The following is a 72,089-nucleotide window of genomic DNA, read 5'->3' as shown; positions in this document are numbered from 1 at the left end:
TCTCTGTCCTCTTCGTCCCACCTGAAGCGCATGTTCTCCGGCGAGTCCCAGTTCTCTGTCGCCGGAAAACCACTCTCCGACGAGCTATCCGAGTCAGTCTCAGGGTAGTAGCGTGACAACGACGGGTACCTCAAAATACCAACCTCATTTTGATCATGCTCTGTTTCCTCGCCTTCGTAAATCACTTCCAACGGCGCTTTCACGTTCCATTCCACGAAAGAGTCGTCAAAACGCGAACTTGAATGAAAATCCGTTTGGGACTTGAACTCTACTTCAGATTGGCTCCTTACCCATCTGTAAACGTGGTCGAGAGAATCGTTTTCCACCGCTTCAATGATGCTCCCCTGTTTCTCTACTCTGTTTTCGTTGGTTCCAAATCCAATGGGTTCGGGTTGAACCGGGTTTTCCTTTTGTTGACTTTGAGACCTCTGAATTGCACCGAGGCGGAGGAGGAGGAGCAAGAGAAGCCCGGAGAGAATGAGCACGGGCGAGAAAAGTATCTTGGAAAATAGACGAGGCAAATAAAGGAGAATGAGGATAGAGAAAGTGACAATGCAAGAAAAGAGAGGATGGGAAGAGTGAACAGAGAGAAAGGAAAGTGTCTCTGTGCATAACAAGTTGGCAATGAATTTGATTTCCCAAAGAAACTTAGTATCCTCCATCGGGCACAAGAAGAGGATAATGAACTATGATTCCAACAAGAAAAAAGATGATGAGGAAAGCGAAGCCATGAGAAAGGGAGGGGCTAAGACAGGGTGTTGTGTGGGGTTTATAAGGGCTTATTTGCGTGAGAAGAAGGCATGGAATAATAATAATAGGGTGGGAACTGGGAACTGGGAACTGGGAAGGGGGTGTGGTCCTGTGGTGTGCAATAACCAAGACGATCTTTTATGCATACACAAAAAAACTACAAATCCAACCTAAAAAGTTGTTATGCTTTTACACTTCTCAAACCGTACTCAATATAGGTTTTTATTCATGGAATCTATTCCATTTTATTTCTTAGTTTAATTACCAGTCCAAGACGTTGGTTTCAGCTCCAAGTGCCATTAAGTAACCAAGTATTTCATTCTTTTCGGTTACTAATTTACATAAATGCGAAACTTAACCCACAACCATATGCCACACCCCCTAGACACTCCATTTTGGGTAAACCGCTTAATAAGTCTACGTAGTGTAAATGAAGACACAAAAAAATATTTTTATATAATATTCAAAAAAAATTCTCTTCTCCTAATATTGAAAGAGAAGTAAATATAGATTAGAAAAGAAAAAACTTAAATATAATTTCTAAGTATGATTGGTATTATTATCTAATTAAAATATACTTAATATATATATATTTAATTCATTGAAAATTAAATATATTTAAGTAGGTTAAAATTTCAATTTGGTCCTTCATAATATTTGTTTGTTTTAATTTAGTCCCACTTTAATTTTTTGTTTCAATTTGGTCTCTAATAATTTAAATTAATGCAATGTTGGACTTTCGTCCAAATTATTTAAACGGAGTTAACTGTTGGTCACGTGGATACCACGTAGATGCATATGTGGATGCCAAATTTCTTTAATGCATCTAGAACCAGAACGACCCGTTCTGAAACCAGAACAACCCGTTCTGGTTGCACTCTTGGTGTGTTAAATTTGCACCTAGAACGGGCCGTTCCAGATGCAAAATTAACACACCAATAGTGCAACCAGAACGGGTCATTTTGATTCCAGAATGCCAAACACAAACGGTTGATGATTATAGTTCACGGTTATGAATCGTGCAAGGAAAAAAACTCAAGGTACAAAGTTGCACTCTTGGTGTGTTAAACTTGTACCTAGAACGGGTCGTTTCAGATGCAAAATTAACACACCAATAGTGCAACCAGAACAGGCCGTTCTGATTCTAGAATGTCAAACACAAACGGTTGATGATTATAGTTCACGGTTATGAATCGTGCAAGGAAAAAGACTCAAGGTACAAAGTATTTCAAATACTGGATTTGGTAATATTGTCAATGGGGATTGATAACTTCAATTGCTAAACATTTGAACCATACAGTGTATCTGACAATGCAGTGTATCACTAAGGACAATGGTAGCAAGTTTTATTTCATTGTTAGTCAAACTGGAGTGAATCACTTACTACCAAATTCACACTATACAGTCAAGGATGAAAGAACATGGTGTTTTCCCTTGAAGTCATTGACCGATGTACCCCAATAACAACATGTTCTTGAGGAAGTACAACCTGAAGTAAAAGAAGAGGACACACAAGACCAACATTTCACCACACAACCACATGTACAGGTAGATAATACTGATATCCTATCAGTCATTCAGTGTTATATGGTGGATAAGATGTATTATTAACATCTTCAGCGTTATCCAGATAATTTCCCTTCTCAATAATTTCTTTGAACTTTCTTAGCATATGTTATGTTATGAATTTTGTTTTCGGTCTCTGAACCATATTTCTATTTTTGAATTTATGTTATGTTATGAATTTTTATTTTCAATTTTTGAATCACATTGTGACATTTTGTTGAACATACGTATGTGGTTGGCGTTTTTGAACGACCCGTTCTAAATCCAGAACGACCCGTTCTAAAACCAGAACGGCTCGTTCTGGTTTTAGAATGGCCCGTTCTGCTGCACTTGTGGTGTGTTAATTTTGCATCTGGAATGGCCCGTTCCAGATGCAAAATTAACACACAACATGTGTAATCAGAACGGGCCGTTCTAGTTTCAGAATGGGCCGTTCTGGTTCTAGGTACATTCAAGAAATTTGGCATCCACCTAAGTATCTACGTGGCATCCACGTGGCCAACAGTTAACTCCATTTAAATAATTTGGACGGAAGTCCGACATTGTACTAATTTAAATTATTAGGGACTAAATTGAAACAAAAAATTAAAGAGGGACTAAATTGAAACAAAAAATATTATAAGGGATCAAATTAGAGTTTTAACCATTTAAGTAATAGTAATTAACATTATATACTAAAAATGAATATTTAATTTGTACCAGAGTATTTCTAAGAGTTTTTTTTAATGAGAAGATTTTGTAGGAATTTTAAACTTCTTACTTAATTTAAATTTTATTTATCATAATTATTTATTAATTAAATATTAATATTTTAAAATAAATTATCAATAAATAAATAAATAATTACAAAAAAAATTATTTATCATAAACTTAAATTATATTTTATATGTTTAAAAATATTTTTATATATTTATTTTAAATATAATTTATATATTCAAATACAATAATTTTTATATATAATTTATAATAAATTTTAATTATATTATATATAATAAACATCCTTGTGTCTTACATAGACTAAAATACTAGTAAATGATAAAAATAGAGAAAAAAAAACTAATTGAAATAAAAATCAGATATTATATATATATATTTAGAGTTGATAAAAAGAAAATTTTACATGTTACAGATTTTTTATATAAAAAAGAAAACTATTATATATATATATATATATATATATATATATATATATAGTGATGTTTTTTAGTTAGTTAGTTAGTTATATTTTACTTAAATAAAATAGAAATAATATTGGTGTATATAAAGAATAGATGAAAAGTGACAAATTCTATAATTTAAGTATTATGTGGACTAATTATATTTTGTTACTTTACCAAATATTTTATCATTCTATATTTTAAAGGATTTTCACTCCCACAATAAAAAACTATATATGAATATAGATATAGGTGCGAATCTCAAATGATAAACTTGGACGAAATTAGGACATACATAATTTGATTAAATTCTAGAACATGGTATTGATACACGTGGTTCATATTTAAAAGTTGTTAGAATATATGCATGCCCTCGAGAAACTTAATTTTTTTTTTTACCTACATTGCATTATAATTCCTTTATAATAATTGTTTAAAGTTATTTTACACGTACTAAAAAAAATATAATAAATTTTTATAGAATAATTTTGATATTTTTTATTATATTTTCTTTTATTTTTGTTCATAATAAATATTTTTCTATGAACTAAGATTAATTTATACATATGTTAAAAAAATATTTTATAAAAATTATTATGAGAAATTTTTATAAATTAATTTTAACTTTGAGAAAGTTAATATCATTATTTTTTATTTTTTCCAAAAAATAGAAAAAAATTATTTAAACAAATCCTATACTATTATTGTATATATGTAGCTTCATACAAATTCCTAGATGGAGCCTTAAATTGGAAATCGGCGACCCTGGCAGTTGGTACCCAATCTGTTAGAAAACACACAAATCCATTAGTGTCATTATTTTCTTGTTAAAATGATGACTTGCTTTTCTATGATACACTTTTCGCAAAAAATCTCTTTCATCTTTCTTTTGTCACTTTGGCCTCGACTTCAATCTTTTATTTATGAATTATGAATGGGAGTGGAATGTTTTCGTAGACATAAAGTGCTTGACTTTATTGTTGAATTTATGTGTTTTCACTTTTCATTGGATGCTAAAAAAAATCTACGTTGAGCTGTACCAACATCTTAGAGTACCTTGTGCAATGTCATTAAGCATAGTTAAATTATATATAAGTGATCTTTCATAAATAAAAAACGAATGACTAATAAATTTAAATTTTGCTATTTCGGAAACCCTAATTATTGTACTATCACTTTGCCTACGCGTATGTGGTTATGTATTCAACTATTCATCGACAATGAATTGATGACTGCTGACTTTTGCTGCTTCAACCAAACTAATTAGTCCTTTGCAATGCTATGATTGCCTCTATGCTTATATTTCGTCCAATTAGAAATGTTAACACTTCATGCATCAAGTATACAAGTTAAATAGATCATTAAATATGGGACCCATATGCTCAAAACTTCTAAACACTAAATTCATTGTATGTTTGATATGTCATATTTAAAACAAATAGCAAAATATGTATGTTGTATTAACAGCTAAGTAACATTCATGCAAAGATGATACTAAAACAAACAAAGCAAACATTAGCTCTATCAAATATCATAAATAGTTACTAAAAGCCACCATACTCACTTACACCTACAACTCCCGAGGTGCAAAATCTAGGGGTGTTCAAATTGTTAAACTAAACTAAACTAAAAGAAAACTAAACTAAACTATAATAAATAGTTCACTAAACTAAATTGAACTAATATAAATATTGACTAAACTAAACTAAACTATTATCTAGATTAGTGCACTATAGTTTTAGGAGTTTGAACTAAACTATAATATCAATTAAATTAAATTATTATTAATTATAAATTAAATTATTATTAATTATAACTAAATTGAACTACATTAAAAAAATAAATTTAAAATCAACATTTTTAAATTGAGCTACCAAATCATTGATATTAATTATAAATTAAATTTAAAATAATTTTTGTAAAACAATGTTAGAATCTGCGGTGCTATTCTGGCTTCTACTTTCTTGTTTATCTTAAACTAATTTGGTTTGTTCAGAAATAAATAAAATTAGAGGTAAATAAAATATGGTTAAAGATTATTTTCATCAAGGATTTGTTTGAACCTAAGTTTAAAAGTACTTTTTGCTTGCATCCAAACATATATTAATTGTTTTTATATTACTTTTTTCTTCATTTTATCTTAAATTTTAACTACCTATATTTTAAAATTAATTCATATTAACTTTTAAAAAAAATGAGACAGATAAGTTATGTATGTAAAAAAAATTAGCTGTGCAAAAAGTAATTACCTTGCACCAAGCCTTTTCGTCGGTTTTCACCATAAATTGCATCAAATCTAGGCCCAAATTACCCAAAAAAAAGAAAAAAGGGAAAAAAATAGTAGCAAATTCTTACCCCTTTTTTATCCCAAATTAAAAAAAAAAAAGAAGAGAAAATGACACTACGACTTTAATACCTCCGTGCTTCCGTGAATGTGCAGTGCTTAAGAGAAAATGATTCTACCACATACATTAATAGTTTTGAACGACGAACCGTAGCCTCCCGTGCTTCCGTAAATGTGCAGTGCTGTATTTGGTTTTAGTAAACTGAACTATTAATTTTAATAGTTTAGTTTTATAAACTATACTAAAAGTAATAGTTTGGTTTAAACTATTAAAAAATAATTTAGTTTATTTTAGTTTAGTTTAGTTTAGTTATTTAAAAAGTTTAGTTTTAAATAGTTTTGTGAACACCCCTAGCAAAATCATTACCAAGTTAAGAGCTCTATTATTCCCCCACACTAATAGCATCTGTGTCTATTCAATAGCTACTTGTTCCCCAACATTCCCTGCATTAAAAGCCCCACTATTATACCCTGCATATGGATCAGTTACCACCCAAGAATTCCTTCCTCTTGTCTCAAGGTTCATTTCCACCCAAACCAACTCTTAAATTTCTCACATTGTTCAGTTCCCTCAGCTTGACTTGTCAGCTTTCATCATTAAGCATCAACACTGTTCTATTCATCCTTCTTTGTGGCAACTCAATAAATACAAATAATACATGCAATAAGTATCAAAGTTGGTGATAATATGAGCATTAAAAGTGTAGTTGCCTTCCCTTCCTTTTGGACTTTGAACTGGCCCACCAATGAATTGCTATGTGCATACATGGACATTAAACCCCTTCTGTCATTAAGCATTTTCAGTGAATACATATTATTCTTTTTGACAACTCAGCTTCTGTGATGTGAATGCATTCGCTTTACAGGTTTTTGATCTTTAACATTTTCACCTTGGTCGTCTTTCAAAGAAAGCATCATGTTTCAAATCATTTCACATTTCTGTCATTTGGCTAAACTAACTTCTATTTTCAAAGACTATTGCTCCTTTTCACTTAGTTCATATGGATGTTTGGGTGCTTGTAACTATTTCATCTATTCATGGCAATAAATACTTTCTCGTTGTTGTAGATGATTTTACAAGACGAATGATTTTTTTTTGAGATCAAAAACTAAAATCAAAACGTTTGTTTATAACATCGTTAACTTAGTAAAGACAATTTAATTACATAAATAAGTGAACTAGAACTGATAATGCCATAATGGTGTTGAGTTTCTTTTGCCACAAACAACTCTACACTAAAACAAAACCATTGACATATACTTAATGTGTCTAAACCTCTACTCTATGAAGCTTAAATGTCCAAAATCTTCTGGTCATACGCTATTAGTCATGCAATTCACACTGTTAACAGGTAGGTACCTTCATTGGTGACTCTCATTTCTTGGCATTCAAATAAGCAGCGTCCTCAATCTTCTCTGAATTTGAATACAAAATAGAAATATACTTAATGTGACTAGGCCTCGAGCTCACATTTCCAAATGATTCTGGTCTTACTATTAGTTATTACTTGATGTGGTTAGGCCTCTACTCTATCAAATCCACATTTCCAAAATTACCTTCGTTGGTAACATTTGTTGGTGAAGCAACCCGTTGTTGCTCTCTCTTCTTCAAGATATGAATACATCATCTCTCTATGTTTAAAAAATAAAAAACAAGAAAAGAGTAAAAAAAAAAAAGAAAGAATAAAGAGTGGGAAAAAGAGAGCAAATACTTTTGTTTTTAAAAAAACTGTGTAAATAAAATAACGAATATACTATTGTTAAGAGAAAAAAAATTGTCAAATAAATGTGTACACGAACATAAATTATTACTTTTTATTATAGTTATAGATGAAAAAAATTAATAAGCTGTACTATTAACTTATTGAAGTTAACCGTCACATTGTTGAAAAAAGTTAGTGGCCAGATTATTTCATTGATTCTCATCTTCACTCATGATTAGCTTGTTGATTATCAAACAAACCTCGGCCCTGATCGCCATTCATGTGTTTATTTAGTGTATGATGAACAGAAAAATAATATAAACTACATCTAACATTTTTTTCCTATAAAATGAATATCACTTAATTCACATATAATATTAAATAATAATAAATATCTAAAACATGACAGATATACTTGTGTAAAAAAGTTTGCAGTCAGTGAAGTCTTATCCTCTCCATAAAATTGATAACTACACAGTTAGAAGTATCTTGGACACTTTCCATGAGAAAGATGTATCAGGAAAACTTCTTCCATATGGAGGTCTTGGAATCCGCATTTATATTGGGAAAGGGAATCTGAAAGATGTAATGGCAAAAATAATGATTATATTAATTAAAAATGTCAGGAAAACATAAGGGAAGAAGAGAGTTATTACCAAACATGGATGGGGAGTAAGTATGCAAGTCCGGAAACCTCTGTAGGATAAGGTTCACTACTAGTGCTGTAATTTAAAGACATTGTCCTTTCATCACTTGCTATTGGATAGGATTCATTCATGCCATTTCTGTAGGCATCATGACAGGGTTCAGTATGAGTGCAATAATCAAAAGAGGGTTTGTTCAGTCCACTATGGAAGGAATCAGCATCACAATGAACCATATTGTTCCCTACAATGTTTGTTATTAATAATAGTTGTTTTAGAAATAAATATACAGTTAAATTATCTTTCTGTTTTTTTTTTTTAATAGAAAAAACAAGTTCATGTTATTTCCTGAAACATATGATCCGCAATACAGGATACCACGTGATGACATCTACAGGGACAAAGGATATTCACAGAGGCTCTTGCCATTATTTGAGCTACTAGGTTGGCTTGCCTCCTTGTGTGGCCAACTTTACAATTTGGCATCATAGCAACAAGATTTTTACATTGTGAAATAGTAAGTCTGAGTTCTGTGTTGTTTGGGGAAGATCTTTGTAAGTCTTCCACGACTTGTTTGCAGTCCAGCTGTATCTCAGAATGGGAGGTTATTATCCCATATCAGAGTATTTCTGCTCTTTCCTATACACCAGAGTATGAGAGAGATCAGATGCCTGTTTTGTGTTTTCTGTTTCAAGAAAGCTGAAAATAACTTCTTTGAATGAGTCTGCACTGGAGGCAATTGCAGAGACCAGCCATAATCCATGTTGTTGAGAAAGATAAAAACAATTAAGCAAAAGCAAAATTGAAATTTCTTTTCTCCTGTATAAATAATAATAGATTATAAAGGTAATGAGATAATTTTAGCAGGATGTCCACAACAAAAAAATAGAAATCATTTCCAAATTTTAAGGAGAGAAAATCCTCAATCCACTAAAAATTCTACTAATAATATTCAATGGATATACGACAAGTCCTCCTCGAGTAGCCAGGACCACTAAAAATAGCTCCTCACTAATATGGTGATAACAATACAAGAAATCCTCCAAATGAGTATCTAATCAAAGAATAGAGAGAATTAAAATACAGAAATTAGTATCAAACACTTATTCTTTAAGTTGGTTGTTCCACTGTTTTTCACGAAATTCTTCTTTTTTTTTCTCTATTTCACAAAGAGACACAACACATGCAGACGCACGCACTACTCTCTAATTTCTCTTTTTTCTAAAAGGTTGATCTCTCATACCAAGAATTTATATACAATTACACATATTAAACTTTTTTTTAAATATTATTAAAGTTAACATAAACCCAAATAAATTGGTCATCTACTTGACACATATTCTTTATATGGTTACAAGCTAGTGCGGGTTGGAAGACAATCTCTGTATGCTCTGCTCTCCGTGGACATTTAGTGCTGTTATTAGTGATTGTCTCCTTGAGGTGGTGATAGGCTGATTTGACTAAGTATTGTCCGTCCTTAGTCTCCAAATATGTACATCTATATCTTGCAGGTTGAAGGTTCTAGTAAGGAGTTCAATTTTCCAGCACAAATGACAATGGTTGATCAAGGACTCTACTTTCTTGTTTTTGAACTGAAGGTCAACTTCAGATTGTATGAAAGAGTTGTTATTACTTAGTTAAGGATTGTTGAATATGTCTATGTTTTGGCCATTTCCCACCCTCCATCTATAGTCCTCACTCCTCACGTACTAAAACCTGTGAAGGCCAGATATTGCATCATTTGTAGTTGGGGTTGTTTCCAAACTTGGCTTCTAAAAAATCCCCCTTGAAAAGGTATCTAGTTTTGAGGACCCTTGTAATCATGCATGGAATCTCGATTGGATAGCAGATTCCAACCTTGTTTTCAACCATTGCCAGGTTTAAACCACCATGTAAGTTCTTTCCTTACTTTTTGGAAATATTAATTAATAAGCATAGTTAAGATAAGAAAAAAAATAATGAATTTCTCCTTCCTCAATTTCTCAACTAAGAAAAATCACATAATTATAAATATTTTAATAATCTTTATAAAAATAAACAATCAATTACCACAACAGAATTATTTAGAAACTTCATAAATATATAAATTTAGTACAACTTCAATTCACTACAAAATATATATTAATAAAATAAAATAAATTTAATCATCAAAAATCATAACAAAAATTTGTGCACCATGATAATGACATGAAAATTCGCTTCCCTCACTTGTTGGCAACATTAGCTAATAGTTTGAATAAATATTAATTTCACCTCACTCAATTTTTTTGTCTTTTTAAGAAGGTATATCACAGAATTATAAATGTTTTGTGAATCTTTACAAGAAACTCCATTAAACTCCATTAAAGCTAACTGAATCTATTGCAACAAGATGTGATGAAAGAAAGGTAAACAAAATGAAAATTCAGGAAAAAGAATTGAATCTTTCCTCATTTTATTAAGATGAGATTAAGTGTCTGTTCTCAAATTTAATAATCTATCATAATATAAATGCCAAAGATTGTCCTCCAAAGAAAATCCTTGAAATATCTATTCTATTTGCCTATCTATAGTAGATGTACAGAAAAATAATATAAACCAAAAGAATCTTCAATGAAAGAATTGAAGAAATGGCTTGTGAAGAATAAAGTGTGAAATAGGCCAATGACATCTTTTTAAGTAGATCTCTAATCTCTCTACGGTATAATCTATTCACAATCCTTAGTTGTTCACTATTGTTCTTCATCCATGAAAGGAAACAAGGTCACTGCAATGTCCTCCAGCTTCTTCCTGTTAAATCTTGACTTTGGCTTCTTTATCAAAGGTGCGTTTGGAGCTTCTTTTTCCTGAAATCCATTTGCATCCTCCAAATCTAATGGAGTAAGAAAATAAAAAGTTTTCTTCTTTGGTGTTCTGTACTCAAAATGTAATTCTTTTGCTATCAGACTCTGCAATAGACAAAACCCAACAATTATAATTAGAATAATCAAATTATAAATACGGAGCAATAATGCAACTAGAAACTGCTTCTGCTTCAAATCATACCGCTTCTCTGATCGTTTTTGATACATGAAAAAGTTGCCTCAAATCTTCATGGTCCACACCAGACAACACCTGAACCTGCAATTCAAAATACCCTTAACACAATTAAAAATTAAAACTCATAGTAAATAAAAATTTAAGCTTAAAATTTATTCAGACAAAAAAAAACTTGAAATTTCCGTTATTACCAGAATATCCTGAGGAAGGGCTTCAAGGGGAGATGCTTCAGAGTTGAGAGAGATTCTGTCACTACTGCACATTCTCTTCAATGGATTAGTCACTTGAGGAGAAGCTTCCACATTGTTGGAAACTACCACCCTCTTCCTTCCCAGTGTTAGAGTATAACTAAAACCCTCAAGTCCAATTGACATATTTTCAAGTGCAAACTCACCAACAAAAATACTCTCTCTTTTTTTTTCTGCAATCTGCAATATCCAACAAAGAAGCACTATTTATCAACCATTACAACAAACTCATGAGGAAATTTATGAATTATGACACAATAAATACAATTGTGAAAAAAATCAATACTTTCCTGAAAAAATCACAGAAGAATCATTAAAAAAGAGGAAAGAAAAATTAAAAAAGAATACAGAAAACAAACCTAATGTGTTCCTAAAGATGAGCGCTAAATTTACTAGGGTTTCTATGTATGCTTGCAGATAGGGCTTGTTTATGCTGATAAAGAGGGAAATCAGAAATTGAAATCCAGTATGATTGATAGAACTGCACAGTTGATTTATGGATGGGTCAAAATCGAAAGAAAATAGCCGTCTTTATATAAACCAGATGAAAAGCATTCCATTTTAAAAAAGAAATTACTGTCATCAATATTTATTTTTTATTTAAACTAAAAAAGAAACGTGTGAGAAAATTAAGGAAATTACTTGTTAAACTTCCAATCATCCCTTGTTGGCGGTTAAAAAAATAAATAAATAATTGCTTGGAGCAAATAAAGAGCCGTTGCAGGGGATGACACAAGTGGATCTGATGTGGCAATTGGGTCGGCCAGAGTCGGTGTTGTCGGTACCTGGTACCTTCTTATACACGTTCCTTTTGTGTGTACTTGTCCTGTGTGGTGGGCTGTTATCACTGTGGATCAAAACGCGTTAAAACATGTATTGGAATCCAAGGTTCAACCTTTTTTATAAAGACTAAATAAATTAAAAAAAGGTAAAATATATGTATATATTAAAATAACAAGAAACTGCAAAATTAGAGTGGATCAATGTTGGTACTTCAATCTAAAGTATATTTGACGACAATTCTAAATAGGCGGCTCGCAGACTGTAGGATGTTTTACCAGATTTTACACCATCCAAAAAACATATAAATTAGTACTTTTTTTTTTTCATTTAGATTTCTGTTTTCACTAATAAAGTCAGAATTAGTCAAAAGCATTTGAATTTTTACCAGTTATTATATTTTTAAGAGACATAAAAGAAAAAAATACACAGTATCACTTCTATAATTTCTATTGGATTTATGTTATATATAAAGTGATCATATATAATATTTATTATATATTTCAATTTTATGTTTGATTCAATCTACAAAATAAAATATTTTATTTTATTTAAATAATTTTTTTTATCAGATTTACCTAGATTTAATATATATATATATAATTCAAGAATAAATATTTATTATATATAACTATATTTTTAATAACATTTTTAAAATATTAAAATCTTATATAAAATTTAAAAAAAGATAAATTAAAAGATATGAGGAGTTAAAAAAATATTTAAAAATATTTTCATTGAAAATAATTCTTAAAAATACTTGATTAATAAAATTATTCTTGAATTATATATATAAAGAAATAGATAGACAATTTAAAAACAAAAATATTGAAATTATTGTATCAAAATAAAAATAAAATAGATAGATCAAAAAACATGAGAGGTTGAAAAATTATTAAAAATACTCTAATTTTAAAAAAAAAATAAAACATTTTTGCCAGTCTTCAAAATCACTCCCATTAACATAGTTATAATAATTTATATAGAGAGATATTTGTATATTTATATAATTTAAGTAAATCTTATAGTTAAAATATAGATAAATAAAATTTAATCAAACCTTAATATAAAAAATAAAAAATTATTCATGTATATATACAGCCAATATTATTTTTATTAAATTAATTTAAAAATATAAATAAAAAATGTAGTGCATAAATGTACAACCCTGCAAAATTCATATTTAAAATGAGTAAGTAGATATTTAAACGTAAATATAAAAATTAAAATAAAATTAGTTATACAGTGTTTTTAATAGTTTAATAAATTACAAATTAATTGATTAAGGATATGAAACAAAATTTTTATAATATCTAATGTAATTTTATTTTTTAATAAATAATAATAATAATTCAACAACTCAACTTCAGTACTATTGACACATTGTTTATCAAATATCGTTAAGTCATTATTTATATGTGATAGTGTTTTTTCTATTACTTTTTAACATAATTGCTATATGATCTAAATTTTTAATTATTTAATGATATTTTAAGTGTATGTATCAAAATTAGTATAAATACATATGATATAATACGCTAAAACATAAAAATAAATTTTACTCATGTACATTGTAAAGTCATTGCTAATTTTATAAAAATAAAATTTGAAAACTATAAGTTAAAGAATAAATATATTTATATAATTCAAGTAAATAAACACTATAAGTATATTAGATTTTAAAAGAAGAAATTAATATTCAAAATTGAGAATAAATTTTAAAGAAATATATTTGACCCAAAAAATTAATATAAAAAATATTTTTTAAAAATAAACATGAGATTTGACAAGAGAATAAAGATCTCAACGTAAAAAAATAAAATTAATTAATAATTTAATAAAAATATCTTTTATATATATATATATATATATATATATATATATATATTAAATAATAGTGTGATAACATGTTAAAAAAATCATTAAAAAAATATGTTAAAAGATAAAATAAAAAATATCTCTACATTTAAAAGTAATAACTCAAATTTATACTACAAGAACTCGTTTCGAATTATAATAAAATAGGATAAGATATTTATTATATTTTATAAATAAGTAAATTTTTATTTGATGGTTTGACAGGATTTGATTTTCTTATATTATTGCTTAAAGTCAGTACACTAATAAAAATTGTATCTATAATTATTGAGTTAATATCATAACATTTAATAGTTGAATTAATTAAGTTTGATTTATTATTTCTTTTTATTCATTAAGATATTTTTTTATAAAAATAATCATGTTTAAAATAATTTTTTCTATAAAATAATTAATTAAGTTTGATACAACAAAATTTTTCCTTTCAGTATTTAAAATAATTGATCTACTATAAAAAATTATTACATTATAATATTTTTATGAAATTAAATTAGATTAAATATGTTTTAAGTTTCTTTAAGTATAATTTTGTCTTATTTTTGTTCTCGTAGTTTTTTTTTGTCACTTTTTACTTTTGACATTTTTTAAGTTTATTTTATTTTATTTTTATTGTTAACTTTAGTTAATATAGTGTTATTATGGTTAACAAAATAAATAATATTAATTAAGATAATTATGGTAATAAAAATATATCAAATTAAATTATTATATCAATTTTAAGTGCATAATTAAATCATATAATATATTTATTATTGTATATAAATAGGATAATTCTATTTAATTTGTTTTATAATTAATTTATAATTTTTAATACATTATGAACAATAATTTTTATTATTTTCAATGTTTTCCTTAAATTTCAATTCATTAGTTTATTTTTAATTTTATACTTTTTTAAATATTATAGTTTTCTTAAACATTTTTAATGTACTTATAATATATTATTTTTAATGACTTTTTTACACTATATTTTGTTAATTTTAAACGTGTATAATATTAATTATTTTTTTAACATATCACAAGTAAATATTTTTTTCTTCAAAGACAGAAATAGTATATTTAAATTAAAATTTAAGTTTCTATAATATAATATTTTTAAAAAATAATACAATATTAAAATAAATTAATGAATTAAAAAGTAAAAATAACGGTAAAAATAATTAAGATTCATTATCATAATATATTTAAATTTTAAAATAAAACATAGAAAATTACATATTTAATTACCTTATTTATATAAAGTAAAAAAAAATACTTAATTAAATTGTACACCTAAAATTAATATAATTATCTTAATTTAAGATATTCTTTATTACTTTAATTATTTTAATTAATATTTTTATTTTAATGTTCAGCACTAAAGTTACTATAATTAATAACAAGGACAAAAAATAAATTAAGTAAATGAAAATAAAAAAATATTGTAAGATTAAATAAGTAATTAACACTTTCATACATATATATATATATGAGAGACATTTATTTCCGGTAATCTTTTTCTATTTATGAGAATATGAAAGTTTAGAATTTTTATTAAGCAAGTCATTGAGAGACTCAGATATTGAATGTATTTATTTTACGCTATAAAATTCTATTAAATAGTTTGTAATGTGTAATTCTTAAAAATTATAATTAGAAGTCTGATTTTATAACCTATAAATCATACATAATAAAAATAAATTAAATAAATAAATAAATAATATAATATTTATTTATCTAATGAATCAGCTGAGTTTGTTATTTGAAAAATAAAAATTTGAGTTTTAAACTAAATTATTTGAATTCCCTATTTCAAATCAATTTTATAGTTTAATCAAATAAAAAAAATCCTTTAGTTTATTTCAATTTTTTTGGATCATTCAGTTAGGTTAAAACCATATATAACCCTTATAATAATCATAAATCAAATATTAGAATATAATGGTTGTAAAAAAAAATTTAATGAAAAAATAAACTTATACAATACTTTAAATTTTAAAATAAATTAAATATTTTAATGATCATAATCTTTTGCAAAATACTATTGAGAATTCAATACGTATATAATAATAATATTTATTTATATTTTGAAGAGTGTGTTACAAAAAATATAATGAAGTAGACTTTTGAGACAATACTTACCGCCACTATACTTGATATATTTTGTGATAACCTCACATTTAAAGATTAAATTTTGTTATTTTGTGAGAACTTCAAATTTAAGGATTAAATTAACAAAATATAAAAAAGTAAATTTTTTTTAGTCATGTGTGAATAACAAGCTCTAAAGTTGAATGCCTTGGTTAGTTTATCCAAGAGTGTCAGTAATTCGTTTTGAATGATTGAAAAAAATACTTCACCTTCCTGATAATTCTATACATTTTGTACTTTTAAACTAAAAAAACTTATTTTAACCGTTATTATGCCTGTTTTTTTATATGTTATTAACCTTCTTATTTATGCCGTAAAAAAACTTTATATTTTATGCTTATAATATTGATATTAAAAAAATTGTTATATAATGATATAAACTTTATAATAACACATTACTTAATATATTATATTATATTATATTATATATATATATATAATATAATATATTATATATTATATATTATTAAAAAGTGAAGGTATAATTTATAGTAATATTGTCAAATTTTATTCAAAACTAACACTAAAATTATATGTATAAATATATTAAATAAATTTATATATATATATATATATATATTATATCTATAATAATATTTTTTTATAAATCATTATATATATATATATGTAATATTTCTTATATATCATGTAAGACTAACAATAATAATATTTGTAACTTATTTATTTGCTAATTAATTAATTGTATGGTTGGGGGAGCATTGAGCTCACAAATTAACCACATTTTTTTTAATATAGATATTTATTAATTGTTACTACGAACTTTTTTTTATAAAATGAATTTTCAAATTCAATATTAATTAGAATGATTTTTCAAATTCAATATTAATTAGAATGATTTTTCAAATTCATCCAACCCTGAGTTTAATTAAAAATACCCTCTCAAGTACATTATGGACAAAAGCTCGTTATTTAACTAATTGACGTATTATCTCCTCAACTGACCACTTTAGTCATATACTTATATGGATTTTCAAGCAGGGTCATTGATTTGGTCAGCTCACAAATTGGATATTAACTTCTAATTTCTAATCGATGTTTATAACTAGTTAATTTAATTCTCATTACTACAAGTTCTTTCATGACATCAAAACCTTAATTTGACCGGATCTACATCTATTGACTTTTGACTTTGACTAATCAACATCCCATATGAGCCCAACAAACTTTGCTGGATTATAGCCCAACAAATAGCTTCTGATTAAGTACATCTCATCATAACTTCAATTACTTTATTCTATCTTAGTTAACTTATATTTCTTGGACTAATTATATCTTAACACAACTATTTATCCAAGAATTTAATTAGAATGTATAGACTGGTAGACAGTATAAAAAAATATTTTATTTACGACAATATTATTAATTTTGCAATAAATATTTTAAAAGTTATATTTGAAGTAATTTTTAAATAGTTGACCGTGTTAATTTGTTACATGTACTAACATGAAAATTTAACTCTTAATTTAATGAGTAAAAAATCCATGTAATGACAATATATAAAAAAAAACTCTTTTTGGTCTTTATATATATATATAAAGTAAATGATAATATATTTTGCACTATCATTTATTTTTATGAATTTTTTTATCATTTATTTCTTATAAAAAAGGATTGGAGGTAGTAGAATATTATCCAACTTAAAATTTTTAATTTTATGATAATTTTTAATTAATTACACTCTTACTGTAGATTGTCATATTTGTCAATGTATAGCTCCAAAGTTCATTTACGCATGTACAATGTTATGACCTTTTAAATTTTTTTGACAAGTTCATATACATTTATATTCCATCAAATATGCATGATCAATCTAATAAAACTTAAAAAGGTGAGAGATCTTGCATTGATTGGAAATATAATGTAAATAATATATAAGTGATACTCGTTTTAATAGTTAATTTTACATGATTGAATTATATATAAACTTATATTTTTAAGATAAAGTTAAATTTTAGAAGTTAGTGAATTTATTTCGTAAGACAAAAATAATAAGATATAAAAATAAATTAAAATCAACTAAATAGATATTAAACTAATTAACTAAACATTTTTTTTTCCTTACAATTAATGATGGGCTTAAAGGGCAAAAGTTATCCACCAATAAATATGTCGAAAAGTTGAGTAACAAGTGGAGATACAAAAAATCTAGAGGGAACTCAAAAAGCTTAACTTCCATGTCCACGTGCATGGACATTCCCCACTTAGACAAAGCATCCGTATCAGGGAATTTGCTTCCCTAAAAACATGTCGGAGGCTATGTTTCCTAAAATTACATAGGAGAGCAAGGATGTCCATAAGAAGGGCATTACAAAGGTGATGGGGCTGAGTGTACCAAGCTACAAGCCTACAACATACAGATAGGCATTTGAGAATCTGATTCCACCTCCACAGCTTGAAAACCACGAGTGCTACCCACGTAGAGGGTATGTTTGATCACCTAAACCTCAGCTTTGACAATAGAGCAAAGCTTCATATTGCAAACAAAGATAGTTATGAAGTGACCACATCTTCATCCTAATAAGCCCCCTGCTGCAACATAGCAAGATTGGAGAGAAAAGTAGAACCATCCATAGTTCTATCATCTATGTTAGAGCTAACCACACAATTAAGGATTTTATGGCCATCCATCGGGAACAAAAGTAGAACCATATATGCACACTTGTTTCCTAAACAAATCAAACTCTTCACTTGGGACCCTCACCAATACCCGTCTGTAAAACTAAATTGTGACCAAATATAATTCATAATAGTTAATGAAAATGAACATCAAGTTAAACAATTTTTTTCGTGCAATGTCAGGAGTTTGAATATAATTATATAAATCATTTCATTGCGGAGAATTATACTTATAATTAAATATATATATATATATATATATATATATATATATATATATATGAGAAATGTTATAGAAACATATTTTTTTTATACCTAATTTTTTAATTATTAACTGAAATTTATTTGAAGTTATAATATCGCATGCATGGATTTCATTTTTTGTTTAAAGATTCTCTCTTAATTTTATATTTTTTTAATAAATTTTAGTCAATTATATATAAATTATGTATTAGTGGAAAAGTGTAAGGTCATACATAATCAATCAACCCTCAATTTGAGAGTTAATCTTACCACGTGGTAATGAAGATAATAGACAAAGGGAAAAAAAAACTAATTATAACCACAAATAATGCAATTTGACTATGAGCTATATTCCTTCAAAATCAGTTTTGATATTGATTATCTGAAATGCATTATTATTCCTAATTATTTCATCTCTAACAAATGAGGTAAACTCATGAAGGAGTTCTAACAAGATATAACATAATTAATAAATAATTCTAAATAACCTTATTTCTTAAGTAATATGTCGTCATAATTTTTATTCCTTATCTATATATATATATATTAATTAAAGATGTTAACTTCTTAAATGAATTTCATTTCAAGAAAAGAGATGAAAATGATATTGTTTGGTTTAATTGGTGATAAAAGCACTTTTTGGTCAAAATCAGAAGGTCTGGATAGATACAATTTTTCGTAAGCATTTTTGAAGATGAAATTAAGAAAAAAAATTTATTTTTGAAATTTTTAGTTTACCAAACCATTGACATGTATGCCTATCTGTTGGGTAAAGGGAAGCTTGGGCATAGCTCAGATGACTTAAAGAAAAAAATTGAAAAATAAAAAATAAATAAGAAAAAGAAGAATGAGATGACCTCATGTATAGTAATGTATATCAGTATATATATAATTTATAATCTATATCATTAATAAAAGAAATATCTTATTTTAATTTTTTTATTTTATTTTGTTTTTTAAATTTCTTAACGAATTTGTTGAATTGTATTTTTTATCTTTTAACTAATTTATTTAATTACCTTACTATTTTGAAATTAATGATACATTTTTTTAATTTTATTATTTATATTTTTTTTATGACAGAATGTCTCATTTTCATTGGTATTAGTAAAGAGGTATCTTATTTTGGTGTTCATTTTAAAATCTTTTTACTCCTTAAATAATTTATTTAAATACCTCATTATTTTAAAATTAACTGCATATTTTTTTTTAATTTTTTATATTTTTTTATAACGAGGTGTCTCACTTTCACTGATATAGGAATAAGATTGATCTTTCGTCTGTTGGGCCTACTAATTAATTTTGGAGGCTGCAGGTTTTAATTTTGCAAAGGACGAAACTCATTGTTACATCCATCTCTTATCTTTGGATCATGCTAGGCCCATTGTATTAAGTATTGAAATATTTTTATAGATAATATATATCTTATTTAAGTAGATTCTACAATAGAATTTGTTAGGAAAATATTTGAATTTGTTTCTCTTATAAATATATTATATTCATCTATCAATAGTATGAAAGAAAAATATCAATATTAATTTTATTTTAATGTAACTTTCTAATAATAAAATTTTAAGAATAATAATAGGATAATTTTTAACTTCCTATCACTCCCACTCGGCATACCCAAGTGCTGATTGATCTTAGGTTTCATTATTCTTGAGATATATACAAAATTAATAGTCCTTCACTCCTTTTTTTATTTCTTTTTATTTCTTTTTCTTTTTTTATTTTTAAGTAAAGATGGTGCTTCACTCCTTTGATACCGCACAATTTTTAAAAACGTTTATTATACTAGTACTAGTATTAAATCGAAGGCCATTTTGTAAGAATTCGAGAGTACAAGATTTGTATCGATGATTTTTTAAGTTATATCTTTCCATTTATTTTAAATATCTTATACATTAAAAAAAAAACAGATATTTTATTGGAATAAGACAAAGCAATCAACAATCTCTCGAGCAAAACGAAAAGAGGAGGGAGCATATTAAAAACAACTCACAACATAGCCTGAACCTCGAAGGATAAAGACTGATATGCAAAATTGCATTTATAGTTTTCACCATATATATCTAATCTCTGAAATGATAGAATTTAATCACATGAAATTTAACTGTGACACTTTCAAAATTGTATAAAATTAATTAATCTATTCTATACTCTTTTTTTTTCTTTTTTATATTTTATATATTTGGAACTACTTTCAATGTTAGATTAAAATTAGATTTTTTTTTTAGTATATCGAGATCTGAACTATCTTAGTTGAATGTCTTCCCAACTTCCACTCTCTGATTGTAGCCTAAAGGAGGAAAAGTGGTGTAGCTAGGATGAGAAACCGCCGTAGTAGCCAAAGAGAGTTCGCAATCAAGTTTAGTCTTGAAGTAGAATATGATTGAAGAGAGTCACAAATAGAAGAAGCGATCAGAATTAGCACTTTTCATTAGCAAAATCTTTAGTCACAGTACAGCACCAGAAAAGGCTACAGGACCAAGTACATTCTACTCCTGTAATTCACTAATTCTTACATTTTATTTTATTTTTATCTATTCAACTAACATCCTAATTCCTAAGTGACCATCTAAACTCTAATTGATCAACAATACCAAAATTTGGTATGAGTTGGACGCACTCGACTCTTGTCATTCATATGATCAAATAAAACTATTTTAGCTTCTGGAGATGTTTTCCAAGATAGAAGAAGCTGGCTATATCGAGGTGCGTCTGCTCTGTATAACTTAGTACGGCCATTCTTTGGTGTGACGAAAACAAGGGCCTCCAGATTAGTTGCTTTATTCAGAAGGATCTTTACCAGTTGAAGTTCAGACTGCAGAAACTTGAAACCCTTTAGCCTAATATATTTGAGCCTATCGAAGTAGTGGTCCAATTTGTCCAGCTTAGGCTTCTGATGCAGCTCCCAATATACTCCACACTCGAAATTGTAATCATTCATCTGAAATATAGTTTCAAGTCAGCTTTAACACAATCAGAAATTGAAGAGAAACTGTATTCGAACAACTATAGTTAAGAACTATTGTAAACCAAAAGTACACTCCTGATCTTTAAAATTAATACATCAATAGTTAAGAACAATTTGTTAATTAATAGTATACTCACATCGATGAACAGCCGTTCCAGGAGTGGACAACGCATCATAAACATGACAATATCATATGGATTGCAAAAGAGTCCTCCCTCCATCATCAACTGAAGCTCCTTGAGATTCAAGAAGCTGTAGTTTGCTTCTCCAAAAACCCCACGACGAAACTTGGTGGTCAAAGCCTGAATTCCAATTTTTCAAAGAAAAATGGCATCATCAAATCATCAAAACCACAAAAGTGGCAACAAATGCAACACAGCAACCAGTATTTTAACAGTTTGTGACAACAATTTCCACACAAAGCAAGATTTTTTGAGTATTTGCTACTGCAATTGTGGTTACATCAACAACACTTTCTCATACCATTATTCGAAATTGAATAAAATGACAAAGAATTCACAGATGTACTTAACTAAAAATGAACACGTGCATGATATATACCTCAGGAATAAGAGCTGTGGTGGTCAGAACCGTGACGTTAGGTATATCAGTAACCAGTTTTTCCATTTCAGACACCGGAAGGTATCTTCTGTTGCCAGCAGGCTCAAAATTGAAGAAGGCCTCATTCAATTGAGCAGCATCAACAATTCGGATTCTAGGTATTGGACCACAGTAGTGCACAGAGCGAATAGTTGGGGAATCAATGACAAGCACTTCCAAGTGTCTGCAGGCTGCGATTCTGAACTCCTTGAATTGTCTATGGTCCCTAGCATTGATCTCAACACGGGAAATTCCACTGCAGTGAAGCAAATCAATAGTCTGAAGGCACTTACAATTGGCTATCAAAGTCTGAAGAATGATTTCGGGGAGGGGGACATGCCACAGAGCGAGGTTTCGCAAACGAGTGAGCGTTGGAAAGTTATGTGGCAAATCGAAGTCACAGTGGACGAGCTTCAAGGTTTTCAATTCCGTTAGGGCTGCGAGAGTTGCAGCGGAAAGAGTGTAGCCGTATCTGAGAAAGTAGAACTCGAGATGCTGGATTTTCTTGGTGATGCAAAGTTGGAGCCACTTGTGGATAAAATTTTCAATTCCAACGGGGTCTATGTGGAGGTTAAAAGTTAGGATCTCATTTCCCCTATGTGTGTTGAAGACACGATCCACCACTTGAACGAGGTAGTCTCGGTTGTATCGAATCGCAAACTCTCTTCCGAACACGAGGTTACGGTTGAAATCAATGGAATGTTTGAAGGTGGAGGAGAGTGTGCATATCTGTGTGGCCTCTTTGTATGGTAAGAAAGAGAAAATATAATCGATAACATTTTCTGGGAGGTTATGGGAAAGAGTGTGATCCACAGAATCTGTGTCCCCCCTTCTAGGTCTCTTTGGTTGGGGTAATGTTGGGACGAGGTTGTTGTTGGCCATAGCATTAGCATCATCGGCCATGGGGAATGAGAAGGTAATAATAAGGATTGGTTCTGAGGCGTCAACCAGAACCTGATGCAAAAACTTAGGAGCATTGGATCTCTTTTTATAGCGGAGCAACAACAAGCATGAAATTCAATGATGTTACCTTTTACGATGTTGTTGCGTAAAGGTATTGGATTGAGGTGAACGAGGTTGCACCTCTGACATCACATCACATACCTCTCTTTCCTTTCGAACATACTCACTATTCTCACTCCTCACGCATACTCACACTCACACTCACACTCACGTGGCCTTAGGGTTCCGGGTCAATACCATGAAACGACACACGTTTCCAATGCTCGCTATGTCGTTTCGCTTCTTATCATTACGTGCATGCTTCTGCCACCTCTATCGCTCAACTAACGTTGCAAGGGTTTTGCTATTAAAGGTCCCATTAGTTGTCACCTGCTTTCAATTTTTTTAGGATTTTCAAAATCTTTAAGCCAATTAATGTTTTTCCAACTTCATGCTACTTCAAGAATAATAATCAATTCAGCTTCTAATTGTCAGAAACAATTTAATGTACATGGACTACCTTATTAATTTTATTATTTAAGCATTAATTATATTTGACAGTTGAAAATTAATTTTAGTAAAAGTTTTGCAAAATATAAACGTTTTTTTTTTCTTTCTCTCTTTTGCTTTAAACATATTTGTGCTCATTCATCTGTTTCAAGGTTTTCAGAAGTAACGTACCCTATATTAAACCTGTCATTTGACCTTCTGTTATATAACAATTATTTACATACATGTATTGGAAAAACAGACTTTTCTCAATTTCAAATTTAAACTCAATTTCAGTTCTAACTTTTATATATATCTCATGTCATTTTTTTAATATTTTTTTTGGAAAATAAACGCTGCACTATCTCAGCATTTGTGGGTTTAGTTTAGACAATTAGAAGCTACCTGATTGGTTTAAGTGGTATGTATTGTATAATGTTATTTCACTTTGCTTTTGTAAGAAAAAAAAAGTATCATGTGATAAGTAATAACTATAGGTGAGATAAGTTGCAAAAACCCATTAGTTTTGTTTAAAAATACAAATCACTTAATAAAGCCTTAAAAATTTAATCGAGATAGAAATAATCAATTAAAAAATGCGTCTTTTTTTAATCTACAATTAAGTATTAACCTTTAAAGAACCTCTAATTTAAAGAAAAGAATTTTCAAATAAGAAAAGATAAAGAAATAAATATTTTATGGATTATTAATATTTAATCCAGAGTTGAGATTTTTATTTTGGTAATATTTGAGAGTTGAAATTTAAATCAAGAAAAAATGGAAAATAAATAAATTTGTAGATCGCCATGAATGAAAATTGACACATCAAAAAGTGATAATTAATGTATTTTTTTCTTTATAAAATCATTTAAAAGTAAATGAAAGATGTATGTATTCAGAAAAGATTAAAAATAAAATAAAATACTTTTAAAATATAATTTAGGTACATTTTAAAAGACTACTATAAATAAATTAATAATGAACATAAGAAATTTCCAAAGCTTATAGTAGATTTTAAATTAAATAACAATAAATTATTTAAAATAAAAATTATAGATTTTTTAAATAACAAATAAAAATTACAGATAAAAACTCAGAAACTATTATTATTATTATATTAATTTCTATATATTATAATAATAAACATTTAAATTTTCTATTTTCAAATATGTTTAGTCAACTAATTATTTAAAACTGTAATGAACGTAATAAAAAATTTAATACAATTTTTAATTAATAAATATAAGTATTAAATTCCTTAGCAAATATTTTTTAACATAAATAGTCATACATTCAATAAATATATTACGAAATAAATATATTTTTAATCTGTGTAAAATTGTTGAATTTTGACTTTGGTCTCTATTGATCATTATTTTTGGTTTGTATAAAATTTAAAATCACTATTTTTTTTTTTGTCTCTATTGATCATTTTAAAGTATATAATAACAATTGTTTGAAGGATTTATAAAATAGTTTAGGGGAATCATACAGTGACAAATTATCACATATAGTTGTGGGTAATAAACAAATAAAGCAGTTAAAAAATATAAAATAATAATAGGGATTAAAAATATAGTTTCAAATTTTAGAGAATGAAAAATAAAGAAGTTTTTTTTACAAGAATCAAAATCAAAACTTACTCATTTTGTAGAGACTAAAATCATATTTAAGTTATATTAAATTTCTTTAATTTATTATATTTGATAATCAACCATTCTATATTAAATGCACATAACCATGCCTCTTGGTCTAACACTGTAAGTTTTTGTTAATTATTGTATTTTTATCAACAATTATGTGACGTGTAGTGTTTTGAGGTGTGGTTCAGGAACTCTAATAGTTAAGAAATTCCTGAGGAGTTTATATGTATTTTAGAGGATTTTTTTGGACAGAAGTTCAGTTTGATCCTAAGGGAGAAGTATACAAGGTTCCTGTTAAGCATTTAGTTTTATAAGTTCAGTTTTTCAAAATCTTTTAGAGATAAACTAAAGAGAAGTGTTTTGGATCCATGAGTTCTCTTCTTTTATGAACCTTATCTTGAGAGGGTGATTCTTTCCCAGAGTCTTGATTTTTTTTTTATTGTGTTTGTTGCTTCAGGTTAATAGAACGATGAACGAAGAGAGTTAAGTCATGCAAAGCTCTCGGTGAAGCTCCAAACCATCTTCCTTGCACCTCTTCTTCTTGGATTTGGAGATTTTCGGAGGTAAGGGAAGCTAGAAACCTATTCTTGATGAGTTGATGAGTTACATTGTGCTTGAATCCCATAAAATGTGATTGGGTTGGTTGATTTTCTGATTGAATAATGGAAGGGTAGAGTTTTGATATTGAGTTAAGAACGTGAAATATTGGTGAATGATCTTAATTGTTGTTTCATGTTATTGTTTTGGTAAAAGGAATAGGATGTGGATTATGCATATGTATGTTATATTGCATTACATGCTTGGGATTTGCTAATTTTTAGGTGGTTTGAGCCTAATTTGTGATTTGCTATGTGTAAAACTCGTCAGCATCGGACGTGCCTTTATAACATCAAGCATGACTCAAATCAAGGATCTTTGTCTTCCTCACATCGAATGCAAGAATAGTGGCATCTGACATGAAAAGAGAGAATAACCTCTAACTTGTTTTAGGAATAATTCAAAGTTTGATAAATAATTGGAAGTTAGTTAAGTTAATTACTCTTAACAAATAATTTTTAATATGTTACTTGCTATGTAAGCAAGGCTCATCATATTGTACTTGTTGTTGATATTACACAATCTATTAATATTATCTATATTTAGTACTTTTTGTGTGCATGTGTGGATTTAACAACTTGGTCACGTTGGAGTGTTGTTTGAATGGTATCGAGCATGAGGTGAGAGAATTGACTCTACCTAGAGTAGCGCCAAGCACCAAAGGAGTGATATTGAGAATGAGGAGAAAAAGTTCGGGTTAATTTGGGACCAGGCATGAGACTTTATCACCCTAAGTGTGAGGACCTAGGGAACCTCTACCTAATCCAGGTTGGTGTGGATTGTATGGCACCAAGCGTGGGAGATGCAAAAAATTCCCTATCTCAATGGCGTCGAGTGCAAGGTGTGTAATGTCAAACGTAATTTACTTTGAAACTTTTTGTTGTGTGATTGATTTAAATGGTGAACATGAATAAGTTAGATAGATCTAATACATGTTGTATGTTGATTGTGATATTTATTCTATGTATAATGATAGATAATAATATATACAAATAGTTGTATGGTTGAAATTGTTGAAATGCGTTTGTATGTTGAAGTTGACTAATGTTGTTAGATTGATATCTATTGTCCTGAGGTAACGCATATAAATGTATATTGTTGAAGTTTGATGTTGAGAATGATTTAAGATATTTAGGCATAATTTGTTGATCTGTTGAGGTGTTGATGTTGATAGTGTTATAGGCACTTAGGCATATTGATTGACTTAGGACTAAATGAGAGGTTATTCTCAAAAGTTACATATCTCATAGTGTGGATATTGGTGTCACGCTCTAGGAGACTAGTTGTTGAAAAACTCTCCTTGAGTAGGTGATAACTCTTGAAGTGGATTATTAAGTCTCCTTTAAATCCATAGTTAATGTTGGACTATGGTATGAAGTTGAGGGTTACAACCCTTAATTGATTACTGGAGAAGTGCATGGTATCACAATGATAGATAGTGGATTAATTTCATAGGTGAATTGATTAATGCATACCAATGTCATGGTAGGTTCAAACTTAAGTTATGTTATACCTGATAGTGGTACTGACCTTTCTTAGATTAAGTGGTGACATCTGAGAAATCATGTATAGGGATTGATATCCCAATTAGTTGTTGATCTAACAAGTGTGTAAGGTGTGAAAAAGATTGGCGGGTTTGGTAAGATCAAACCACTTAGACTATTCATCTTGGTGTAGGAGATCTTTGTACGTAGGTGAATGCGTAACAACATATTAATTGAGATGTATGCATATGATGTGATATGATTTGATGTTATTCATATGCATGAGTGATTATCTTATTGAATGGAATGATTAATTTGTTAAAATATTGTAGTTCATGAGATGATTGCTTGTTGAGCTACATATTGATATTGATGCCTATAGTATAGTTAATTTTCTCATATACTTATGTATGCTTATTTCTTTTGAAACCTAGCTTTCTCTAGCAATGTTTTCCTAATGGTTGGAATATAATGATCATGTTTACATGGAAGCACGACATGGTTAGTTGAAGGCAAGTTGTGTTTTGTGGAGCTGTTGATGTGTAGCTTGTTACTACTTTTCGTGAGAGTTGTTGGTAGTAGTTGCTTGACTAACAAATTAAGGTCTATATTTTTCATTATTGAGTTATTGTATGCACACACACACAATGGTTGTAAGGCCTACTCTAAGACATAGGGGGTCGACCTAGTGATCCTAAATTCAATTATCATTTGTGTTAAAATAATATTTTACTAGCAGAAGTCATATATTGAGAGCGTAAATTATTTTTTGGTTGTCAACTCTGGGACAATGCATGTACCATGTCCAAGGACAAAAAAAAACTTAGACAACTATCTTCTTGTGCTAGAGTATTTTAGGGACTATTCTTTTATAGAAACATTTCTAAGAATTCCCTTCACTTCTTATCTAATTCATATGTGTATTTATCATATTTATTTATTAATTAAAAATAATTTTTTTTATAAAAACAACAATGATTAAAAATATTCTTGTGTCACAACATAAATTTTTTATCTTTAATAAAAAATTTAATTATATATTTAAAAATATCTATTTTAAATATAACTTATATATTTAAATGTAATATATATTAATGCATATATAACTTTTTACAACATTTAATTATCTACAATAAATATTTAATCTATGAAATGCACAACTTAAAATATTAGCTATATTAATCTTAGTTATGTATATTTTTAATAAATATCATAATTAACATTATATAATGAAAAAAATCTGTTCATCTACATATTTATACACACACAACATTAATAACATATTAATATTTGAGTACAAGACTATATTTTATTTTCTATTTGATTGTTTTCAAATATATTTTATAAACAATAAAAGTTAAATATAAATACTTTAAATGATATATTTAAATTCAATACAGTTTATCTAAAATGATAATTAATAATAAACAAATTAATATATATATATATATGTGTAATTCATTAAATTTAAAAAACATTTATTATATTGAATAATATTATTAAACTTAATTACATATAATATCTAATAAATAAAATAACTTAAATTATATAGAAAAATATTATTATTTAAATATTCATATAAATACTACATTAATAATATTAGATATCACATTAATGTTTTCATTTAATGCTATTTTACCTTTTCAATTTGACTTTTCGAAACATGTTTTATGAACAATCAAAACTAGTATTTTAATATAAGTAATACACAAGTTAAAGTTAAGTGTTTATTGTATATAATTAAAATTTATAATAAATCATACAAATAAATAAAATGATAAATATAAATTATATTTAAAATTTGTATAAATAAATATTTTTAAATATATAAATTATATTTTAGATTTATGATAAGTTATATTATAGCACAAAAGTATTTTTATTTATCTATGATTTTCATTAAAAATATTAAAATTTAATTCATAAATAATTACGACAAAATAAAATAAAATTATATAAGTAATTAATAGAATTTTAAAAACTCTCTCATCAAAGAAAAACTCCTACTCTTGTGCAAAAAAAAAAGGCTCTTGTTTAATATACAAGGATTGATTAAATTAAATTAAAAAATTCTAAAGTTTATACTAAATTTTAAATTAAAATAAAATAATTTATTTAAAATAAAAATTACAGATATGAATTACGAGAAAATATTATAATTATTGTAGCATATATGCACTTAAAATAGGTATGTTAGAACACCAATAACACCATTCACTTGGACCATCATTCAAGTCAACCCATGGTTGTTTGATTAAACGAGTCGACTCATTTTACTGTCACCCGTACTCAATACCTTGATCCTTTGTCAATGCTCCTAATCCTAACCCAACACAGAACCATGAAGGCTCAATAACTCATACCACCGATGGTTTACTTTAAAAAGCCAACTCTTTGACGTAAGAACTGTAAAATGGTGAGTAATTCACAGTTAAATATGAGTGTTGTTTATTCATTAGTCCATCCAGGAATATAACAGGTCAGGTCTAACATCTTTGCTCACTTTTTAGAATAATTATCACAAGACTAGTGGCCCTAATGTGGCATGCAGAATTACGAGTCTGCTGAAGCATTCACAAAGGAAAATAAGCAAAAATAGCAATTTCAAATTCAGCAATTCGTTATTGATTCTAACGACTGTAACACAAGGCAACTACACAAAACAAGCCAGTTAGAATCAACCCATTTAGCTTACAACACAAAATTCAGTAGATCCTTCCTGCTAAATGTAAACAAAGGACCCCAGTTTTCCGAGTTTCCAAATCGAGACCATGGCAATTTCAAGCCACTGAAAACTTGGGTATAAACCCGGTGGTAAACTGTCAGGTTTTCACAACTTTCTGGCAAGAATGTTGAGTGGAAATAACATCAAAAGTAAAACAGATACAAGAGTTGTCGCAGGGTGATATTCCTGTACAGGCAGAAGTCACTGCACAAATGTTTATGAAGGCACAGTAGGAGTTTTAAGTTAAGGCTGCACCAAATAATTCACTCCAGATTTCATGTCTACTCATGCTATAAAACTTTAGCATGATACTCTGAGTACCTGAAAGTTGTATTTGATGCTCTAATCGCATAAGTTATAGCTCAGATCATAACAGGTGAGATGGCTCTGATATTATATTCTATGGGTCATCCAACTCAACAAGTTGTGCCCGTCTCTCAGCAGCCCTCTTCCGAATAAAAATGCCCCATCTCAAAGCTGCCTTAAGCTTGAGCCAGCCCACAACAGCCTTTCCTGAGGAACGGTTTTGTTCATCATCTAAGTTGTAGTTCATGGAGGCTGCAGGCATGTAAGGAGATGAATAAGGGTATGCATCTTCTGGAGTATTAAAGGAAGCATGAGATTCTCCTCCCATATTAAAAATACGGAGCAGATGCTGCATATCTTCATTTTCTAGCATCTCGTGACTTCTAGTTCGAATCTCCTCCTCTGGGAAGTAATCCTCAAATCCTCTATAAGTAGGATTTGAAATGCTGACATTCTGAAAGCCAGGAGTGCCTGATTGTCGTGGACCATGAGTCAGCCCATTTTCATTTCTCGGAAGTTGAGATTGGTGTGAAGCACTCATTAGCTGGTTTTGCAGTGGGAATGCAGTATTATCAAACTGAATAGATGAATAAATATTATCATTCTGTGGTTGCATTGAGCACCTGGTGGTCGTACCATTAATATGATAGCCTGCACACATTATTCATATATAGTCAGCAACCAAAATACTCTGAAACTGGGACGGATCTGCCTTAGATGGTTCGGGATGCCCCACAAGATTATTTTTATCTTAATATAATATATATAACGAGCATTGTCCCACTAGTTTATATGCGGGTATTATCTCCACAACTTAAATTTTTTTTGGATCCATCACTAGTTTGAAACCATTCTTTTGAAGACAAACATCTATTATGTGTTTTGACCAAACAAAATCTATTGTGAGGAAAATATTCTATACATTGATGTGTCAAAAAAAATTGATCATATAATGATAACTTTCTCTTTTGATAAATACTAACAGTAATCCCAACCCGAGGGATAATGATTTCACAATGTAAAACATAGCTAAATTGTTATTTTAATATCATGTCAAGCACTTCAAAATCTAAATAATATTTACTGACTAAAATTTAAAATAAAAATACAAAAAGTTTGCTGCCCAGAGTGTGTGTGAAGAATTGTCCACTTAGTCAATTTCAGAAGAGAAACATTAAGAGTGATAGGTGTATGACTATGGACTAAGGGCTCATTTATTTTAGAGTTGAGTAAAATTGATTTTAAAAGAATAAATTTTGTATTGTTGATTGTGATTGTGCCTAAATTAATCTAAACCTCAGATTTCTACACTAGAATGTGTGCCACATTAGGAGGAATATTCTTGTAGTTTGCTAAATGGGCACTAACTGAAAAAAGGAAAAATGAATGAGAAGAAAAACAACAGGAAAAAAACAACATACAGGAGGGAATTTAAAAAATATATATAAAGGTAAACTTGCAAAATCCCGGTGGTTCTGTTTCTATATAATAATCTTTTAGCTGGAACTATATACCTCCAACTGTTACTGCTGGATCCGTTGAAGGCTGCCCAGTGGGTACAGGAACTGGTAGACTAGGGATGGAGGTCTGCGGATCAAGTGAGTTTGAAATTGAATAATCATGGGAACCCGATGGAGCCAGAGGTTGAGAGGTGCCCAAAGTCTTATTCTGATTGTAATTTAGCAGAGACTTGCCATCATACTCAATAACATGCATCCAGTTCTCATATGCTTTCTTCACCAATGTGTCCACATAAACCTACAAGAACCAGACACAAGCATTTTTTTAGATATTTCACCTTTTTTTATTCCTTAAAGTTTTTCGAAACTTTATTTAAACTTTAACTTTTCCTTTCCTAGAAGAATTTGTCACCTTATGGCCACTAGAACAATAAGTGGTATATTTATACTAGGCCAAACTGCCTGTAAGATCTGTTCACTCAAAGTTCAAAACAAACATATGGAGGATATCCCATGCCTGAGCAACATTTTAAAACCAGCAAAATGTTTCATGCTGTACTGCAAGAACTTCGAGAATAAAAGCAAAATGACTTGCAGTCAAGCACAGGATCCAATTAAGTGCATATTCTTCTTAGAGTTCAATGCTTTCAAGATGAAGAATTGCTTGTACAAGGTATAAACAACGAAGCCACAAGAATAGACTACATTTTCAATAAGTGGCCGAGAATTAAGCATACCAAGGAAGATCCAACAGTACAGTCTAGATTTGAACATGAATGAAAAATTTACTGTGGAGGTTGACTTACCTTCTGACTGTCGGTGAGAGAATTAGCGGAGTAATATTGGTCATCGGCAATTAAACCACTCAACTCATAGATGTTATTGAAAACAACACCAACGTTCCTTGCATCATCAGTATAGTATACATAGAGTTTTCCACTGAGAACACAAGTCTTTGCATGATCAACAAGAACATCCCACATTTTGTTTGACATGCCACTTCCAAGAACCTATACATAGATAAAATTTTTAGATCACGAAGTCAAGCCCAAACAAATAGGATTTGAACATTTGATCAAACTTAAAACTCCTTCCCCTGACAAAGTGTCTAAAGATTCTTACATTTCGTAATCTCTGTGGATCTCTGACCACAAGTCGTACGACATCTTCAACAGTAAATATTCCTGCTTTATTTAGCCTTTTGTGAAAGGAACCATCCTTGCCAATCTTCTCCAGTCTCCAGACCTCATCATTCAAGGCAGGTGGGTAGTGTTTCTTGTATACTGCAATCAAGTTTAAGTTTCGTTATAGAAGAAGGATAGAAAAAAAATAACCAAGTTATGTACTTACGTTCTCCACGGTGATCCTTAACAGTGAAAGCCTCTGTTTTGGCTTCACGAATACGCATTCCCTCATAACATCCTGGGGAAACTTTGAGCCCCAACCTGAACTTCCTACTCCGTATCCAGCTAGAGTTGTCTGTAAATGTAAGCTCACCCAGTGTTCCTACACCCTCCTTCAGTGTCACTTGCAGATCACCATTCAGAAGAGGTCTTTTTCCTTCTCGCTCTTTAACTACATGACTATCAAAATCTTCTTCATTCCAATTATCATCATCCTCATTATTGAAATCTCCTTCAAGTACAAATAAATCTAGTTTGGCACATGAAGCTGGGCCAGATGTGACAACATGGCCTGTTTTTGTATCAACCAAAACAATGTGTATGCCGGTGCCATGCTCTCCCTCCACTTTCCCCCCAGTAAAGAGGGGAAGGGATAACCTATTCCTGAATTGTAATTGTAGACTGCTGTCATCAGGGCCTTCTATGCTCTTGGGAGACGACCTGTATTTTACTTTGAGTATTAGAAAATAAAATATCGATACAAGTACCTTAGGATAAGATCAAATTACCAAACAAATATGTTATGGGTCATGAAATTGACTTTGAGGTGACAAAATAATACCTCCCACTAAGCTTGGCTGTAGGGACTAATTTTGCTAAAGCACACTCTACTTCTTCGCTGACCTGTTGAACAGAAAGCAAGAATAAGATATAAAACATATCCTTGGTCAAACATCACTCATGCAAAATGGCATACATACATAAATAGTTCACTTTGCCTACGGTGTTGTTCCATTGAATTCTATTTGACAACACAAGGCATACAGATACACCAACAAAATGATGGACTGAGAGTTTGATTAAATACAAGTTAGAGATGTTCTTGAGAACTTGTCTATTGAAAAAAGTTTTTCATTTTCTGTAAAGAAACTATCTAAAGCTCTTCTAAGCTTGTATGCAAACAAGCTCTTAATAAATATGTTGCTCCTTCCTGGAAGCTTTTGTCGCAAGGAATATTTAAAAAAAAAAAAAAAAAAAAAAATCTAGTTAAGGTTAAATATAAAGTATCTAATTCTCTACCCAATTTTATTTAAGCCTAGCAGTAATGACATCTAGCCTAGGCCTACCACAATGAACATAATTTATTTTTCTTACAACTCTACGTAGAATAGGCTCCAGTGATGAACAAAGCTTCTGCAGACTGTCCACCTTCAGCGCCTCAACAATTACACTGCAAATTGATACGAATAAACGAAGAAAAACAGTAAACACATTGATGAGCAAATTTAGGATAAAATTAAGCTTGAAAGAAAGATGGTTGTTGTTTGGATATAAAGAAATACCTAGCCAAAGCAGGTCGCTTTCTTTCAGGTTGATCATCCTCAGCGGAAGATGAATCTAAGGCTCGCTTCTCCCTGGATTTCTCCATGTACCTCGTCTGCATTCTCACCGTTTGCTTGCAGAGAAAGTGAAAGAAAAGAATCTCAGAGCGCCACACCCCTTTTCCTTCGTTTTCTCAGCAACCAAACGGACTCTGTACTCTGCTGGCGGAGTTCGTCGTCACTCGCAAATCCTTATAAAGAGAGAGAGAGAAAGGGAAACAAACTGTGAGGGATTCGTTGGAGGGCGAGAGGATAGAAAAGCAGAAAGCTGAAAATCCAAAGTGCAGAATCTGAGAAATTTCGCCGAATTTTCTCTCGGCTTTGACGCTTATATTTGTCGCATAAACGAAGCGGACACAGTTTCTTTTGAGATTTGTTTCTGTTAAGTAACGGTGTGAGTGATGGGTTTGCGAATCTGGAAGTGGTTGTTGGGCCTGGGCGGCCGCAGAAGATCTTGGGATCTGGGCCGTTCGATTCAGAATCTTTCTCAATATTTTATGGGGTTTGCCACGTGGGGTGATTCAGAAGGTGTTCAGAGTTCAGAGTTCAGACTCATACTGTTGTAGATATTTTTTTGCCACTTGGAACATAATCACTTACTTATTCCCCCAACATGACCATTGTTTGAGTATTACGTAGTAGCACCATTTTTTTATTATTATTTTTTTTTCATCGTGGAATACTTCCTTTCCTTTATCCTTTTTAAAATGTCTTCTCTTTTATGAAAAAGTTCAACATATCACTTGAACATGTCGACCAAGCATCCACCCAGACTTATAAGTTAATTATAATAATAATAATAAAGGTGACAACCGCAATTACATCCACTTTTATTTTAGCACAAAAGTTTCATTTTTTTTCATTCATTAATTCCATCATACGGTACTCATTCCATATCCAATTATATATCCTCACAGGAGTATTTATGCTGATGGTAACATGGTAACGGTATCCCAGTTGTTCACTTTAATCTTTTTACCCTTCAACCCCCAGGTAGAAAAATGTAGATTTATTCTTCTTTACTTTATAAGAGATGAGTTCGCATGTTGCTAAAAAGCTTTATTTACTGGCTATGTTATAGTTTAGAAATACATTTGTTATCTTTGTGTCTTTTTTTTTTTTTTTTTTTTTTGCTTTTTCATTGTTTTGGTAGACTCCAAACATGGTACAGTGTTTGTAAGGGGTGTAACTAAGGTAGTGTTTGTTTCGAGTGATGTACTGTTTACGAGCAACGAGAGGCGAGGAAAGTTGGCGTTTGTTTCCGGTAATTTGTGACGAAGGAAAAGCGAAGAAAAGGGAGGAGAAGTACTGTTGCTATCCTCGCACGAGAGGGAAGAAAGGAGGTGAAAGACACGTAAGATTTGTGAAAAACCAAAAATGCCCTTGTACATGCATGCATACTGTGGCATGTAACAGAGGAATCTTTGTTACGGACCTTCCTGTATCGTTGTGTCATGCGTGCATACTGTGACTCAGGAATCTCTGCCATTGTTGACTGCATTATTGAAGGAGGTTTGTCGTTGAGTAGGCACACCGCGTTTGAAATAATATTAAAAGGAGGTTTGTCATCACGGGCTGTGCGTGTTGCTGCTTGACGTGAGGTTTGTCTTCACAGATTTCTCCACGGGCTGTGCGTGTTGCTGCTTGACGTTCTCAACCGGCTGGTGCGTTGGTGTGTGGCTGGTTCGTGTTGGTGAGTGACTGGTTCGTGTTGGTGAGTGTGAAAGGAGCTCCTCCATTGAAGTAAGTTTCATCCCATTTGATATATACCAAGAAGGATAATCGATTATGGTTGGTGAGATAATCGATTATGGCCTTGTATAATCGATTATGGGTGAGCCATAATCGATTATGGAAGGGCATAATCGATTATCTCACCAAGCATAATCGATTACCCTTCTCCATTTTCGGTTCCAGCTGTTCTTCTTTCCTGCTTCTAATATATCAGTAGAACCATAATACATGATGTCAGTCCCGACTTGGTGGGGTCTTTAATTTGAGCAAAGATGGCATCACAACCTATTTATTGTGATCGGTTTACAATTTCAGATTATCTTGCTGCACCTCGCACTTTCTCGTAACCCCTCAATTATTTCTTTACATTATGTTTTGCTTCTTCTTCCTGTGCTGTGGGGGTTATTCCTTTTTTCGAATTTATTTTCCAAAGTGTTTGAATTTCTCTTTCCTTCATATATTTTTGTAGTTAGTTAAGAGATGGATCATACAGGGCCGTCCCTTCTCTTCTGCTCTCACCTAATATATTATTTTTTTTTCTTTCTAGCATTTTGTAGTCCTTTGGAACCATCCATTGGCTAGTGTTTTGGGGTTAATTATTCTAATAAAAATCATGTGGCTGGGGACAAATTGATTTGTTGTCTTGCATGAATGCAACAATGAGTGTGACCATATGAGATGTTTAGGCAAGATGTATCCATACCAGATGTATGTCTCGAGAGTACACCAAAAACAACCTTTTACGAATGATTAATTTTAGCACTCTAACAGTAGATTTAAAAAATTTATATAATTTAAAAGTTATTATATATTTTTTCGCACTACTTTATTAGCTTATTGTATATTAGTTTAAATATCCGTAAACAAAAAACTGGATCAAATTATGGGTACATATAGATAAATAGTTTCATGCATATTTAAAAATCATTAATGTTAGAAATTATTAGCACATATTATAAAATGTTCCTTTAGAAAGTTGTAAAAAAATGATTTTGTTTTTCAAAATAAGATGAACTAAATATGTATTTAATGAAATAACTTTATTAAACATTTATTTAATAAATGTTTATCCCAAAAGCACGCATATATAAGTTTACAAAAATAAAATAAAATTTTTTTCTAAATGAATTGTTTCATTAATTAAGTACTTACTTAATATGCTCTTATTACATTAGAGTTTAGATTTTATAAATCTAGTCATAGAATTTATTCAAAGAATTTAAAAGTATTACTTACGACTATAAACTTATGAAAATAAACTAAAACAAACTTATAAGACTCATAACAAACTCTTCCAAGTAACTCCTATATTTAGGAATCTCTAAATTATATATAATTTCATGCATATATTCATTAAGATCGTATCACATTATTTAATGATTGAATCATTAACATTCAATCTTATGAGGTGAGATAAGAAATGAAAGGAAAAGAAATTACCACATAATCATATATAGAATCAACACTAAATTTTGAATAAAATCAATCTTGATTATTAATTCTTTGTATATATATAATTTAATATTCGATTTTTAACATTGTGTTCGATAATATTTAATATTTAATTTATATATATATATATATATATATATATATAATTTAATATTTAATATTAATATTTAATTTATATATATATATTAATTTAATATTAATATTTAATATATATATATAAATTAAATATTTATTTAATTTATATATATAAATTAAATAATAATAATAAATATTAATATTTTTATGTTCTGACTTTGATATATATTAAAGTTCGGTTATGTATTTTTAGGGTTTATATTTTCGTTTTTAATCAAATTTGATTAGAATAATAAATTTGTTATTTTGAAAATTTTTCAGATGGCACGCGAAAATATCGATGTTGTTAGTTTAGACAATAAAGAAACAGATAATGATTTGGACTTGAATTTAATTACACAAATACAAAGTCAAATACAAATGCGAACCCAAGTAGGAGCAATGACAATCCTTTGTCTCGTAGCTTTTGGGTTAAATATGTTGTGTACCATACGTTGTCCCACAAGTAATATTAGGGACTTCATTTCTCAAAAAGAACGTCGTAGGAATGAGTTGATGTCATACCTTATTCACACTGAACAATGTCGTGACATTATTCGCATGGGACCTGCGGCATTCATTAACTTATGTGAACGAGTAAGGGCAACTGGATTGGTCAAGGATGCCTTCCGATCAACAGTGGAAGAACAAGTGGCTAAATTCCTCCATATTATCGGACACAACGTTAAAAATCGAAGTGTTTCATTTTTTTTCCATCGATCTGGGGAAACCGTTAGTCGACACTTTCATAACGTGTTGAATGCGGTCATTATGTTGGAGGGAGAAATGTTAGTTCAGCCATCAGGCAGCAATGTTCATCCTTATATCTTAAACAATAGCCGGTTTTACCCGTACTTTAAGGTAATTCAGTGCCAAACTAAAGTATTACATCACATAGACGTATTTGAACATTAAAAATAACGTATTACTATCATATTGTTTTTACTTAGGATTGTTTAGGGGCAATAGATGGAACTCATGTCCGAGTTAAAGTAGGAAGATCAGATGCCCCCCGTTTTCGTGGAAGAAAAGATTGGCCAACCCAAAACGTATTCGCAGCTTGTGATTTCGACATGAAATTCACATATGTTCTAGGAGGGTGGGAAGGAACAGCATCTGATTCAAGAATATTAAAAGATGTCCTAGGTAGAGAGGATCCACTTATCATACCACAAGGTTAGTTATTATGTACTTCGTAATTAGTGTATAGTAACGTACTTATGATATTATAATGAGTATAACTTCAATGACTTTAATTAGGTAAGTACTACTTGGGGGATGCTGGATTTATGTTAAAAGGACAAATAATTATGCCGTATCGAGGGGTTCGATATCACCTTAAAGAGTATTCTCGAAGAGCTCCACAAAACCTAAGAGAATTGTTTAACCATCGACATTCGTCACTTAGAAATGTGATTGAAAGAACATTTGGCGTCTTGAAGAAAAGATTTCCTATAATAGCTAGTGGAACCGAACCTCATTATTCATTCGATACAATGACGAATATTGTACTAGCATGTTGCATTTTACACAATTTTCTTCGAGGCGTAGACAATGATGAATCGCTGTTAGCAGAGGTCGATCGAGAGTTGATGGAACAACCTATGGATACCATGCCGACTCAAGCTCGTGAGGATGATCATAGGGAAGGGTCAACTATACGAGATGCTATAGCATATGAAATGTGGACAAATTATACTAATAATTAGATGATGTATTTAATAATGTATTTAATAACATGTACTGTTTTAATTGTAATAAATTATTCTGTTACAAGTTTTCATTCATAAATTTTACATATGGCCCTTCATCATTGCGTGCCTTATTTTTGCAAAAAATAGGTGGAAAATGAACAGAGGAAAAACTGTTGTACCTGATTCCTCGACTACGGTCCGCGAGTTCACTAAATGGACTGATGACATGGACTTTCGTTTGTTGACTGCCATGCTTGACGAGGCTAGGTTGGGCAATCGGGTTGATGGTAGTTGGACAACCCAAGCATACAATAATATTGTTGAAGCCCTCCGACAGACTGGATTAACGGGTATCACGAAAAATAATGTTAAAAATAGACAAAAAAGTCTGAAGGATAGATGGCGGGAGGTTCACGACTTGTTTAGTGGACTTAGTGGATTTGCGTGGGATGAGTCCACGAAACGGTTTACAGCTGAGCCTGAAGTATGGCATGACCTGCTGCAGGTAATGTTTTAATATTCGGGATTTATTGAATTAGTGAAACATACTAATTATGAGTGATAATCATGGTTTTTATTTGCAGGCAAAGCCAGCTGCAGCTAAATGGAGAGTGTCTTCCATTAGGTACTATGACTTGATGGAAGAATTATGGGGAGTTGATCGGGCGACAGGCCATATGGCTAGGACTGCACGACAAGCCCGTAGAAATATCGGTATGCCAAGTGTAACGGTCGACTTGAACGATGATGTCAATGACATACCACAGGACGACCCTTTTCAGGCAGGGTTTGATACAGCATATCGGTCGCCACCACACTGTGGTTCCTGTAGTCCTGTTGATGGTACTCAGTCAGTGCCATCTGCTGCATCTGGTGGTACTACTGGAACATCGTCATCTCGAGGCACAAAAAGAAAAGCCCCAATGATTGATGTGATGGATGCACAATTTGATAGGCTAACTACGAGGCTCGATGCATTTACAGATTACCTTGGTCAAGGTAATGCATTGACCCAAAGATTATCTGATATTGTTGAACGACAAGTGGTTGCCATTGAACGAAGGAACGAAATAATTAATGAGCAAGTTAATATCTTGAAGCAAACATCAACAGTTCAATATTCAGAATCAAATATTTGGGACATGTTAGTCGCTATGAACTTGCAAGACGAGCAAGTTATGGTTCAGTGTTATGATTTTTTGTGTAATAATCCATCACATGTTAGGCGACTTTTTGGCTTACCCCCACATCTCCGCCTCAACCAATTGTTAAAGTTCATGGGTCAAAGTGGTTGATTTGTGATTCTTAGTTATTGTATTTTTTATGCATTATATGTAATGTTTTACTAATGATTTAAACATTGTAAACTTGACCATAATGTTATAAAAGTATTTATTAATGGTCAAAGATACATTTTAATGTTATTACTTGCAATTATGTTTTATGAAATATGTCTTATGTTTAACATCATATTTGTTATTGGTTATTTTATATATAATTTTCAGGTATGGCATCCGGTTCAAGAAAAAGAAGTTCAAAAGAAAGCAAAGGAAAAACTCCTGCCACCTCGGACAGAGCAGCTGGTCCTAGATTACCACAAATTGAAGAAGTTCTAAATCAGACACGTTTTTTCAGCCAGCGTGATCAGATGATTAAATATGGCAAGGAGTTTTACCACAGGATAGTCCTTCATCCAAAGGTTATGGACTTTAGCTACTTTGCCACATCAGGGCTGTATTTTCACCACCATTTAGAATATCAAGGTTTGCAGCATTTTGTGGCTCTCAAATGTGATTTCTTTGAAGATCTTATTAAGGTCTTCTATTCCAACTTGAGAGTATCTGAAGCTGGTTTCCTCTATAGTGACGTCAACAAAACAAAAATAAAAATAAAACCATCTGATTGGTTATCTCTGGTTGGTTTGAAGTATCAGGGACACAAATTAGCATTTCCAAACATCCCAGAGGAGATGCAGTTCGACCGTCACATAGCACTCACATCTATGATTAGACCAGAGCTGCAGGGCCGAAATGTCAGAAATGTAGGAAGTCTTAACATTAACGACAGACTCCTACATTATGTCTACGTCCATATATTGGCTCCTAGATCAAGTAACTTTTCTCAACTCTTGCACGAAGACATTTTTCTGTTATGGGCCTTAAAGAATAACATTTTGATCAATTGGCCCCATTATATCATGCAACACATGGTCAAATGCAAGGACAATGGGATGCCTCTTCCATACCCCATTTTAATTTCACACATTTTGGCTGCTTATGGCGTAGACTTATCAATTGATGTTGCAATCGAATTAGGGTGGGCACATTTTTTTAATAAAAATACCTTGAAAAAATTAAATGTCGTGAATGTCAACGGGGTATGGATACATGGCAGGGATAATCATCATCATGGCCAAAATGTTGAAGATGAAGACCATGCAATGCCTGAGGACCATGGTGAGGAGCAGCCTGCCAACATCACACAACAACCTCCAGTCCAGTATGATGGTCAAATGCTTTCCCAAATATGGACTGGCATTCAAGGATTACAAGAAGGATTAAATAATTTGACCATCAATGTTAACAGAGGTTTGGATCGAGTCGATCGAGTACATAACAGGCTTGATGACCTCGAACAAAAATTTGATGACTTTCGGCGTTCATTTGAATAAACTACGTTATTTTATTTTCTTTTTTATTATTGTAATTTAAATATGTTTTATTTAGTTGCAACATTTTTCATTTCTATTATTTTATGTCATATTTAATTATTGTTTACTTAATTGATGATTGAATTATATTTTCTGTTCCATTTTACAAATATGTTATTACCCATCTACTTTATAATGTTAAAAATTTGTTAATTTTTTAATTGGTAAAAATTAACTTGTACAATTAACAAATGTAACTTCATTTCATTGTAATTTATGTTGATGATTTATCAATTTTTTTAATTTATTAATTAACTTTCAAAAAATTTATTGTACATTTGTTTTATATTAACAAATTTCTATTATTTAAATATTAACATCAAAAAGTGGAAATATAAAAAAAAATAAAGTAATACATGTTTATAAAATTAAAATAATAACACTTTCATAAACATTATTTTACAAAATATAATTATCATAATATATTTTGTTATTATTATTTATTATTATAAATATTATTGTTTTCATTTTTATTAATATTAATATTATTATTTATTATAATTAGTATTATTATTATTTATTATGATTCTTATTATTTTTCTAATATTTATTATTATTCTTATCATTATTTATTATTTTTGTAATAAATAAACCCTATTAATATAATTTTATTGTAGTTATTATTAATTACAATAAATAATATTATACTCATTTTTAATCCAAGAGTAACTGTAAATTATATATTCGTCTCTTAAATTTTTATTTTTTATCTATCATTAAATTTAAAGCAAATATTTAAATTAATTTATTTTTAAATTAATTTTATATAATTTTTTTAGTTAAAATTTATATATTTATCTTTTAATTATAATAATTATAAACTTTTTTTAACCTAAGGGCAAAATAGTAATCTTTCACAATTATCAATTAAAAAATTTATTTTATCTATCACATCAATCAATTCATTTCACAAACTTTCACAAACTTTCTCTACACTTTCCACTCACTTTTCCTTAATCCAAACAACCCCACTTTCCACTCACTTTCCCTTCAAATCCCTCCTTTTCCACTCCCCCTTTTCCATCCTCAAATCCAAACAAACCCTGAGTGTGAACATCGAGTTAAAAGGGAATGTCTACAAATCCTAGTTTCAAAATAGGAGCAGTCTGGCCCAATAATAAATGAGGCCCAACATATGTGAGTCTCCTATCATGGGGTTAACCAACAAAAGTCAAAATTGGGCCTTAGCTTTCTTTCGGCCTGATTTACTACAGCCTATGACATGTATCAAGTTTATAATTGGGCCGACTCGAACTCGTTCATAAAATGGAAGGTATGAAGTTTTAATTTTGAGCAAAAATTAAATTTGTATAATTTAAACCGAATTTCATGATGATTTGATTTTCGCGAATTTATAGAAACTAAACTGTGAATAAGATTTTTAGTCTGAGTGACGATCGGAGTGGATGAAATAATATATGAAAAACACTTGATTAATTGATAATATAAAGCAATTAAAGTGAAATAGATAATGTGTGGTGAATGGTGATGTCACTAAACAGGTTGAGTGCAGCGTGAGTTAAGAGTTATTGGTGAAAAACGAGGAATTAACAAGTTCCTAAGTTTAGTAAGATTGGTAATAGTATTAGTAGTAATTGTTTGTATCTTCAAATTCAATCTTGAGCGGTTTTAAATTTAATTGCCATTAATATTCGGCGGTGGGCCATCCCAGACTGCAAGCGGAAATGGATCACCACCGTCCATTAATGTCGGACCGTGTCACCGTTAACGGCACCGTCACGCCGCTCGCGCTCCTCGCCGACGGCCGTCTCTGGTGGTCGGAGGGGATCCACCGCTGCCTGTCGGTGGAAAAGGACGTCCTCGGGTTCGTCGCCAGTGGGCCCTACATCAAGATCAAGAGTCTCGTCGAGTCGCGCGACGGTTGCTGCGTCTCCGGTGGCCCCGCGAGGCTCGTCAGAAACGACGTCGTCTTCATGCCCTCCTCCCAGGCCTCGCACGGGCTCTGGTGCCAAAAGCTTCGCGAATTCGTTGATTCTCTCGGTAAATTTAATTTCGCTTTGTTTTTTGTCTCGTTCGAAACGACGTCGTTTTGAAGCCTGTCACAATGCAGGTCGCCCTAAGAGGTTGTTTGTTTTCGTTAATCCGTTTGGTGGGAGGAAATGCGCTTCGGAGATTTTCGTTGAGCAGGTCAAGCCTCTTCTTGAAGATGCTCAAATCCAAATCACCGTCCAAGGTGCTCTTATTCTTCAAACACTTTTTCCTTCTCTTGTTATTTCCGTGTTTTATTATTTTTTTTTATGATACGATTTTCCTCAGAAACCAGCCATCAGCTCCATGCAAAGGAAGTTGCTGGCTCGTTGGATATTACCAAGTACGATGGGATTGTTTGTGTTAGTGGAGATGGAATTTTGGTTGAGGTTAGTTTCATTGCCATCACATTTGTTGCAGTAATTGTTGATATCATCATCATTATATCCTTGATTATTAATGCTAAATAATGGTTGTAATAGTGATCAGATCACCCTTTTTTATACCCTTCACTTTTGCAATTAAATGGCATTTCCTGATATTGTTAGAAAACAAAGAAATGAGAGAGAAAGAAAGAACAGGTTTGAGAGAATATATGAATTAACAATATTCTTTTCGTCTCTACTACTTGTACACTTGACTTTGAGGTATCCTTCCAAGAAATGCTAATCCTGTGCTGGTTTATTGGATTGTAGTGTTCAAGTACTAATTGAAAAATATTTTGTCAATGCCTTGCCTTGGTTCTGTCTTTACCGATAAACTTAATGTTCTTTGGGTTTGGGGATTGGGTTGTGGGCTACCACTGAAATGCAGAAGAACTCAATTGAAGTTAAAACATGTGTGGGGAATCAAATAACATTGGGGTTCACTTCTAAGTTTTGCCATGTAACCTGTGTATTCTAGAATACATCTGCACTGGTTCGCTTTTGATGTCTCTGTTTATTGCCCCCCGCCCCCCCCCCCCCCCCCCCCCCCCAAAATCTGACAAACATTGCACATTTTAGTAGGTTGTAAATGGACTTCTTCAAAGAGAGGATTGGGATGTGGCAATAAAGATGCCCCTTGGAGTAGTTCCTGCAGGTTTATCATCATTAATAATATTATTTTGTTAATTAGGATGGGCAAATGAAGCTATTGTCTGATAATTGTTTATCAGGAATGGAGGGTGGGTCTAGTATTATTTGCATGATTTTGTTTACAAGGTTTATCTCTTGTTATCTGTAGATAATGGGTGTATGGGTAACTATACAATTTTTTGTTGTGCTTGTGCCCAGCTAACAAGTTCTTCCATGCTTTGAAGGTACGGGAAATGGCATGGCAAAATCTCTTCTTGATTCAATCGGTGATCCTTGTGATGTAGCATATGCTGTTCTTGCCATTATACGAGGTTTCAATCCATTTATGTCATTCAAATATATATCCATTTTTTCTGTGCTGTTGGAAGTTTAAACTATTTTTTAAATTCTGACAGGCCATAAACAACCTCTTGATGTGGCTACCATCACACAAGGGGAAACCAGGTTTTTCAGTATATTGATGCTTGCATGGGGTAATTACTCTCTCCATGTACTAAATTATGCCAATGAGGTGACTGCATATGTGCTAAAACATTTATAACTGTTTTTTTATTTTTTCTTATCTTTATCCAGACTTGATTCTGCATATGATTCTGATCGAGCAATTCACTTTGACATATTATATATGTGGGTGTGTATATATTTGTGAATACTCTTACATATTATATGATATCCATTGGAAGTATTATTCTATTTCAGGTCTGGTGGCAGATATTGACATTGAGTCTGAAAAATATCGGTGGATGGGAAGTGCTCGTCTCGATTTTTATGTTAGTAATCCATTTTATAATTTTTACATGATTATTTATGATGCCTTATTTTCCATCTATGTGTGTCTCTTACATGGATTAGTGTCGCAATTATCTTCTACTCGCTCAGTTTGATGGAAGGAACATAAATAAATAAATAAAAACCATCAAATTGCAGGTCATCTGCTTTAGTTTTGGTTATTTTACCCTCTGAAGTTGTTTATGACTTTATGTAGAACTAGTGGGAAAGTGGTACTTCATGAGAATCATGACTTTATGTATTTTATTTATAAATAACAAATAAAAAGAAAAAATGAGAAAATGGAAGTTAAGATGAGAGAGGTGGTCAGTTATAGTAGAAAGGACAAAATTGTCTAATCAAAATGTGTACATGAAAGAAGAGAATTGTCTTTATTAATAATATAGATATAGATATAAATAATAATATAGATGCCTTCTAATACTGCAAAAAATACATTTATTTCTAGCACCAGAATCAGATATAACTAGTAGCTGCGCACACTTGACTCAAGTGCCAATATAGTCCAATTCATTTTGTTTACCCCTCACTAATTTGGTGGTTTCTTTTCAGTTTCCTACAGTTTCTGTCTACTTGTATTTCTTAGAGTATAACTATACTTGTCTGATGTCTCTGAGAAACATGTCTAAAATATAAGGCAAAAGAGAAATTCATAGTGGCTTTGTAGCAAAGACTAAGGAGGTGTGCTTCTGTTTATAGTTAAATCCCTCATTTTTTACATTTCTGTTTTGAAGGGAAATTCTAATCACTATTTGTTACTATAATATAAATATCCCTTTAGTGGGAAACTCAAGAATAGGATGTTGCATAACTACGCTTTTCTGACTTTGCTTGTGATGCAGTTTTGAATTTTATTGTAAAACTTGTACTGCAATTAGTTTGACAGATACGTGATTGAAGTTATTTATTATTGTTTTCTTTTTTCACCACTTTCCTGCTTTAGGCTCTCTGTCGATTCTTCAATTTGAGGCAATATATTGGACGTGTTTCTTTTGTGCCTGCACCTGGGTATGAAGCTTTTGGGGAGCCCTCATATTACCCTGGCAATTCCACTAGCCAAGGCAGTAACAGTGATGCCAAAAATGTTAATTTACAAAAGCTTTGCTATCTAGGGCCTGAAATAAACTTGGAAAATCTAAATTGGAGAGTTATAAATGGACCCTTTATTTCTGTCTGGCTTCACAACGTACGTTGGGGTGCTGAAGACACAATGGCAGCACCTGATGCAAAGGTCAGTTGTCTGTGATTAAGAATTTAAGCATATCTTTTTAATATCTCAGTTTTGTTCCAAAATGCTATAATGGGAAATGTTTCCAATTGCTACCATGGCAGCAATTGTATCATTACTAGGATCAATTATGTATCAATTTGATTCCAAATGCACCCCCATATGGTAGCTGTTAACCAATAATGAGTAATGATGATTTGCATGTTAACTTGCTGGATTTTATACTTTTACTAACAATGATGGGTACGATAATTGAAGATTAAAATAATCACAAGAGTATAAATTTCTGGACCCTAAGTGCTACCAGGATTTTGCCCCTAGACCAAACTCTAAATATTCACTTTCATAAGTTTCTGCCTGGTGCGAGACATTGTGTTAAACACAGAGGCTCACAAATGCATATGCATGATAAACATTATTACTTAATTGATAAGTGTTGTCTTTATGGGCATGAGCTTGACAATTCCTTTGTTATCATTATTTTCTAAATGCAGTTCTCTGATGGTTATCTGGACTTGATCATTATCAAGAATTGCCCTAAGTTACCATTGCTGTCAATGATGTCTGAGTTGAATAAGGGAGGTCATGTGAAATCTCCGTATGTCACGTACCTAAAGGTTTGATCGTCAATATGTTTCAGTGTAATACTATTTGTAGCAGTTACTTTGAGCTTTGAAAGTGCCTCTGCATTGGTTTATGCATAACAAAATTGCTAAGTTTTGTATCTTGCAACAAATTATACAGGTAAAAGCTTTCAGTTTGCAACCTGGTCCACGCACCAAGGACCTCGAGAAAGAAGGGATCATAGATTCAGATGGTGAGGTTCTGGCAAGGGGAAAAGGAACTTACAAGTGTGAGCAGAAGGCTTTGATGGCCTATGATAAATTACAGATAACAGTGGATCAAGGTTTAGCTACACTTTTTACCCCTACTACATAATACTTTTTGGTTACACGCAACATGTTGGTACAAACAGAACCTTCCATGAGTCAACTATCTTGTACAGCACCACATAAATTGGAGCGAGTATAGTTTTTATAGCGAGTTTCCTTCACAACATGAAATGGGTGGGGTTAAAAAAAAAATCATTTACCTTTGAGTTATTAAGACGGAGGTTTTTTTTTTCTTAATGTTTCATCATTCTTTTCTTGATTAAAAACACCCAACCGGTTTCATTATGCCCCTTGAATTGCTTCAGCCTTCAAGCATAGGCAGGGTGTTGCGGCATGCACACACTGAAGAGGTGCTAACACATTGTACTTGAAGCATTGAACTGATTTCACTTCATAATTTCATTTTCAACCACTAGTATGTATAGCTAACCACCTCAAAACTAAAATGGTAAAAGTAAGCCCGTTGCCCACTTTGCACTCAAACGATAGTAATCCAACTTTTTTTGTTTTTTGAGGAATGCAATTTTGCGCTGGGTCTAAATAATGTTATACACTGTCATTTTATGTGTTCCATTATTACATATTATTAAAAATGCGATATTTTCTTATATAGTAAATATTAATTGTGGGTTTTTTATCCTTTAAAATGGATGATTCACTTAAGATAGAGTTGTAAAAAAAAGAAAAACACTTAAGATAGAGTATTATTATCGATAACCGTTAGTATAAATAAAATTAATAACTAGAATCGTATCAAGAATACAAACACCGAAACACAAGACCATACATGTGAATTAGGGTGTCAAACAGACTAATTCAACATGTCTTCAACCCATTGAAAAGTTAGTTGTTGAGTTAGACTTATTTTTCCAATGAGTGGAAAATCCAAATTCAACCCGGGCGTTAAGTTAGCCTACCAATCCAATAAAAAAATTGTAGACAGTTTTCATTTTATTTGTCTTTTTTCTTCTTCTTCAACTTACATGATTAAATACGATTATAAAAGGAAAAGAAGTTATAAAATTAGTAATCATTGAAATGTCTAATTGGGCATGTACTTTATAAGTTACAAATAACATCTTTCACGCTTACAAAAATAATTATCCCAACATTTGCATATTATTTTTAATCTGTTACTTTCGCTAACAAATATTTTAAGAGCTTGTGTCAAAAGCATTAATACATTTTTTCAATATTAACAATTACTTCAAAATTGAACACTAAATGATTTTTATATTCTAATATAATACTATTATTTTCTTAACCAATACTATTAAAAACACTCATTAAGGTCTTTCAAAAGTCACAACATTACAAGGTCGGGACATATGTGATAAGTCATAATTATGGGTTATACTCTATAGAGAATTTATATGTCAAAACTGAACCTAAAGTTTTTTGTCCTACTTGAGCGTATTATTATAAAGAAGAAAACACTAATATAGAATCTGTAACATCAAACATGTCATGATAAAGGTCATTATTAAAGTTTTATATATATATACACACACAATAAATTTATCTAGGCAGAGTTGTTAACGAATTATAAATAACAAAAGCTAATGGTTAAAAGCTCATATTTTAACGCAACTATGAATATATAGAAGATTGGATAAAGTAACATAATTCTAATCAGATTAGTTGGCATCTCTAACCATCGCACGAGATAAGCCAATAGATATAGTATCTTATATAGCTGAATTTTTTGTCTTACTTTGTCCTTAGTTACCTAGGACATGCATTCCTATATTTCTACGAGGATTGACATTGTAATAAGGAATTTGGATAGTTTGCACAATATTTTACATTCAAACTTTACTGTTTTCATTGTATGAAAAGAAAATGTATTGTTTACTCGACGGTGTGACTTGGGGCAGTTAATTAGTGTTGTGTTTACGTGATAACGACAAGAATATATTATAGGTTGCAGTTGCGTTCGTGTCTCGTTCCTTTTACTATTTTTTACTTTCTTTTTGCCGATAAATCTTATGTATATTGAGTAGTTGATAATGCCGTTTTAGATGACAGATTTGTTCCTTGGTGTGAATGAAATCGGTGTTGCTTCTTTGAGATGTGATAGGGCGGCAAGACAAAGCCAGCCACCCTCTCACGCTTTATTTTTCTTCTTTATTGGTTTTTTTTAATTTATTTTCATGACTTTAAGACAAATGATTTATGTTATAGGTAGCATGTGCTGTGTAACAAAGTGTCATAATAAAAGTAGTGAATTGAACGTCACGGTAATGTTGATTAGTGGAATAAAGAAAGCCAGAATAATTTGAATGGTGAATAAAAAGGAGATATAATTACAATTTTTATCTCTTTGGTTTGGATTATGTGTAATTTTGGTCTGGTCTCAAAAATTACTTTTTCAGCTAGTTCAGTTCTTTTATTTTTTGAATTAAGTAAATATGGCCCCTCAATTATTATTACTTTTTTACTTGAAATCTTTCGATGGTTATCTTTTAATTAAATAATTGCGGGTTTATGATGAAATTGGGATATGATTTTTTTTTTTTTGCAAGTTTAGAAATAAGAGGCTTAGTAAAATTTTGATAAAATTTCAAATATTTTTTAAGATGAGATATTAGGGTTTGTAGAGGATAATTTTTTATCTTATTTTATTTTGCATAAAATTTAATATTTTTGTTGAAGAATGAACAATTTACTCAATTCAATCCTTAAATTCTCTTTATATATAAAACGTATGACTCTATTTTATTTTATTTTTTTTTATCAGATGAAATCATATATCGATCATGCTGGAATTGAGATTTTCACATAATTTATTCTTTCACTTCATGAATCTAAAAACATCGATTATTTTTTTAAAATAAGCTAATCCAAATGCGTACTAAGATTATTGATTTCGAATATTTAAAATTATTATAATAATTATTATTAAATTGTTAACATATTAAGTGTGTTTTATTTCTATTTAAGTTATACTCAGATAAATTTTTCATCAAATATAAAAATAAATAAAAAAACTGAAATGAATTTAGTTTTTTTTTTATAAAGTAGAAGTTGAATTCTTATGCATTCTATTTTATTCTATAGAAATTTGAAACGATCCATCATAATTATTATATTTCGTGAAATCACTAATTAGTAGTGAATCTATTAACATACTTAAAGTTTTATATTTATTCTACATGAATATGTATAATATAACATATATATAAGTAAAAGTGCAACTAAAAATAACTCTATAAAATAAATAAATATATATATATATATAGTATATATACAATCAACCAATAAAAGTCAAATATATGACCTAAATACCAATTAAATACAAACTATACAATTATTATAAGAGGTAACACAAAACATCTAAAAGCATTACCATCTACCTAATAGCCTCTATTGTAACCCTTTGCAACTTATCATGTTCTGCTCTCATATCAAATATAATAATCATAGTTTACCCCCACATGAAAACAAATAAGGGAAAGTTAGATTAAAAAAAAAAGGAATAAAAACATTTATATTACTCATCCACATATAAACCTTCAAACCAACAACACAAGATTCACATCATACAATAATCCTTAAAACAATAATCAATATGAAAGCTAAACACCAAACAATCAAACTCACACCAAGTAAATATCACACAATAAGATATTCAACCAATGCATGTGAACATATCAATCAACAACACATCATATGCGTACACGTCAACTAATGAGTTGTCACTCATTCACTTACGAAGATCTTCCAATACACTTGAGTAGTCTAAGTGACTTGATCCTGCTAAATCAACTCGATTACTTTAACGTCATACGTGCTTGTTGAATCAACAATTAAAATGGGATATCAATCCCTCCTCTGATTTCTTGAATGTTGTCACTTACACACTAAGAATGTTTGATTCCACTATTAAGACTATTATAACTGACTATAAGCGTGTCATAACATTAATATGTATTACCCACTAACTATCCCATGCAACCTTTCTAGTAATTAGTCAAGGGTGGTAGTCATCGACTTCATACTTTACTCTACATTAACTAAGGGTCTAAAAGAGACTCAATAAAATTCATTCCAAGAGATTCACACTTACTCAATGACGGTTTTCAACAATTAGCCTTTCAGAGCACCAAAATAAGATTTCCTATATGGGATCTTCAACTTTCGAACAACACTTTTTTCCTTTAAACCTAAGTTAATCAACATGTTTTAATGTCTACAACATTCTCAACATCAATACCTCAACATACATTGTTTATATACATCACCCCTAGTCAATGTATATAACAATCAAATCATATCATCATAAATAACATACTAATGTTCAACGACTTATTCAATAATAACATACCAATACTTATTCACACTCCAACCATGCAATTATAACATATTCTTCATACATAACATATTAATGTTCATCATTGTAATACATCATATCATATATACATATCATCACATATCAATATATATAGACTCCACATTCATCATACATCATAAAACATGAAATAGACTTGAATACTCTATTCATGTTCATCAATTCACCCATCAAACAACGTGTATCATCAACATAACATGTGCCTGATGCAGCTTATTTCCCGCTCGACACTATTGAGGGAAGGGACTCTTTGTCTCACCCATACTTGACGCCACTCAACCCGTGCCTAACGTAGATGAGGTAAGGGCCCATAAGATCTCACACTTGACATGGCAAAATCCCACGTTTGGCCTCACGCCAATCCGAGACAATTCTCTCTCCTCACAATCAACACCACTCCTTTGGCACATGATGCCAATTCAAGTAGAGACAATTTTCTCATATCACACCCAATGCCATTCAAATCACACTTGGCGTCATCCCAACCTGAGACAAGTATCTTTCCTTACACTCGACACCACCGATCTTGTGTCTACCATGAACGAGACAAAATTCTCTAGTTGAAACCGCCCCCATTGACACAAAGGCATGCTCAATGCGACATAAAAAGTATGCAATTGCATACCTTGAAAATCACCTCAATCAACTTGAAAGACACGAATCTCCAACATGCAACATATAAACAAGTATATAACTACTTCAAACAACCCAGTTCCAAGTTTAAAACACACGTGCAACAAAAGATATACAAATTTCACCAAATTCTTCTCTTATATACCACAACCCTAAGGTCCAACACCCTAACCAAAATCATACAATTCACCCTCAAAATCGTAATCAATCAACAACCAAATCATGCATTTAGCTCAAACATACAACAAAAATATGGTTTAGCTCCCCTTATCTTGATTCCTAATAACAAAGTTGAAGAAATGAGAAAGAGAAAAAGAAAAACTCTAAACTTCGAGGAAGCTCGACACCAAACCCACTATGATTCTTTACCTCAAGTACTATGAATTATACCCAACAACAAGAACCACAACTCTAATGCATATCTAAGGAAAAAAGAAGAAGACAACTTAGCAAAATTGAAGTTTGTCCACCACCACCAAGATGATAAACACCCCTTACCTGTTACAAAATTTGTCATTTCTAAAAATAATTTGAAACTATATACAAATTAAATTAAATTTACAACAAATCATTTAATTCTCTTTAAAATAAATATTTATTAAAAATTATCCTTATATTTACTACTTTTACGGTAGAAAAAACCTGCAAATATTTAAAATCACATTAGTAGTAACACTACCATCGATGATAATGATATACCATCATTACCATTTTCAATGTCACATGCCTGCCATGATGGTGCTATTCCTATAGTAATATCTAAAAACCAATATTAAAAAAAAAACTGGAATTCACAGAAAATAAAAATCACGCAGTAACAATTAATAGTTAAACTTATATATAAACATGCATGAACTTTTAAAATGATAAATAAGTGTTAACTTATTTTCATTTTTGATTATTTATATATAACTATCTGATCTATTTTTTATTTATTTATTTTCATTATAATTAAGAATCGTTACTTGATCATACACGTATTAAAGTTCTCCCAATATTTATCTTAATGATTTTATGTTTATTAAATTATATGTAAACTTTTTTCCTTTGGACGTGTCAGAGTGCACACTGCATTCGTCATCCTGCGGGGTCATATATGTGGTCATCATCGAATTAATTTAAATATTAAAGAGTTGGCAGACCAATAACAAAAAGCATCCAGGAAAATAATGAATCTATTTATAACCTATTAATATTAGCACAAAACCTCTATCCATTATACAACATACTCACGAACTATTTGAATGATTAAGATTACCAAAATATTTGGTGTTTTCTAACAAGTGGTCCATGTTAAACAGTTGTTAATTATCATTATCTGCGTGGATTAGATTTCATTCAAATCCAAGCAATTTTGACTTGTTTGGGTGGCATCAATCGTTTATCACATGCAAACTGAAAGAGAGACGTGTTTATGTATGATCTCGTATTTTGAAAAGAATTATATTGCTTCTAAAATGGATAAAAAGAGAGAAGAAAAATTTTATACATTTAATTAACAAAAAAATAATATTATATTGACATAATTTAAATTTGATTAATTGTATCTTTTATCACACACATTTTACAATTTCATAATATTATTTATTTTTTAAAATTAAATATTTTACCACTCAAACCGTTAGAATTATATATTTTTATCATCAAACTTAAAAAATTAATATTTCATCACTTTAATAATTAATTATTTGATGTCATTAATTAATTATTAACATGACATATTAATTATTAATGTGTTACATTAATTGTTAATATAAATTATTGATATGATATTTGAATAATAATATGAAATAATATATTACGTTTGTAGTTAATCATCAAATAATTAAATAGATTGCAAAATGAGAAAAAATTCAAAATTAATAATTAAAATATACTTTAAATTTGAAAAAGAATTTATGAAACATACGTAAAAAATATGCAATTAAACTTATAGATTTACACAACCATTAATGCATTTTTCATGCCGACTTGAATTTGATGTTGGAGCCCTCTAAACAGGTGGTCATGCAATTGCTTTTATCACCATGGATATAATAGTTCTTAAAACAAAAGGTGGAGATGAAGCAATTGCACACTTGATTTTGACACATGTAAATTAAGATATGGCTCTTAGCAAAATTAATCCCCACCGCCACAATTAGATATATATGTTCAACTTTTTCCCATTTGAATTTCTTTTATGTAGGCTTTTATTGTGGGATCTATTCATCTACTATCCCAAGTTCAATTTCACGCCACTACCGATCGAGCTAGATATATAAAAGTTGTGGCATGTGAATTAATTTATAATTTTATAGGCCTTGGTTTAAATATAGGAACTTATTTTTAATCGTGAGTTTATTCAGTTTGTCCGAATAATTCGCGGGTTAAATAAATTGAGCTCGTGGGTTTGTGAGTTATATAAATATAATTTATATATTGAAGAAGATGAAAATACTAATATTTGTGTATAAGAAGGAATGATTAATATATTTTTATCATTTATAGAAAGAATTTGAAATTTTAAAAAAGTGTATTAGTAAATCTATGGATTAACCGATAAACTCACACACTTATGCAAGTCTAAAGGAGATAGGCCTATTTAAAATGCAAACTCAAGGAGGTCACAATTTAATATTTATATGAAAGGGATAAATCAACTTAGTTCATATACTTACCTTTATCACTAAATGAATAATATTATTTAATATAAGTATCTCTAACGTGTCATTGATTTTTAATATGATGATCATGATGAATATTATTTTTTATCAACTATTTTACTAAAAAAACATATATATAATCACCTTTACATCATTGTGAAAATCTTGTTAGTTCTTTTTGTTTTTTTCTCTTTTTTCTTGATTCCTTTGTAAAGTATCATTTATTTGATTTCTTCAATTTTTTGATTATACAATTAGGTCTTAGTGTCTCAAGTTGGCAAGAGCTTTTTAAAAATTGATTGTAATGTAAGGTTGACTAATAATAACACTTTGTCAATATTATCACAACACAACCAACTTTTTTAAATATTGTTTTGTTAATGGATGCTCTTCCTTCATCAGTTCCTTAAATTTTTTTTAGTATGATATGTTTTTCACAATTTGACCTTTTGGATCGGTTAGATCACTCATTTTACTACCTCTATGATTTATCTTTATTATTCTATATGAATCTATTGAAATAATAAGTAAAAAAATTAAGAACAGTTTATTTTATTTGCACATGGCCATTTTTTTTAATTAATACTTGCACCAAGGATAAAATAGCAATATAATAAAATTCATCTTAACCTATAGTAATAAGCAACTCAGATTCTTTATGCACTTTTTTTTTTTAAATTTTAAAAAAGGGCTTTGCATGATAAAAGGCACTTGAGTTGTTTTTGTAACTTTTTGTACTTCTTCACGGAAACACCCACATAATCGAGCCAAATGGCAAAATTCAGTAGTTACCATTACAAGAGAGGTTGTGAAAGAACCTGGATTGCCTTCAATTAGGTTTCACATTCTTTATCTTCCACTTTTGATTTAATACATCTTTTATTCTTCTTCGCATATATTATTAATTTTCTAAAGGTTGAAAAAATAGTACCACGTGGCGTGGATCAATTTTAAAGAAAAACATATTGCTTCCTTTCTTATATTTTATTTCTAATGACCAAAGAAAATGGAAAAGTACTAACGTGTGTGAAAAAATGTCAGCTAGTCTATTTTTTTTTTTATATAAATAAAATAGTCATTTCGGTATAATCATGATATAATATTAGTTATTTTAATATGAAAATACTTATAATCACATGAAAATACATATAATTTAAAATTTTTCAATATTACTATATTTTTTTTCTATATTGAAACTAAAAAAAATTAATCCAATCTTTTTTTATTATTTATTTTTATCCATCAAAATTATAATAACACAATAAAGTTTAAACTTGAAATCTTGTATATATTGCCTCAACTTTTGCAAACTCATCTCCCTATTTTACATTTTAAAACTTCAAACAATGAAATCACATGAAAATATAAACAATTAGCGTGATCACAATCTTTTACATTTAAAAACTTCAAACTATAAATTTACGTCGTTAGGACAAACTTGAATGAAAGATTATTTTTTAATAGTTAAAGACAAATGACATATTTAATTTGGACATGCACAATATTGATATATCATATTTTTTAAAAAAATTGTGGACACACACATAAAATAACTTTAAGGATTAATCAGGTCGAAGAAAACAATATTTCGCATATTACATGTTAGCGTTCAAACTATTTCTTTGAAAGAAGATAAATTAATGCGTTTTTAAGTATTATATACCTCAATTAAATATTTTATTGTTTTAGATTAAGAAACCATTCCTTACCTGAAATAATATATGCATTATTATTTTATATTGAATTTTATGTGTGATATTTGGTAATCGATGAATGTTTTAGGAAAATTATACTTCTACCGCATCATTATTCTTATCTATCTCTCTGTCTTCATCGTATGATTTATTATATTGATCATTTATTATATTTATTAGTAGGAAAAAAATACATATATATATATATATATATATATATATATTTGTTGAGAGATTTTGAGAGAAGGTTATAGCAAAAAAAGAAAAATAATATTAAGATTTAAAAATAGGTAATTTTTAAAAATTAAAGTGTGTAGTATAAATTTAAAAATAAAAGTGTATCCTAAAAAACTGATAATAAAAAAATAATTATTAAAATATAATTCTTTTATAATATGTGTAGATTAATGATAGATAATTAGATACCAAAAATAATTCTTATACAATAATTTATATAACATTATTTTTAGTATTTACCTATCTATCATATCATTTGTTATATTTATTAATAATATAAAAATAGAGAAAAAAATAATGTATGCAATTTTTTATACATATCATTACTAAAAAGAATCTCAATAAAATAAGTTTTGTATTTTTTTAAATAACCATATTATTACTAAGAAGTATGGCAATAAGTAGAATAAGTTTTGGATTTGTCTCGCGGTATTTGTTATCCTCACCTCATCAACATTGCATATTGAAAAGAAAAAAAAAAACTCGACATGGATGGTCGTCCTTCACGCACCCTTTGGTTACAAACATGTTTGATGATTGATGTATGTAGTTGATGAATTATATATAGTTGGAAGTTTGAATTAGCCTTGAATTAATCTAGTACAGATGAAGCGGCTGGAAATTATAGCAATGATAAAAAGGGAATCAGGGACGTGTGGTAATCCGTCAGTGGACACACTATGCAAACGTGTTGCTTTTTCGCAGGAAACAACCAACTAGGAAAACAACGTTGTTGCTTAGATGTGGTCGAGATTAGTTCGTTAATCACTTTTGTGCCAAACATCTCTCACTCGCTCTCGTGTTTATCATATCATCACACGAAAAATCATATTGTTTCTTGTCCTTGTTCATCTCGAGCTAGCGATCATTAAGGATTTTACCCACACCTGTCCATTTGGTTGTTGGCCTTGTCATTTTCAACTTCAATGCATGTATTTAGTTGGAAGAACCATTGCTCCAAAACTATTTCTTCTACCATGAAACACGGGTTGTCTCAATCTTGACGTGCAAATATATTAAACAAACTAAGTAAACTATATATGTTTTTATGAAATGAAGATATGTGCAGAGTACTTAGTTGCTTGGTTGGTTGCATACATGAATTCTCACAACACTTCAATCATAAATATCTCTACTAAAAGAATTGCTAATGAATCTCCATGCTTCAGGAATAAGTTAATTTTAATTTTCAAATTAATCAATTTTTTTAATATTAAATAGGATATTTTTTTCTTAAATGGATACATTATAATTTAATATTCAAGAATAAATAGTATGATATAATTAACTTCACATTATGAATTTTGTACAAACTTATATTTATGCGTAGCAAAATAATAATTGACATGAATAAAACTAAAAATAATGAGATGTTCTCTATTAAAATTGGCTTTAGAAAAACTCAAGATCCGTGTTTTAGTGAATTAATTTTTTTATAAAATTATTTGTTTAACTAATAATAAATATTATAATTATCTTTACAAGTGAAGAATCCCCGGTCTGAGGCTCAGCTGGTGACAATAACACTCCACTCGGCCCTTCCATTCCTTTCACGTGCTCCCATTATCCTCATTCCTCAGCTTCGATTCCAACGCGTTCGCCACCAGTCAACCCCCTTCAAATTACCCATCTACCCTTCTCCTCCCAATTTTACTTTCTACCTTTTAGATTCTTTACTTCTTATGTTTTTCAACTGCTTTTATTACCCTATTTTATATTTTATATTTATATTATATATTTTATATAAATACTATAACGTAAAGCATGTGCTATTTATTAAATCAATCCATCCTCACCATGTCTTGTTTTAATATGAAAACGGACAAAGGCTAAACCACGTCAACAACAGACCGGTGCCCTAGTGTGTTTTAAAAGTCTCCTTCTTTTGTTTTTTTATGACATGATGATGATATTAGGGAGAAAAAACGCATATTTCCAAACATAACCTTAATTATCGATTCATATTTTTATGTAAGCTTAAATCTAGTAACTTTTAATTAATTAATTAGTAATGATGATGTGAAAAATTCCAATTTTGTCCGGAGGGAGAGAGAAACGACGACGCCGAATGAACAGTAACAACAACAACTACTGCTACTTTTTAAAACCCCGTTTTTTCTCTCACTTAAAAAACACTCACTGCTACTCTCTACTTTCTCTCTCTAAAACCCTCTTCCTTTTCTCTCTCTATTTCCACTCCTTCTCGCTAATTGCAGATCAGGCCGTTGCGTTGGTGGATTCGTTCCGCTTCGGATTCGCTATGGCATCGGCTTCCTCTTCTTCCTCCAAACTCTGCTTCAATTCTGACTGCAAGGAATTGAAGCCCGAAAGACCTAAGAAAGGTTGGAGACTCCGTAGCGGAGAACTAGCCGAGCTTTGTGATCGATGCGGGTTAGTGATTCTACGCCTTTTGCTATTTTCTTCACTCGTACACTCTTCTCTTTCAATTTTTTCAGAAACCAAAATTTCCTATTTTTTTCTTCTTTTATTTCTATTTTTTTTTAAATACAAACCTTTTTATTCTCTCTTGCTGGTTTTTGTTTTTTTTTTTAATTTGGATTTCGGAGCAAGTTACACGTGGCAGTTAGTTTAAGAGATTGGATTGTAATTTAGCTGAGGTTTCTAGGTTTGGGCATTCCTCCTGCAAATTTGGATAAAGTTTACTGCTTTAGTATGTTGTTTGAAAAAAATATCTGTTTTAGAGGGTATTGTTGCTGTTAGGTTGAGCTATGAATGAAAGAGATATACATAGGATGGTTTTGAATTAAATGGCGACGGTCTCTCTCTTTTTCTTTGGGTTCCGGTGGTATGAGTTCCACACGCCTCTTTGATTTCCCCAGTTCTTACAGTTATTGCAGTCTGAAATGTAACTGGAACTTTTCTAATTCTGTAGTGTTTCAAATTTGGAACTAAGTTAAGCATAGAGATGGGATTGATGGTTCTCAGTTTATGTGGTTGTGGTTCCAAAGCTGTTGTTTGTTGTCAATATTTCAACTACAATAGAAACTTAGCATGAGCTCCCGTGCTTAGTGTATTTGTTTGAGCGTGTGCAATAGTGGCATAGTATAGTTATTAGTACTGAGATGTAACACATATAACTGGTCTTCGTTATAAGTGCACTACTGTACTGTGGGAACTGGGAAGTTTCTTAGTGCTGCTATTTCGCATGTTATGTTATCCATATGCGCTATTATAACAGTCCTTGGACCCTTGGTTTACCTTAAACCCCATTGTTTTTCCCTAGTCCCTGCATCACTTCTCATATGAAAAGATTGACCTTCACCGAGTCTGTGGCCTGGTTTCTCTGGAAACCTCTGTATCTCTGATCTAGTGCCTACCAAATTTGAAGGAAAATTCAAGTGTGTGACTATAAGACCAGCAAGAATTTATATCTGTAAATGTTGGGGCAAGAATGGTCTTTAAGGGTAAAAAGAAAGTATAGTGGAGACGAGAATGCTGAAGTAGATATTCAAGAAAATTTAAGATTAGAAATGGAGATGCCTGGGGAGAGTTAGATTGTTGGAGTGGAACTTATCGAGTAGATGATAATGGAAGCTTGGCTTAGGTGATTTGGTCGTGTGATAAGGAGATCACTAGAGGCCCTAGTGAGAAAGTGGATCAAATGAAAGGTAATCTGATTCATAGGGGTAGAGGAAGACCTAAGAAGCCCTGAGAGAAAAAACTTTTAAAAAATACCTTGCTCTAAATTGTTTTACGGGAAATATGGTTTTTGGTAGAGCTCAATGGTGATGATTACCGCATGTAACCACTGTACCTAGCAGGAAAATGGTTGGTTATTGTAGTCAATGCAGGTCTACGCCAAGACTTTGAACTCCTTCAACATTGATAATTATATTATTTTAAATATTTAATATTATGTTTTATGCTTAGTCATTTAGATTTTGGATATTTAGGAGTTGTATGAATTATTTTTCTTTTAGTTTTTGATATACATTAGTAGTTTATTTTCACATTATTGTCATTTTGAATTATATTAAATATACCGACAGTATTTACATTTATGTATTATATTTTTCAAAAGAGCTATGTGATATGCTATTTGCTGTAGCCTGATTGCTGTAACTGTGCTATGTGCTACTAATAGTAATAACTACATTTTAGCTATGGAGAAATTCTCTATGCTGAAGAGGGGGATGAAAGTTAATTAAACTATTTCCTAATTGTGCTTTTGGGCAACGTTTTATTAAAGAAAAATTCCTGCAGTAGGAATAGGAATTGCATTGAGTGATATTAGGATTTTCCTCATTAAACTAAAGTTTAATATTAAATGGATGATTCCTTTTTGCTTCACTAGTTGCAGATTTCCTCACTAATGAGCCATGATTGTTGTCTTTTGTGTTGCTTCAGTAGATGTCAAGTAATGGAGGTTAATCTTTGTTGTTGTTGTTGTTGTGTGTGTGTTTTTTTTTTTTTTTGGTTTTTTTCCTGGTGATGGTTTGCTGAAGGCAAGTCATCTTTCTTACCACAAAGATATCTTTTTTTATTTCGTGTATTTTTCAAATATTTAGTTTGAGTTCAACATTTCTTCTGGTTATGGTGGCTCTGATATATTATTTTCTATATTCATCTTAAAGCAGTTGTGTGTATCTTTAGTTAATATGTGTAACTTATTCTGTCTGAATGCTCAAATCAAAACCGCCTTGTTCATCCCAAATTATGTTGAGTCAATGTGATTCTCTAAATTATTTATATTTTCCATCCCCATGGTTGGATTATGTACAAACTGAATGGACAACATAAAGGATCTAATGTGTTACCTGGTCAAAAGAATTTTGTTCTTTCTGCCGTAAGAGGTTTTAATAGCTTCAGTAGCAGAGGTTGTCCTCACTGATTGCATAAACATGTTTTTACTGTTTGTTTATCATGGAAAGAGCAAATAGACAAACGCGCATTGTTTTTTTGTCCTTGATAATGAATTTCTTAATCAAGAATTTAATTGGTCACATGTAAATAGTCAAGCCTGTTGCTTATCATTTGTGTTTTGACATTTTTTCTCGTGTGATGCGATGTTCTATCCTTTTTATTTTTTTTAAATTTGGTTGTTCTGTGATGCTTAGCTCTGCTTTTGAAGAAGGGAGGTTCTGTGAGATTTTTCACTCAAGTGCTTCTGGTTGGAGGAGTTGTGAGACTTGTAGGAAGGTGAGCCAAATCTTTATCATGGTTGTTTGAAATGCTTTGTTAATGTTACTATTACTATGTTGCAAAGGATTTTACATAGGCTCCCAAAGCTAAGTTTGAATTATGTAGTTTTAACTGATGATTAATGTTGCTTGAATGCTTTACCAGTGTTACTGTTACTATGTTTCATGCAAAGGGTTTTACAGCTTCCTGAAGCAGAGTTTGAAATATGTAGTTTTAACTGATGATTAATCATTCTTTGCAGCGGATTCATTGTGGATGTATTGTTTCAAGTCATGCCTTTGTGTTGTTGGATCCTGGAGGAATTGAATGTTTTGCATGTGCCCGAAAAAATTTTATTTTGGTAAGTTTATCATTAGGACATTAATTCCTTTCCCTCCTTTGTTTGGGCTTGACTTATAGTGCTTTTTATAGCGTGAGTGTCTTGTTGGTTATGTGCATGCCTTTTTGTTCCATTTCTGGTGAAATGAACTCTTGAGGTTTCCATTTCATTGTCAATGGAGAATAAGGTAAAGATTCTTCTTGTGTGAAACTAAATGTATCCTTCAAAGTAAATCTTAAAAAGACCAGGTTATGCAATAAGTATGTGATGAAATTGAAAAAATATTGAAGCTTAAATTGTTATTTTGTTTTTTGGGATAATTTTTACATAAAAAAGAATCAATTATAATGAATGTTGCATTGCATACTGTTTTGGATGATTACTTTAATTTTCCTTTACTACTCTTCTGAGTAAATTATGGCTAGACATGTCTGCTATATATTGTTGAGACATTTTTTTGACACTGCTTTTGTATTAAATTGTCCTTTTTCTTTTAACTTCCTCTCCCTTTCTTTCCACATCTTCTATGGTTATCTCTCTTTGTTTTGTTTTGGGATGTCTAACATTATAAATATCAATCCATTCTGAGTTTGCCTTTGTTTATCTACCCAAGGATTACAAATATCCTTGCTTTGTAGTTGCAAATGCCCCTGTCACTTTTGGCTTATAACTTTAAATCTTAAACTCCATGGCAAGTAAATAAGCTGCAATTGATTGTTGTGACATGATGCTCAGACAATATTTCATTATTAAGCCCTGTTTGGATCATTGGATGAAACAATTTTGACATAGTAACTATATTCTGTTATCTGTCTCAGCCATCTAACCTGCCATGGCCACAATCTTTTTCCCTTCAAAGTCGTATATCGGATAGACTTAGAGACCTATCTGCCAAAGGTTGGACTCAGTTAGCTGGATCAGGTCCTGTACCGTGGAAACAAGCACCCAGTCTTTTCAATTCTGCTTCTTCATCTGACATGCTTCCAGACGTGCCTTCTTTAGTTGAATTATCCAATAGCTTTGACAAAATGTATTGCAATGAAAGATTACCTTCTTCAACCTTGGAAAAGAAAAATGAAGATTTGTCTGGAATGTCAGTTAATTGGAGTGTCAAGCTTGGCTCACGGGAGATGATGCTTATGAATGGTAATGCAGGCTTTGAATTTCTCTGAACTTTCTAGCTTGTCAGTTATCTGGTTTAGGCGGTGGAGCTGTCTCTTAATAGCATGAAGATGATTGTATGACCTGATTCTTCATTATATTGCAGGAATGAGGAATGAGGACAAATCAAGTTCATGTTTAAATATGTGTCCACAGCCTCCTCTGAAGGAAGAGTCATCTCCTCAACCATTTGGTTTGCCTGTACCTAATTCATGTCAAAATGAAAGAAATGGTCAACTTGGGGTAACTGGAAGTCAACCACAACAAACTCCACCACCTCCAGGAAAGCAATTTAATGGAAATATGCATTTAGCACCTGACTCATCATGTGAGGCTCAGATACGCAATGGACGGCCTCGAGCGGATGCCCGAGGAAGAAACCAGTTACTTCCACGGTACTGGCCCAGGTGTACTGATCTGGAGCTACAGCAAATATCTATAGAGTATCCTTCAAATCACATATGATTGTGGTGTTGGTTTATATTTATAAATTATAATTTTTAACTATTTTAATGCACTTCATTTTCTTATTATGTCTAAAGCCATATTGGAAGCTACAGTTTCTTAACTTCTTCCCAGTTCAAATTCCGTAATTACTCCCTTGTTTCAAAAAACCTTGAGTGCTAGTGATGCTGGGCGAATTGGGCGTTTGGTGCTACCCAAAAAGTGTGCTGAGGTTGGTCCTGAGATTCTTCAAGCTATTAGTGGGATGGTATTTTTGGTTTGAGTATAAGTTCTGTCATCTGTGGTTGCTTTATATTCGTAGTAAAGTGAGTTTATAATTTATAATTTGTAATATTTGTAATTTGTAATAACTAACAAATAACTGTCTGCCTTTTGTAATGCCTGCATACCATATTTCTCTTGTTTTGCCCTGTAATTGTGATTGATACGCTACTTATTTGGAATATAAATTAATATATACTATCCAGTGTGAAGCTAGTCTTTGTAGTAATTAGTAAGTTCATATGACATGGTATTCTCCTTGTATTTCTCTGGAAATTATGTTGAAACTGGAAGGACTGAGCTGCATACTTGTGATTGGGGAATGGTGTCTTTTCAGGACTAAAGTAGGAATCAAGAAAATATCAATGTGGTAGGACATGTCCAGTCCTTGGCCATAGAAACTGATCAAATAATGGGACTACACCCCTAAATTACATGCTCAAATGTAATTTTGGTGTTTAGCAAGACTGTTTGAGGTCTCATTTTCCGGCTTATCATTGTTCGTCACACATTTTATAATGTGTTGATTGGAGGGAGGTATTTTAGCTTGACTCTATTGACAATTTAGGAATGATACAAATTTATAATTTAGTTAGACCTATGTGTGGCAAAGATTAATTGAAGCAGTGGAACAAATGGATTGGTTTGTGGTACATATAAGGCTTAAACAGGCTAATCGGATGTGTAGGCCAATTCTAGTTTCTTCCATGAAGTAGCTAGTAGAAAGTATGAAGAGTTTGATAGTAGCTGGAGGTGGGAGAAAGAAAGGTTTGTTATGGACTTCTGATCTGTTGCAGTTCAGGTAACTAATAATAGGCATTTCAACACTGAAAAGGATTTTGTAGTCCTTTTAATTTTAATAGAGGGCTTAAACTGGTGTTTATTATGGATGAAAAGGCTAGGAGACTTGCCTGGCATTTTGAGGAGAAATATGGAAAGGCAATTTGGATTTGAAGTTTGAATGTCAAAAAGGTTGTCTAGCTAGTTTTGTATTAGCTTCTGAGCTGCCTTGTAAATTGCATGGATATCATGACTAGCCTTTTTCAGAAGCATGTTAAAGAACTAATAATTTAACTGTTTCCATGATATACACTATAATTTTATGCCATCTTTACATACTTGATCTTGCTCAAGTATAGTCAATTAACTGGAGAGTAGAGTTAGTCATCAGCATTATTTTGGATTGCTGTGCAATTATGAAATAGCTTCTAGGCTTTAGCAATAATCTGTTTTTTATTTGGCATGGTCATCTTATTTTTTTCATGAATATTAATCAAGCATTATATAATATTTTATTCTGCTCCATGAGACAGACCTACTTCCCACCAATTTCTCAGCCTGAAGGATTGCCACTTAAAATCCTTGATGCAAAAGGCAAGGAATGGATATTTCAATTTCGCTTCTGGCCAAACAATAACAGCAGAATGTATGTTTTAGAGGGTGTCACTCCATGCATACAGTCCATGCAGTTGCAGGCTGGTGACACTGGTAAGCATTGTCATGAAGGTGGTTTGTGTATTGGAATATTAATATATATAGTATTCTTCTTGTTTCCTTCTTGTTAAGTGAATCTTTAGCCTCATGTCAATTTTGCATGAACCTTCTTTATGGCCCTTGTTAAGAATTATAGGTTTAGGGTTAGGTATACATACATTATTGGGATGTAATATGCAATAATAAATTAACCTAATAGTCACACTAATAATTAGTAGGTCAAGTACAAGCCCAAACTAGCTAACAACAAGGCTAACTACCTAGTTAAGAGTTCACTTGTTTAAGCTAGAAAAGTATCAATTTTTTTAAAATACATTTTATAGATCCATTTTTCATAAGCTATTTCTTTTTTTAACTTATAGATACATTTTTCATAAGTACTTAAAAGGTTTTTTCTTTGAGGTTTTTTGTTCTTTTCCCCAAAAACTTGCATAATTTTTTTATGAACATATCTTTTAATTAAAAAGGGTTTTTTCCTTGAAAAAATAAGTGCAAAAATAGGCCATAAGTAAGGAAACAATCAAGAAGGAGATTCCAACACAATCTAAAGATACTTTGTTGGAATTCTTTCAAAACTGAACTTTAATCTATTTTATTCAATTCATAGGATTTTTGTTTTCTAAAATTTCTGCAGTGATAATTTTGCCTCAGATAATCCCTGTTGAATTCTTTTGTCTTATGTGCTTATGTCTTATTTCCCCTCGCATTTCTGAGTGTGTTGTGCCACCATCTTGCTGTGATTGATTGGTTGTTAATTAATTTCTAGTTTTGTGGCTAACTGAATTATTTTTCTCAGTAACATTTAGCCGGTTGGAGCCAGAGGGGAGGTTGGTTATGGGATTTAGAAAGGCTTCAAGTGCTGTGCCATCTGATCAGGTAATTGTTTGAAAAGCAATGTATAACTTTTTGAGGTGTACTTACATATGTGCAAAATCAGCACTTCCCTTGATAAGATTTTTTGGATTCTGTCTGGAGGTTTTATCATGCCCTATTGTATAATTAGACTTCAATTTTCTATTTTGTCAGATTGTCTGGAGTCAGCATAGGTTACTATGGCTGATCTTATAGTTATGGATATTTTCTAATAAAGGACACTTTATCAGTTTAATAAATAATTTGTTATTCTTGTTTGCATATTTGTTATTTTTAACACATCCCATATATATTTATTGTCTGGTGAAAATTTGAATTTGTGTGCGTATTTTTCTGTTTGCAGGACAATGAAACCAATAAGACTGGAAATGGATTTTCTGCACATGGTGAAGTTAGTATCAAATAAGTAATTGCATCGTAATTGCTAATGTTTGCCATTTTAGATATTCTCATTGTTACAAATTTCATCTGTCATTTAGGTTGAATTGGCTGATCCTAATTCGTGGTCTAAAGTTGATAAGTCAGGATACATAGCAAAAGAAGCATTGGGGAGCAAATCTTTAATATCTAGAAAAAGAAAGAGCAGCATATTGGGCTCAAAGAGTAAACGTCTAAAAATTGAAAATGAGGATTTAATAGAGCTGAAGATTACATGGCAAGAAGCTCAAGGTCTGCTCCGCCCGCCGCCTAGCCATCTTCCAAGCATAGTGGTGATTGAAGGTTTTGAATTTGAGGAGTATGAGGTAGTTTTCCACTCTTGCTTCACATCAGAAAGGGTTATGGATAGCTAATGTTATTATACTTTTTAGTGATGAAATGACCTAGATCTAGACCTTTCATTCAAACTTTCTTAAGGTGATTACAATAAAAAGTTAATATTTTCATCTTTGAAGAGTAATTGTTTATATCTTTTAGTCACATAAAACTAATCAAATGATAGTTTTCTAATTTGTACATGATGCAGGCAATATAGTCAATCACTTTATAATCTTAGTTGAAAAATAGTCAAAGTCAATCATTATGGTACAAAATTTGTGAGTAGAAATATGAAAAAGTTCAATAGTCATTGGCTGAGTGGACAGAAAGGGGAGGGATGAAGTAGACTGATGACCCTCACCTGGTCTTAGTTGAGGATTTTGTATTCTAAATTTTCAAATTTAAAGCCCTTCTTCTTCCTTATTATCCAGCCCTTCAACTAAAACGTCTCTGGCTTAAAATGCTGAAGTCAGTCTCTAGAGTTGTACATCCAATGTTGGATTGGAATTTTAATGTCTGCCTTTGTTATCTTTCTTCGTGCTTTATTTGATTGAAAGAGTTATGGGAATTATTATGCATTGTGGAAACCTTTATGCCGAGAATGCCTTTACAGGAAGCTCCAGTGCTTGGAAAGCCAACAATTTTTACCAGTGATAATGTGGGGTAAATCACTTATCCTTAATTAGATTGTGATCACTTTCTTTAAATATCTTGATTTTTAAATTTTTTTCTACATATTTGTTGATATATCTTTTATATATATTCTTTGTAGAATGTGGAATGATGTTCTGTTGTATGCAGAGCACTGCTAATGGAAACCTAGGATTTTTTTTTTTTTTTTAATTATTATGAAGATAGATTTGATTTCGTGTGGTTTGTCTCACCTGGAGACAAACATTGGCTTTTGAATGTTTCTGTACCTTCAGGGAGAAATGATATGAATATATTTTTTTTTATTGTTGTGCATGTATTTTGCCTGTTTTTTCACTAAGTTCCTGAGAAACATTAATTTCTCATTTAGACTTGTTTTCTTAATTTAACCACGTAAATTAATTCCCAGCAATGATCTTTATTTGTGCCAGTGATAAGATCCAGTGGGCTCAATGTGAAGATTGTCTTAAGTGGCGCAAATTGCCAGCAAGTGAACTTCTTCCATCAAAATGGACATGTTCTGATAATTCATGGGATCCAGAAAGGTACAAAAGTGATCCATTCCCTTAATTCTCATAGGCATCTGTTTTCTTTTTTCTTTTTTGAGGTGCAAATATGAAGATGAAATTACAAATTAGTAAGCTTTCCTTAGTGGAAGAATGTATTCATATTTAGACCATTAGGATGGACCGAAAGTGATCTGAGGTTTAAGAGGGTATCTTTCTGAACCTTTTGAGACAATTAGCTGACATGTACATATGGTTATCATTTCATAATAGAGTGGTCGTAATAGTATATAAATGTATGCCTTTGTCTTGCTTTATTTTGGATTCTAGTAAAATTGCTATGGTCAAGCATTTGCATAGATATTTATACTTTTAGGTAGGAAGGTTTGTTATTTAACTATGATATTGACACTGTGCCATACCAAGCATCAAGTCGAGATACTTTGTCAATTTTCACCGTCTTCCCTCAACTTGGCTCATGTTTACTTGCACAAGGCATGTGATTAACTATCAATCTAACAATTATCTCTCACAGAATCATTTGCTCACATTATAAACCTATATTACTATGCAGCCAATATATTAATGCTTTATTTTATATTTATTAAATCCTCTATGCTGCCAGATCTTCTTGTTCAGTTGCACAAGAGCTGACAGCAGAGCAACTTGAGAATTTGCTACCTCCTTGTAATTCAGGTTTGAATTGTTCAATCGCTTCACTATAGCAAATGTCTCAGATTCTGTGTCGTGTGATTTAATCTCCTATGCAACAAATTGCGAAATTAGGGTATGAAAACTACTATGTTTTAAATGCATTTACTTGGCAGCTGTTTCCAAGAAAATGAAGGCCGCGAAGCAGGATCCTGATAATGCTGAAGCTTTGGAGGGACTTGATACACTTGCAAATCTAGCTATTCTGGGAGAGGGTGAAGCACTCCCAGCGTCTGCCCAGGCTACAACTAAACACCCACGTCATAGACCTGGCTGCTCTTGCATTGTTTGCATTCAGCCTCCCAGTGGAAAGGGACCCAAGCATAAGCAGACATGTACATGTAATGTGTGTTTAACAGTGAAGCGACGTTTCCGTACCCTTATGTTACGACGTGAGAAGAAGCAATCAGAAAAAGAAGCAGAGACAACTCGTAAAAAGCAACAGCAACAACATCCTCAGCCATTACCTTCACCTGAAATTTTGCTTGATGAAGATTCCTTGCCGTGTAGTAACACAGGTGATAGTAGCCCGAACCAGAACAAAGAGGGTAATGATGGTTCTGATGATGATCCAAACCGAGTAAAATCATCTGCTTCGCCATTCAAAGGCCAAATTGACCTCAATATCCAGCCAGAGCGAGAAGAAGAATTATCACCTGGGTCAGATTCAGGTGGCATGATGAAGTTGCTCCATGATGCCACTGAGAGGTATCTCAAGCAGCAGACTGTGAACTTGGGTACTGGAGACTCGTCAGGCAGTCAGTCACAGCTGGTGGTAGATGGAATGAGGGAGGAGAAACTTAGCAATGGTGTTGCCCATGGCAGCAGTAGTCATAATGCTGATAAGGAACATGTCCAATCTCTGTCTATGAATGTGTGAAAATCATATTGGCGGCAGCCATAATTGTTACTTTCATGCAAAGCTAAATTGAAGTGGGGAAAGATTTTGCTGTACATTTTATCCACTTCGGCTTCTTGTTTTTTTCATGTTTGTACATAAAGAGGGGTAGGAAAAAATGGTGAGAAACCAATATATTCTGGTAATATAAGTGGGCATCATAGTGGTTTGTGTAGGAAAACTATGAAATGCAGCTGATTGGGGTTGTAGGTTGGAGCTGTTTAGTTTCTTTTGAGAGCTCACCGTGCCACCTGATTTCAACAACGTTGAAAATGTAACTACGCCTAATTTGTTCTCCCAATTTATTCTTAGCCTGTAAGATGTTTTTGCTTTATAGTAACTGCAAGTTCCGTTCTTTGTTTCTCTTGATTGGAAATTTCAAATATGTAGCCACAATTTTCTGCAAGCAACCTTTGCTTTATCACCGATAAATATTTGGTTGTTTCAAGGGGAAGCAAGGAGAATGTATTTCTGTAAACCTTTGTTTTACCTGTTTTCAGCAAGGTACCTTTTATTTAAAAAATGACTGAATTTGGGAATTTTTTT

The 72,089-nt window shown here is 30.9% G+C and overlaps 6 protein-coding genes across 7 annotated transcripts in view; 2 read left to right on the top strand and 4 right to left on the bottom strand.

The window, feature by feature from the left end:
* Positions 1–961, bottom strand: part of LOC109804234 (uncharacterized) — a 1,311-nt gene extending 350 nt beyond the window's left edge. The window contains exon 1 of the mRNA XM_020366027.3: positions 1–961. This exon is cut by the window's left edge and continues 350 nt beyond it. Coding sequence (XP_020221616.1) covers positions 1–662 — 662 coding nt within the window. The 5' untranslated portion in view covers positions 663–961.
* A 9,606-nt stretch (positions 962–10,567) lies between these two features.
* LOC109804137 (F-box protein At1g61340) lies at positions 10,568–11,972 on the bottom strand. Its single transcript, XM_020365916.3, has 4 exons — positions 11,790–11,972; positions 11,374–11,610; positions 11,189–11,263; positions 10,568–11,091 (listed from the first exon to the last, which is right to left on the bottom strand). Exons 2-4 carry the CDS (start codon positions 11,554–11,556, stop codon positions 10,876–10,878), a joined length of 474 nt encoding a protein of 157 aa, XP_020221505.1. The 5' UTR covers positions 11,557–11,610; positions 11,790–11,972; the 3' UTR covers positions 10,568–10,875.
* Positions 11,973–21,525: 9,553 nt separating this feature from the next.
* LOC109803867 (FBD, F-box and Leucine Rich Repeat domains containing protein) lies at positions 21,526–24,079 on the bottom strand. Its single transcript, XM_083068864.1, has 3 exons — positions 22,637–24,079; positions 22,213–22,377; positions 21,526–22,048 (listed from the first exon to the last, which is right to left on the bottom strand). Exons 1-3 carry the CDS (start codon positions 23,576–23,578, stop codon positions 21,692–21,694), a joined length of 1,464 nt encoding a protein of 487 aa, XP_082924990.1. The 5' UTR covers positions 23,579–24,079; the 3' UTR covers positions 21,526–21,691.
* A 6,337-nt stretch (positions 24,080–30,416) lies between these two features.
* LOC109803592 (calmodulin-binding protein 60 D) lies at positions 30,417–35,435 on the bottom strand. Its single transcript, XM_020365230.3, has 8 exons — positions 35,008–35,435; positions 34,820–34,895; positions 34,287–34,348; positions 33,672–34,165; positions 33,444–33,604; positions 33,128–33,331; positions 32,376–32,619; positions 30,417–31,512 (listed from the first exon to the last, which is right to left on the bottom strand). The coding sequence occupies exons 1-8, from the start codon at positions 35,106–35,108 to the stop codon at positions 30,956–30,958; spliced, it is 1,899 nt and encodes a 632-aa protein (XP_020220819.1). The 5' UTR covers positions 35,109–35,435; the 3' UTR covers positions 30,417–30,955.
* An 8,802-nt stretch (positions 35,436–44,237) lies between these two features.
* LOC109803185 (sphingosine kinase 1) lies at positions 44,238–49,137 on the top strand. 2 transcript variants are annotated; one of them, XM_020364640.3, is made up of 10 exons: positions 44,238–44,751; positions 44,822–44,944; positions 45,028–45,128; positions 45,747–45,819; positions 46,040–46,126; positions 46,211–46,288; positions 46,515–46,585; positions 47,548–47,835; positions 48,327–48,449; positions 48,577–49,137. In XM_020364640.3, exons 1-10 carry the CDS (start codon positions 44,436–44,438, stop codon positions 48,769–48,771), a joined length of 1,455 nt encoding a protein of 484 aa, XP_020220229.1. In that variant the 5' UTR covers positions 44,238–44,435; the 3' UTR covers positions 48,772–49,137. The 2 variants fall into 2 exon arrangements, with proteins under 2 accessions (XP_020220229.1, XP_020220231.1); XM_020364642.3 differs by lacking the exons at positions 44,238–44,751; positions 44,822–44,944 and having other exon boundaries at positions 45,744–45,819.
* Positions 49,138–60,408: 11,271 nt separating this feature from the next.
* Positions 60,409–71,898, top strand: LOC109804518 (B3 domain-containing protein Os07g0563300). The gene is made up of 14 exons (XM_020366365.3): positions 60,409–60,676; positions 63,364–63,445; positions 63,690–63,788; positions 64,586–64,913; positions 65,035–65,371; positions 65,508–65,604; positions 66,968–67,142; positions 67,945–68,024; positions 68,365–68,412; positions 68,501–68,764; positions 69,391–69,440; positions 69,860–69,973; positions 70,560–70,630; positions 70,762–71,898. Exons 1-14 carry the CDS (start codon positions 60,546–60,548, stop codon positions 71,523–71,525), a joined length of 2,640 nt encoding a protein of 879 aa, XP_020221954.1. The 5' UTR covers positions 60,409–60,545; the 3' UTR covers positions 71,526–71,898.
* The last annotated feature ends 191 nt before the right edge of the window (positions 71,899–72,089 follow it).

The sequence above is a fragment of the Cajanus cajan genome, chromosome 1 (genome assembly GCF_000230855.2).
Source record: "Cajanus cajan strain Asha chromosome 1, NIPB_CcT2T_4, whole genome shotgun sequence".
NCBI classification, from domain to species: Eukaryota; Viridiplantae; Streptophyta; class Magnoliopsida; order Fabales; family Fabaceae; genus Cajanus; species Cajanus cajan.
This window is presented reverse-complemented; position numbering and strand designations above follow the sequence as displayed.

What these genes read in the sequence shown, in the direction of transcription:
- LOC109804137 (XM_020365916.3), bottom strand. Translation starts at nt 11,556, where the DNA reads ATGTCAATTGGACTTGAGGGTTTTAGTTATACTCTAACACTGGGAAGG. An exon ending in CCCTTCCTCAGGATATTCTG is followed by an intron (nt 11,264 to 11,373) that starts GTAATAACGGAA and finishes TTTGAATTGCAG; the next exon opens with GTTCAGGTGTTGTCTGGTGT. An exon ending in CAAAAACGATCAGAGAAGCG is followed by an intron (nt 11,092 to 11,188) that starts GTATGATTTGAA and finishes TGTCTATTGCAG; the next exon opens with AGTCTGATAGCAAAAGAATT.
- LOC109803867 (XM_083068864.1), bottom strand. Translation starts at nt 23,578, where the DNA reads ATGGCCGATGATGCTAATGCTATGGCCAACAACAACCTCGTCCCAACA. An exon ending in CCACAGCTCTTATTCCTGAG is followed by an intron (nt 22,378 to 22,636) that starts GTATATATCATG and finishes ATTGGAATTCAG; the next exon opens with GCTTTGACCACCAAGTTTCG. An exon ending in TGGAACGGCTGTTCATCGAT is followed by an intron (nt 22,049 to 22,212) that starts GTGAGTATACTA and finishes ACTATATTTCAG; the next exon opens with ATGAATGATTACAATTTCGA.
- LOC109803592 (XM_020365230.3), bottom strand. Translation starts at nt 35,108, where the DNA reads ATGCAGACGAGGTACATGGAGAAATCCAGGGAGAAGCGAGCCTTAGAT. An exon ending in AAGCGACCTGCTTTGGCTAG is followed by an intron (nt 34,896 to 35,007) that starts GTATTTCTTTAT and finishes ATCAATTTGCAG; the next exon opens with TGTAATTGTTGAGGCGCTGA. An exon ending in ACAGCCAAGCTTAGTGGGAG is followed by an intron (nt 34,166 to 34,286) that starts GTATTATTTTGT and finishes AGTAAAATACAG; the next exon opens with GTCGTCTCCCAAGAGCATAG.
- LOC109803185 (XM_020364640.3), top strand. Translation starts at nt 44,436, where the DNA reads ATGGATCACCACCGTCCATTAATGTCGGACCGTGTCACCGTTAACGGC. An exon ending in CCTTGGAGTAGTTCCTGCAG is followed by an intron (nt 45,820 to 46,039) that starts GTTTATCATCAT and finishes CATGCTTTGAAG; the next exon opens with GTACGGGAAATGGCATGGCA. An exon ending in TATATTGATGCTTGCATGGG is followed by an intron (nt 46,289 to 46,514) that starts GTAATTACTCTC and finishes ATTCTATTTCAG; the next exon opens with GTCTGGTGGCAGATATTGAC.
- LOC109804518 (XM_020366365.3), top strand. Translation starts at nt 60,546, where the DNA reads ATGGCATCGGCTTCCTCTTCTTCCTCCAAACTCTGCTTCAATTCTGAC. An exon ending in GTTGCAGGCTGGTGACACTG is followed by an intron (nt 67,143 to 67,944) that starts GTAAGCATTGTC and finishes TATTTTTCTCAG; the next exon opens with TAACATTTAGCCGGTTGGAG. An exon ending in GCTACCTCCTTGTAATTCAG is followed by an intron (nt 70,631 to 70,761) that starts GTTTGAATTGTT and finishes TTTACTTGGCAG; the next exon opens with CTGTTTCCAAGAAAATGAAG.